We start from the raw sequence: 72,089 nt of genomic DNA on the forward strand, positions 1-72,089 counted from the left end.
ACTCGACGTGCTGGGCAGTGGTCAGTTTCCCTTTACGGTTTCATTCTTTTAACATGTTCACCAGAGTTCTCCATGCGGGACCCAACATCTAGAAGGAAGTCCCTTGTGGACGTGTTGTGAAAAATAACATAACTTAGCCTTGGGTATGGAACAAAACTGATACAACAAAAATAATAATAATTATTATTATTATTATTTATTTCTTAGCAGACGACCTTATCCAGGGTGACTTACAATCGTAAGCAAATACATTTCAAGTATCACAGTACAAGTAATAATACAATTAAGAGCAAGATAAATAATTGAGACAGTTGCCCTCATTGTATTTTGTATTGTAGTTACAGTCAGTTGTATTCTTCTGCATTGAATTTCTAATCCTGTCTGTATGTGTTTTTCTGACAGACACTCTGTACTTCTTTGGAGACAATAACTTCACTGAATGGAGGTCCCTGTTCCAAAACTACGTTCCTCCACCGTACACGCTTCCAGGAACGAGCGGGGCGTACAGCTTCGGCATTGCGGGTCAGTAAGCCTCTGACAGTCTCCACTGTGGGTGGGGATCTGTGCTCTTACATCGTTGTGTGACATCGCACTGTTTCTCTGTTCTGCAGGTCCTGGGACAGGGGTACCGTTTCACTGGCACGGCCCCGGATACTCGGAGGTTGTCTATGGGAGGAAGGTAACTACAATGTCACCCTTCACATTGAAATATCCAAGCCAGAATAGAATAGGAGTCAATAGGACAAGCTCCAGCTTCACTGAGATGGATTTACCAGTGAGCAGGAGGATGATGGGAAATGTAGTTCTGAGAGGTCCATGCAGGTACATGTGAAGCCATTTGGAGGCAAAGAAAAATTAAAACAATACACACACCTTACATAACAGTTGTAGCAACACATGGGAACATGTAACACAATACAATAAAAAGGTCCTTATTTACCCTTTAAGTGTTCTGATAAGTATGGTAACACAATACAGAACACAGAACAGTGCCAGGGTTACAACCAAGTTAAAGTACTCCACCATTATTCTGTTACAATACTGTAGGCCAGGGATTCTTAAACTTTTTGGGGGCACAATTTCAAAATCTATTGACTCTGTCTACAAACATTAAAGTGGATGTAGCTACAAAATAATATCACAAATCCTTTGTCATTTCTGTTCTCTATATATGACTCAAATGTGCAGTTTCGAAAGACACCTTTTCTAGTAAACGTTTGTTTTCATTGTAAAACACGGTTTCCTCTCATTAACCAGTAGGCTGCCATGCTTTGTAGGCAGTAACATGACCCCAAAGACATTTTTCTGAGGTGATTTGTTTTTTGTGCCCCCACTTCCCTGCAGCGCTGGTTCCTGTACCCCCCTGAGAAAGCACCTAATTTTCACCCCAACAAGACCACGCTGTCCTGGGTAGTGGACACGTACCCCAGCCTGAACCAGGGGGACCGGCCCATTGAGTGCACCATACACCCGGGGGAGGTCTGTGTGCTTGTACTTCATATTATTATCATTAGCTTGCTTTCAGGTAGGGTTTCCTTGGTCAATGGTCATTAACCAACCCACTGCTTCCCGTGTTGGAAGTGATGAGTCAGTTTTAACCACATCCCCTGCAAGAAACAGCCACACCCTGTGCAGGGATGGAAATAAGACTCCCATTGCATAGCAGTTTGATCCACTCCTGGCTTTACTATGAGTAATAAGATGAACCTGAGGTTGTTACCTATACACTGTGACTAAACAAGCTTGTAGGAAAACCTGGAATGGGAAAAACTGCTGTGCAAAAGGATTCTTATTCCCAACCCTGCTGTGTTTCTTGGTTGTAGCCAGTTTATTCTGCCTATTGCTTTACACATAATCTGAATGTATGTATGTTTAAAGACTATTAATGGTGATACTAGATTTGATACTGTTTAATAGACTTCAAATGTGGCTTCTTCAGGTGTAAGTAGAGTTTTAAAGAAACAGGTGGTGTTATTTATATTTGCATATCAGAAGAATAGTCAGACGTTTGGAACAATCATTTTAATAGTGAGTATACATTAAAGTACTCGAAAAATGGTTTTATTTTGAGCACTCAAGTACTGTAAATCCAGTAATTTATAAATTAAAGGATTTGTTGTGCCTGCTAGTGCAGTATCCAGGGGGTTCCGTTCACAGAAACAAGCACACAGTCCGGGTTACCAGCATTAGAAAAACCTAATAAACGAAAGACTGGCTGGAGGGCTGTAAAGTATAAATTATAAATATCCCACACAGGCGTTCACTTCTCATACTCTCCTACACACGCTTCCCCAAACATCGAGTGACAATTAATCATTCAATCAGTCACCAATGCCACATTCCACATTATTCTCTTTCACTTATACAATCAAACAATGAATCAACCACTCCCACATTTACTCAATCAAACAATGCCATCACCATGTGGCTGTGCAACGATCGCCATCTTAGTTTCAGGATGTCCCTTCACCAAGATGGCCGCCAGCCACCAAACTCTTACACACACACGCATGCATGTGCAGCACCTATGCTCACACTATGGATAATACTTTATTTTTTTGCTGCCACTGTGTTTGCAAGTAGTTTTAATGCTTGTGTTGTCCCCTCCATCCAGGTGCTGTACTTCCCTGATCGGTGGTGGCATGCTACTCTCAATCTGGACACTAGCGTTTTCATCTCCACGTTCCTGGGGTGATCCTGGCTGTGCTGCTCAGACATTCCCATTCCAGGATCATTGAACACATTCCTTTAACCCCCTTTATCCCAGGATTCACAGCAATTGGGATCTTTTTCCAGAGTTCTAGCTATAGAAAGGCTTAGTATGCATCCGTTTATAATATACATACATTCCTGTAAAGCAGTGGTCCTCAAAGTGGTGCCCGCGAAGCCAGGCCATTGTGCCCGTGGCAGCTGTTCTTAAATTATGGGTCATGAACACATTTCTGGCGGGTTGTAGCGTGGGAAGATAAATAAAGCTTTAAAGGCGTTTTCCAACAAAAGCGTCACAGCAGTCTGGTGACAGTGCTGCTCGCTTATGCTGTGCTTGTACGTACTCGACATTTTTTTTTTTTTCCTGAAGGGCCTCTGCGATACGATCAACCAATTGAATATCTGCAGTTTCTCTGCGGTAGCCCAATCATAAGTTAGCTGGGTGGGATAAAAACTTTGTGTTTCAGTTGCAGGTACTGACAGTAAGTTTAACCAATAGGAGAGTCAAATATCTGCCAAAAGTTTTACGCAGCTGTCCAATCATAAGCAAGCAGAGGCCGTTCACGGTATTCTGCTTGCAAATTGAAGGCGAGTGAGTAGCCAATGGGAAAGTGAAAGCTCTGACAGCTGTCCAATCATTCTTGAGCAGAGGCGGGGTGTTAATAAGCTGGGTAAGCACTGACTTTTGGCAACTATTATTGAGAAAAATAATACATTTCAGTATTTAGAATTGAATTTTCTCTCTCTATATTTTTTAATTTCACCAGACAAGGGAAGCACCGTAGTAGATTTAGTTACGAATCCACTTTCTCTGAATAATTAATTGTTCTGGAGATGCGCGATCTTTAAAACAGAGTAGTGTTGACAAATTTGCCAAATTGAAACAAAGCGAGACAGTATCCTCTTATTTTAGTTTATTCATGGTTATCTATGTAAACATGCTTTTAAAAATATTTGCATTGTATATTTTATATAAATTATTTAAAGAAAAAGCGCAGCACAGACAATTCCTGCCCGCAAACAACCAAGTAAGATCATTTTATGCCCGTGTCCAAATTACTTTGAGGACCACTGCTGTAAAAGAAATGCTTTGAGTACTTGGATTTATACTGTAAGGAATTCCTGATACAAAACTTACGTGTGTGTATGTGTGTGTGTTCTTTTAGTTTTATTTTATTTTTTTTGTTTTCTCTTAGATTGGGTGTCTGAAATGATGAAGAATTTTTAATGTATTTTTTGTACATTGTGGGAATAAAATGATTTATTATGTATAAACTATAAATTGTTATTTATTATGTATACACTATATATATTTATTATGTAGACACTGTACATTTGTGGGTCTGTCTCTCTCTTTCTCTCTATTTATCTGTCTATCTCTTTCATCACAATGCAGTTCTTTTGGTGGGTAGAATTTGCAGTGGTGGAGTTTTCTGTTCTTCATTGTGTGTAATGAGAGACTACAATGGCAGAGCCTTCCACTTTTCAAGGAAGTGAACTCTTCTCCTATTAGTTTCATACAAATTATTTTATTGCTTTTGCTTTCTGCAGAGTTTTGTTGGAGCCTTTATATAAGTGGAATCATTCTTCAATCTATCGAAATCTTATCTATCTGATCATTCTGTGAAGAAAATGCAAGACTACTTTAGGCATCGATCAGGAAAATAAACACAGAAGTGTATTCCTCTTTCAGACCACTAGAGGGGAGTAGAGCACCAGTTGAGTTTGAAAAACAACCCTGGTCCAGAGAAGTAGTACCCATTCATTCCTACCTGAATGACCTGATGTAAAACTAAAGGGTGTTTGCCTAACACAGCCACACATTAGTGTGGGCTGGATATAAAATATATTCCCTCACTATTATGAAGATATATCCAAAGGAGGTGGAATTTTAAAGTAGTTTTTCCTAGTTTGCAAAATGTTTTAGTCTGAGCTCCATTTTTATATAATATCATCTTTGGTAAAATATATCTCGTAATGCTAAACAACTTTCTGCGATTGTTTAAAGATAGGGCTCACAATGGAAATTGTGGCCCTACATAGGATTCAATGCACATGAAAAAAATAAGGATGTGGCAATAGAACCGATCTGCAAATATACCCTGTGGATGTGCCAGTGCAGGTGAAAAGACGTCTATGGTAAATATTTCATTAGAAAGGAAATTGAAAGCTACTTTCTCTTTAAGGGTTGGTTAACAAGGACCCATGTTAAGAAAATGAATTTTAAAATATAGATTTTAGCTTCAGTTAAAATCTATGGTGAACAGTTTGAAGCAGAGCGAGTGTTTCTGTGTAGGCTGGAGTGTGCAATCCCTGCAGAATAAGCTGTCTTCCTCTCAGGGCGGCGAGCTGCACGTGCCTGCGTGAGAGAGCTGGTGAAAGTGCTTCCATGCGAAGGGAGAAGAACAAGAAGAAGCTTCAGAGCCGGGGGGGGGGGGGAGACAGAAGGAGGCCCATTCTGGATTCCTTTGAGCAACTCCAAATAGATTTCCAGGCAAAACATATTTGCATATTTAATCAAGGAAAAACGAGAACAGACTACAATCTTTTAACCCTTTATATCCGTGATCCCTCCAGAGCTGCAGTGGGTGCTATAGTCAAGATGTACTGGTAGTACAGCGTACTGAAGAAGGCACTATCTGGAATGTTTTGTCTACTTTGTATAGTTTTACCTTTTGAAGTTATGGACGATTCTGTAGGTGTGTCTTCTGCATCTTTTAAAGGGATCTACTGTTATTTGAAATGGAATACTTTCAATAACATCAAATATGTTTAGTCATAATTACTGACACCAATTCAGTGTGTCTTCATTCAAAATTGGTATGACTTCCTTTGGATTAATTTAATCTTATAAATCATAGGATCCACAAATCTTTTGTACAACAGGATGTATTTTGCTACAGATATCAACAGATCAATTAAACTGCCCATTACTTGAAGACTCGATCCAGAAGTGTGCGATTGTTAGGAACCCCAAAGCAACGTTTCCATGAGCACTGTGCTGTTCCAACGATTGCCCTGCTCCCCCTCTGCAAGCAGGTTCATCCAGGTCTCCAGGTGGAGAATGATTATTAGAAAACAGATCAGAGTTTTCTTTTAACCTGATTGGTCAACACCAGGGCTTAAATCTCTGATAAAGGACCTTGAATGTTATCTTTCAAACTATGTTTGATCACTGTTATTATTATTATTTATTTCTTAGCAGACGCCCTTATCCAGGGCGACTTACAATTGTTACAAGATATCACAGTATTTTTACATACAATTACATTTTTTTTTTACATACAATTACCCATTTATACAGTTGGGTTTTTACTGGAGCAATCTAGGTAAAGTACCTTGCTCAAGGGTACAGCAGAAGTGTACCCCACCTGGGATTGAACCCACACTGCTGTTTGATCACTGTTCTAAATCAATCCAAAATATGTAAATACAGTATTCTGCTTCCTCGCTGTCCTATCTCTATTTAAACTTAGTATAGCAAATAAAATATAAATAAAAAATCGAGAATAGTGTTTGCTGTCAGCAGCAATACAGTAACCACAATACTATAGCAATTAGTCTCTGGTCTGAATGACGAGTTGAAGAAATCAAACAGCTGGATGCTGTCTGATTTCTTTCAGCAAATTTTCAACATATCACAGTAACAACACAGGCACGTCGCATCTCTTCTCTAAAGCCAGGAGGAGGCTTTGACTTTATGAACACACACTGTGAACAAGTTACTGAACAAACAGCACGATCAGGATTAACACATACTGCAGACAAGTAGATATTTTAAATTGCTAAAATGTTTTATTTATTTTGCTAATAAATGTTGGGACCTAATGGTAACCGAAATGCAGAAATTTACACAAATACTCGAACATGCACTCAAATCCAAATTTAAAAATACTACTGTACTTTTATTCTTTACATGTTTTACAAACAGTTCACAAACGAGGTTTGCTTTTCTGTAAGGTACTTGAACAGAAGAAAGCTCCATGTAAGCTGAAGCTTTTTTTATTATTTGGCAATTGGAAATACCCACGAAGCTTTACATAGAGGGCTTTACAGTCTGCTAAGGCCCTTGTTGCTTTGTCACTCGCCTTTGCCTTCAGCTCGGGACATTTAACGACACGAGGCGGGCCTTGTCAGACGATAAAGCCATCTTCTTCAGGTTCTACTGCTTACGTAAAGGACAGGTTGAATGAGCACACAAGTGCTCAAAATAGGAAAAGACGTCAAAATCATTAACTTCTTTTGAAAAAGTAACCTTGCGGAGTAATGGAGAATCAATATTTGGAATAGAGAAAGCTTAATAATGAATTATTACCACTGATACATATTTTAAAATGTCAGTTACTGATTCTTTATATTTTTGTCAAATAATTAACATGTTTGAGCTATACTATCGATGGAAACGATTACTAGACTCAAAAGAAAACATCTCAGCATGCACCTGAGCTCATGAGATCGCTAACACTGGGCACAGAACACAGCTCACGTTTCTGTCCACACAAGGCTTCGTCTGGGTGAAATGAGCTATCGCTCTAGGCAACACAATTATGTTAGTGACTAGGCAAGCTCTGATGGACAGTAGTCACCCCTTCTAACTCAAGCACTGCTTGGAGAAGTGAAATGTGAAGGCGCATGCTTAAAAAAAATGATAATGAAAAAAAATCCTTCTGTCTCTAGGCAAAAATTTATGGCATAAACTCGACAATATGCTCAGTCTTCTCTCTGGGGTGTATGAAAAATTCACCAGTGGTGCACATTAGAGTCAAAGTGAATCAAGAGACTGTGTGTGTTATGAGTGCCTCTGTCTGACTTCCACCACGCAATGCTTAAATATTACATTTAAAAACAAAATCATGGCCTTTCACATTTTTTTAACCTTCCCCATGTCAACGAGGCCTCCCTTCCTCCCCTCTCCTCTCCAGTGTTATTTATTTGCTTTTTTTTCACACCTTTTGTGTGAAGATGGCCTTTGGTTTGCCTTCTCTAGAAAACACTGTGTGAGTCTGTATGTTTTAGGTGCTGTCATTTAGAGCAGTTTGTATCCTTGGGTTAAATGTAGTAAAACTGAATGATAATAACAGTCTTCTTCTTGTGCGCAGTGATGGAACTGCCTCTGGTTCTATATATATATATATACACATTAAGCTGCTCATCTTGTTTTTTCCTAAACTCGCTACTCTCATGCTGCCCCTCTGCTTCGCATCCTTCACTAGCTCCCTATCTCTGCTTGCATTCAATTCAAAACCCTTGTTCTTGCTGACTGCACTCTTCACCACCTACCTCCAATCCCTCGTGCCTCCCTACACCCCTTCTCACCCTTTCCGCTCCTCCTCTACTGGCCGACTGGTCATGCCTTCCCTCCACTCTCCATCCTCCCGCTCCTTCTCTTCCTTAGCCCCTCAGTGGTGGAACCAGCTACCGGAGAACTTCAGGACTGCTCCGTCTCTCACTGCCTTCCCCCAGCTCCTCACCTGTTTAGACTGCACTTGTAGATCTCTTGATCTACTCCTCCTACTATGCACTGGACTTCCCTGATCTACACACCACATTACTGGATCCTCAGCTAATGCACTATCCTGCACTATTGCACTACTATTATGTCATTGTAGATATAACTTGTCCTAGCTTGTTGCATCCTATTTCATATTATATTTTAGTAGTATTATTTGCACTTACTGTAAACTACACCGTATTTAAATATGCATTTTGCATTGTAACCCTGTACTGCTAATCAGAGCTCACATTTTGCCTTCTGTGTTCCACAACACATCACAGAGAAACCCTATTCATCAACCATGCCACTTTCAATTTTTACTGTGCTGTATTCTCACATATCAGCACAGCAGACGTCACCTGCTTCAAAAAATCATACCTGAGGCACCTCTCGGAATTCCATTCAAAGCGATGACATCATAATCAGCCGCGTACCTCAGCCACTTAATAGTATTCTCTTCATCAACCTGTTCCTTCTTTTCAATGAAATTGACAATGGACTAAATAAAGGTTGGTAATGATTAGAAAACAGACATAGCTGGATTTTGTACTTGGGTATAAGCAGTATATAATACGAGGTAAACATCTGTGTGTATATCGATACGCGTAGCGCTTAAAAGGACCTTGGCTTTCCTCCTCAGTCTGTTCACTTATACTTGTGCCGATATTCCGCCACACAGTTTAGTCTTGTTGTTTTGTGTGTTCAGTCTCCATTTTTTCCTGATCCTCCTGATTTTTTTTTCCAAACAACTGTTCACCATTCAACTCCGCACTACTGGACAGACTATCATTCTCAACGTTCTCTGTTTTTTCATCAACCTTCCACCATCACCATCAGTACTGGACTCTTTTCTGGATATGAGTCGGTGAGAGCACTCCTTTTCTGTTTGTTTGGAGTTTTTTTCTCCTTTAATTTGATGCTTTGTTTCCTGTATTTTTTGGTTTTGTTCTTTTGTTACTTTGTTTGGTTTTCAATTACCCAGCACTGCTGGACTTAACTTTCATTCATCAAACATTGCCGTCAAGACTGTCTTTGTAATTGTTTTCCATCAGTGATTATTTCTTTCTTATGATTATTGGTATTACTGCTTTCAACCTTTTGTCTTTTTCTCCTTTCTTTATCTGTTTTATACTCATTTGGATTTTGTTTTTGTTTATTTCATTTGTTGACACTATTGTTCACAACAATAAAGCGGTCTGTCTGTCACTCTTGCTGACTTATTTAGTTATAGGAATAGGGCCAGTAGTAACTCCTTAGGGAGTGCAACTGCTTCTCAGTTGTGCAGACAGAGTGACTGTTACAAGCTGTCTTTGAGAATGGCTTCTATCGAACAGGCTGTCACCTCTTTCTAATGTGAAAGGGTACTTCTCAAACCGTGATTTACTCTTCAGCCCATTTTACATTATAAAAATAAAATGGAGAATAATGTGCTCAAGACTGTAACATACAAACTGGAACACAAAACAAAGACTAAAATATGTCAGGATGTTTGGGACCAATGGAAGAAGTTGTTTTTGGTTTGTGATGGACCATTTTGCTCTTATTGTTTTCATCTCTGACAATGAGAATAGTCTGAACAATGATGGACAAAAATAATGGGAATACATTTGGTAACTTCAGTTCTCCGTGTGCCCAATTGAAGCTCTTTTCTGTTTTGTGAATGAAGTGAAAGGTGAGGGACAATGGCACTGGCTATAGTCCTGCACGGAGCCGACAGGCAGGTAGACACAACGAGAGCTTCCCCTCACAGCTCTGCAAGTGAGAGAGCACCTCAGTCTTCCCTGCTATTTAGTCCTGGGCCTCTCTCAAGTACATTTCCGACAAGGATAATTGATCAAACCAATTTCACAGGAGGTGAAAGACTTGAGATTATTGAATTAGCCTGCTGCTCTGAGATTACAAAAGAAAAGCTTGAAGAAGTAACACAAATGAAATAAAGAAGAGGTGTCTGATGACGTCTCTCTGCAATGTTCCTCAGTAATAGTGCACTTTAGTTTGCTGCAGTGTGGCTTTTAGCACTGTATTCCCTCCAGTTGCCTTGAGGCTTCCCCAAGTACAAGTCCTGGCTTCGCCCCTCTGAGCCTGTAGATGGGCCAAAGCCACTGATTAATATTAGATTTTAAATGGATCAACATTATTCACTGTGGGAATGTCAGAGCTTAATAGGCCCTGGAGGCAAAGGGTACAGCAAAGGGTGCAGCATAGCTACGCGAAAGAGAGAGAGTGAAGGAAAGCGCCGCAAGCAACTTCCACAATTTCACTTGCACATGCGTGAGTGGTTTGCAGAAATCACGCAAGGTCAAGGTCTAGAAATACCAGCCAAACTCCAACCCTCTACTACATCATCCAATCAATGTGAATGACCAATAGCAGTCTTCTAACTGCCTTTAGGAGTCCTAGTCAGGGCCTGGTTAATGAAACTCAGCATTGCTAAAACAGTGATCCACATTTAGTAAGCCAATTAAAATGTACTCAAATAAAAAGCAAACGATGAACTTACTGAATGACTGTATATCCCTGGTTACATGGTTAGTGAACTAAACTGAAGGGCGTTTGGAATTGGCCCCAGCATCAGTAAAAACAAGCTGTGTAATCATTTCCAAGGTTACCAGGTGATGCTGCTTGATCACCTCATTAATGCAATGCTTTGGATAATAAAGTTCACAGTTCCTTCTATCTGTTCCTTCTAGAAGTTGTCAGTTCAGGTTGAAGGCACTGTTCACTGAACAAGTTACATTGCGTCTAATGCCAGTTTCATCTGGGGCTGTAGTATAACTCCAAGGTTGTAATTCCATGTTAGAAGTATAACTGCATGGCTGAGGGTATATTTGCAAGGTTTGGATAAGATTTCTGCTGTTGCTGTGTAATAAATGAACGGCTTTCTTTGTTTAGCTAAAACAAGCTTACAGTAATTATAACCCCATAAATGTATCAAACACATTTTAAAAACCACATTTCTTATGATTTGTTCAATACTTGTTTTGTAAGAGATGAGGATTTGGCAGTGCTGAAGATATCAACACTTAATGTTATTTGGCTGTTAAATGCTTTAACAGAGGTTATATGGAGGAGCAATGTTACATTTTCACTCTGTTATAACTCGGGGTACTGTCTTCCATTTAGGGTGGTTGGGTTACCTTGTATTTCAGCCCTAAGCCCAGTTAACAGTCTTGCAGTTGCACAAAGTCACAGGTTTCTCAAATAATCTATTTTTAAGCACATATGACCCCGCCAGGTTACAATTTGGGGGAACCACAGAACTTGTGGGATGTCTTGAGCATTATATATTTTTTTTATTCAGGGGTAGCAATATATTTAGTGAATGAGGAGTCTGATTCAGGTCAATGTTTTGGGGTTTCAGTACACTAGCACTTTTAAAATGATATGTATTTAAGGATACCATGCAGTCCTAGACAAGTAAAAAGAGCAGCAACATGCCCCATCTGCCAGCAGAGTATATCTGTGCTTGTTTGTGTGTCTGTTTGTCACTCGCTGCTGGGTACTCTAGTTTAGGCCACTCCACCCCCACCCCCTCCACCCTCTTGGCAGGGACTAGCCTAAATGATTGAAATCAATTAAAACTATCATCCGCAGTGGCTGGGGGCAGGCCTAGGGCTGCGAGAGGAGAGCTGCCACACTGCATCAGACTCTGAGCTCAGGAGGCTGGCAGAGACAGGACGGCACTGTTCCAGCCAGGGATCCAGGGAGCCAGGGAGTGCAGCGCGGAGCAGGGAGAATGATCAATACCGAAATAGGCACCCTAGCCAGCCAGGCTAATAGACGGGGAGGGGACTGCACTGCTCCAGCCAGGCTAATGCAGGGGGAGCTGTTATACTGTATTGTGCATTAGCTGTCTGTTTCATATAGCTATTTGACCAACTTATTATCTCTATCAATGTGTATGTTCTGACTATTTATTTGTTTGTCTTATCTGTTTAATAAGAACATAATATATTTAAGAATGAAAGAAGCCATTTGGCTCTTAATGCTTGTCCAGTAACTAGCAACCGATTGTCTGTTTAAGTTACTTATCTCTATCTGTCTTGGCTGTCTGTCAACTGTCCTAAATTTACACTAACAGTGGGAGTATAGCTATTCCTTACTTACTACCTTCAACATGGAATGCCTGACCAAAATGAAATGAGAACCCCAGCGCAATGCATATTTCAGACGGGATATCAGGAATTTCCAATCCAATCAGAAGTTTAAGAGACAAGCACCGTCAAAGCATAGAAATAAGCATAACAAGTATACAAAGAAATTATATAAAGATGATTCTTGAAATGTTTGATAAGAGTTATACTGACTGTCTTCAGTGTTTTCTGGAGAAGACAAGTGAAAAGACCTCCTCAGCGCAGGCATTGCTGTTCCCTTAAACTCGCATGCGTTTCACTCAATTTGCTGCAAGATTTCTTCCCAATGAGACCCCACATAACCAGAAAGAGGCCTTGAGAAGCAGTAGAATGACACAGAATCGCTCGTCAAAGTCATTAAAAAAGTTCTGAATAAAATCTATTGAGCAGCCCTTACTGTATAAATGTTTTGTTTAGCTGTGCGAATGAATGTAGTAACTGTATGTATGAACCACCTCATAATAATAAACCTTGATCTGGGTTAGTGTATTGAAGCATGAACCTCCTCTGTCACTGGTCCCTGCCTCCCCCCACACCACTTCACACCATTATTACAGATGATTGTCTGGCAAAGCCCCCCTTCCCCTTGGGATGGGCCGCTCTGAGCTATCACAAGCATTCAGGGAGAGCAGTGTCGACATCTATCTTTACTGGGCTTCGTTATTACTGTTGCCTTCTATGTCTACCTTTATACAACTTAATTTGTACTGGAATCACTGGTAATGACTGTTGAAGGTACCAGCTGAAATGTTTGTCTACTAGATTGATGTAATCAACCTATACCTCAACATATAGCTGGATTTTATTGGAAAATTTGACAGTACTGGGGAATCAGCCACCTATTTGTGGACTAATCCCAGGATGCTCAGAGATAGGCGGTGGATGAAATCCAGGATTATTCCCTGCAGGATCCTCTAAGGGTTACATTAGATGAAGGGTTCCCAAACTTTCCAGGCTCAAGGCTCCCCTTGACATTCGGCACACTGACTAAGGCCCCCCACCCGACATTCAGATTGTGATCCCTTTAGTGAGAGAGGTTGTTCGCCTGTACCAGCAGAAGTACCACTGCTTTCATTATATTCACCGTTATTTCTCGGACGCTTGAGAAACCGCTGCATAATTACTGTACTCAGTTGCACACTGTCTGACGGTAGTGTAAATGCAACTTAAACCTGCCTATAAAGGGAGCGCTATGGTTTATTTTATTAACATGAAGGGAAGAAAATATATCAAGAACTTCTACAAAAAAACATGCATTTATTGATTGATTTATTTTTTATAAAAAAACATGATGTTATCATTATAATGCGCATTAATACAGTTGCCTATTGTGTTCTCCTTACACCCCCCCTTTTGTTGTATAATAGCATATACTGCTAGCGCAGGCACAAGCTGACATCTGTGTTACATTTGAAATAATCCTAAACACCTAACAGCAGCATTTGTGTAAATTAATTGATCTCCTGGTCTGGGGAACATTGACCATGGGTCCAAGGCCCCCAGTTTGGGAACCCCTGCATTAGAATCTCTGCATAGTGTAATCCATTTTATAGATTTTGATATTTTGATATTTTTATTCTAACTTGACTGTTGTACACAAACACAAGCTTGAAGACTGGTATTAAAGGAAGTCTATGTCCCTGACTTTGAGGATCACACACTCCCAAGCTTTACATATTCAAACCCTTGGGTTGGCTATAGCATCACAGTGCCAAGATATTTCTAAAACCTCAAAAACACACAAGTGCCTCAATTCACAGCATGTCCAGTTCTGCTAAACGCTTGCTTCTCCCCCCGGTAGAATAAACCCAACCATGCATGGATAAAATTGTCTCAGGGTAACTGGTCCTTAGAAAGTCCTGCAGCTGAGCTTCCTCTACTGGTTTGTCTGGTGGGGGGGAGGGGGGGGCTGTCTGTCTGGGCTCAGTTTCTCTGAAAGGCCCCTGTGCTCCGGCCAGGCTGGTCTCAGCTGAACTTCTGTCTAATGAGCCTTGTTAATGAGCTCAGTCCAGAAACATAAATCCCAGCCATCTTCCCTCCTGTCCTGCAGCACCACCAGCTTGTGAAACCTTGCTGTCACCCTTGCTTAGGGTCCACATTAGCACCGGTACTCTCCCTTACATCCTGACTCGCTAATTTGACAGGGCTGTTTTGTCAGTGCAACAAATTCCTGACATGCCAGTAGTAGGACACTAATAGGCGAGGGAGACCACCAGTAAAACACCAGCTCTGTAGAACCCTGCCGTGCCAATTTTAATCACAATACTCCCTGAGCATGCTGGGGAAGAGGAGTGGTGTTAACCCTGTCAGTGCCAACATGGTCTGCACAGGGGCAAGGAATGCGGGGCTTGAATTATCCATGGCATAGTGTGACACCGATGGACAGGTGCACGGACAGATGTACGGACTGACAGACAGACACAATCAGCCTGTAAAGGTCCCCGGTTTCTGAATGAGGACCCTAATGAAAATAGAGACAATGCTTTGAAATGCTAACCCTGCTTAAACCAAGGCCAGTCTGAAGGTATCCCAGCAGGTTAAGATTGCAGCAGCAATACAGCTTCACTAAATAACTTTTTTTTTCATTCATGAAAATTGTGTCACCTTATAGAAGACTTTAATTTCTTCCTCTAAGGGTTCATCAAAATGTATGTACTGTGCTCCCTCCCTCCATTTGAGCTTTACAGTAAACCTGTTTTCAGAAGTGGAACTCTACTAACTTCAAATCACAAGCCTCAATCTCTCCCCTTCTCTCCTAGCCCTTACTTTTAACTCTCAGGAGACAGGCAGCCAGCACGCGCCAGCTCTTGAACTTGAGCAGTATAAATTATTAACATTTACTAATAACCACTAAATACCCTTTTTGTCCTGTCCATTACCGACCTGTCACATCCATTTGGCGAAAGTGAGTCACAGTTTTCATCTGAATGACAGAAGTTAAACTGTGTTGCTGCGGATTCAGGGGTCACCTCGGCACTTTCCAAGGCACTCCCGGGGGCAGAGCCTAGCACGCTCCCCCCGATAAGGAGCCGAGGAGCGGGACAGGCCCGGAGCTCGCCTGACTGAGCGCCTACCGGACTTTCTCGGATCTCGACAGCCAAGCTTGTCATTGCCTCGAGCAGCGAGGAGCTGTCGCCTCTCATTAGCGTCCGCGGGAGCTTGATGCCTGAACCTTGATTAGAGCCTCGCAGCACCCGGAGCCGCTTTTAAAGATCAGTGATTTGGTCAATTGGCCTGGCAGAACAAATTGGACGGCGGGTCATTGATGAGTCAATGGCACATCTTGCAAACAACCTGCCTTGGGAGTGCCGAGCGGTTAAACATTTAAAATAAAAGATAAAAAAGATAAAAAAATTTGAGACAGAAGAAGAGATACAAATAGAAGTCTCGGAGGTGTACAGTAAGTATCGTTCTTTTTCTCTCCTCGTTTGTTCCAACATTTCAAGTAAAGTGATATGTAAAGTGAAAGTTCATATATAAAGTGTAAAATGAAAAATAAGCAAACCTTTTAACTCTTTTTATATATTCTAAACTTTGACATATTTTATGCATAGCAGAGTGATGGAATAGATACACTTTATAAATACAGTACTTTAATTGCAGTTCAATTAATATTTTTGTTTCATATATTCATAAGTACTGTATTTGTTTAGCTTACTAAGTCTTCAGTGTCATACAGTTATTTAACAGCATGAGGGCAGCAATGTGGAGTAGTGGTTAGTGCTCTGGACTCTTGACCGGAGGGTCATGGGTTCAATCCCTGGTGGGGGACACTGCTGCTGTACCCTTCAGCAAGGTACTTTACCTAGATTGCTCCAGTAAAAACCCAACTGTATAAATGGGTAATTGTATGTAAAAAAATAATGTAATTGTATGTAAAAATACTGTGATACCTTGTAACAATTGTAAGTCGCCCTGGATAAGGGTGTCTGCTAAAAAATTAATAATAATAACATGAAAAACAAAATATACAAGTGGTCACATGTACAGTGGTCACATGTTCTATTACCCAATAAAGAAAAACGGCAAGATACAATATTGAACATATTGTAGCGTTCTGCAGAGGGAAGAAGGGAGACAACACGCTGGAATCAGTTCCAAATCTTATTTGGGGACACTAATCTCTAGCACCCACTCAGAGACCACTGCTTTGACTGCTTCACTGCTTTCTGGAACACAACCAAATCAGAACGCCCTTTTATAACATAGCTCTGCCCCTTTATGCTAATTGGGTGCCGGAGCTTTAAACACACAGCGGGAACTACAGAACGGAAAGGGAACACAATACAGCGGGAATTACAGTACGCAAACAAAGTAGGAACACAGTACAAAACATAAATGCACAGATGCACAGACTCCAGGATGCAATAGGATCAGATAGGGATATTCTCATTAAGTTGGATAAATAAGTTTCTGTTAGAACATACTGAAATAATAAAAAATACTTTGATAAAGACTTTTTGGTCAAACCTTGTCTGCTAGAACAGTAGTTCTCAAATTTAAATTTAAAGGAATTTAAAAATGTTGATAAAATCTCCATTTTCCCTATTTTCTAGGCTAAATAGATTCCCTCAACATATTGTCATACCCCATACCAAGAGCCCTGGGATTAGTTGTTCTAAAAGCCACAATGTCCTTCTTGTGATCTAGACACCAAAACTAACATGTAACCGGGGATTGACATTGGACACAACTGTCCTAGCGCATTGAAACGTACAACAGCAGTGTGTCATTCCAAATGCCAAAAAGCCAAGGGCAACAATATCTGCTCTTGGTCACTTCTTTGCCCCAAAGAGGAACTCTTACAAATATAACCCCAATAACTACTGACCATCTGCTTTACTGTGACCTTGATCTAACCCTTTTAACTCTGCAGGAAACACATGGGCTGCTTGACTTTCATCTGAATGCTGTAGCAGGGGTTTTCAAACCCTGGTCATCAGGTACAACAGTCTAGGTTTTTGTTTCAGCCAGGAGCTAAATATTGTGTTCCATTGCACGTAGATCAATTGAATCCCAAACTGTATTACCAGAACAATGGAAGCACATTCGTGCTTGGCCTTGATTCTCTTTCCCTAGACTTGTCTGTCCTCATCATTGCTGAGATGTTAGCTGAGGTACAGCGGTGGGGATAGTGGAGGGAACAGAATTAGCAGCATGGTGATGGGAGGGTGGAGGTCTCATGAAAAAGGAAAAGGTAAGTAAAGGTGAATATGGTACAGAATTGATAAAGTGGGGCAAACGAAACCTTTCTTAATCAATTATCACATATGCATTTATCAGCAATAACTGATGCATCAACAACATTTTATTTTTCAAAACCAAGAACAAACAAGGATTTTTATCAGAAGATCCAATAACTAAAAACACTGCTGTACATAGTAGTTAAACAGCAAGGCACAACTTACATTCAAATGTAACACTTTTGATTAAAAAAATAAGTACAATCTGAAGTTGAGTTCAAATATGCATGCTTCCTCACCTTATGTCCCTTTAAGACAATAATAATAATAATAATAATAATAATAATAATAATAATAATAATAATAATAATAATAATAAATCAACTGTTTTTTTACAGAAGTCATTTTGATCTGCAATATGCTTGTTAATTAACGTTACTGTTAACATTTTATGCCAAAAGCATTTACCATCTACATGAAATCCAATACATTGCCAAACATTGTTTTTCTGTCCTCCCTTTCCTTTACCCTCAAAATTACCAATCTTCATGTCAAATTCTTCCATTTTTTTAAAATACATTTTTAGCTTTCATTTTAAATTATGAAAATGAAAAAAAAAAAATTTGAACTGATTTGTCCAACGCAAATCCTGAGGCCGAAAATGTGTATCCTAGCAACACGATGACATTGGCTACCTGCCGTACCAACGCTAATATAGGTGCATAACTACAGTATCCATGTTTAAATGCAAACTGGCAATGTGAGACTTCAAACCAGGCTCTAATCTGATGCATTGATTCATTCACCAGTATGTAATCGAAGCGTGGGGAATTGAAGGAGGGATGATCATTAAATCGATGCATCGATTCATTTCTGCATCTCTACATTTATATAATACTGTATATGTTGGGGCAGAACTCAAGGGATTTAGTAGTTAAGTGAAGGTGGGTGTCAGGATGTGAGTGGTCCAGGAATGATGGCAAGTCTAAACAGAGGGTCTATTTACAACACTGTTTATCCCTGTGAAGGTGTACCACCAACCTTATAGCGCCCTTCCAGGTCGGGAGGTAGACTGGCAGCGTGCAGTTATTCTCTCCCGTTTAGAGTGGGGATTTTCTCTTTCTTTGGGTATTGCACTTGAAGACAAGGATTGAAAACTACTGTAGTGACTCTAAACATGAATGCACAAACCCCTACAAAAACTGAGCTCTCCGTAGAAGTTTCATGAAAAAGTAAACCCCATATTCTACACCTACACCTCTCCGGGAAGATAATAAAAGGTAGAAAAATGTATTTTTGAAATCTTGGTTTGTACAAAATAAATACATGTTTGTAGTTCCCTCTCTATGAGCATGGCTATGTTAGTAGCGATCTTCAGTCTCAGTGGATGTGTCACTGTGTCTGAATACTGACTAATTTGATATGACAAGTCAAGTTCCTCTCGATCTGAGAAGCCACAACTGTTACATTTACATCGCCCCCCCCTCCCACCCCCCAAATAAACCTTTTTTTAAATGTTCTCCTTGTTCCTTAATAACTAGTCTAAACAATCCATTATCAGCTATCCAGCACTGTCATTACCTAACACCTCGATTACTAGTCTAAAACACTCCAGTCTCACTCTCCAGCACAATGCCCTGCACCTTAATAATGAACACTAGCCTAAATACTATTCTCAGCTCTCCAGCACTGTCATTGTCCAGCACTCCACTCTCACCTCTCCAGAACTTGCATCCTGCACAGTGTGAGCCCTTTCTGAGCTGAGGAGTTGTTGTGTGGAGTGCAGGCTGGTTCTCCGACTAGTTCAGGAACAGAGGAGGTAAGCAGCGAAGCAGGAAGAATGAAGGGAGACAGGCAGAGCCCGTCCGCCCCCCAGGCCTTGAAAATACAAGTTCATGTTTCAGCTCACCGTATGTTCCATCCTTCGCAGCTAAACAAGTTGAAAAACCACAGCGTCTAGCAGGGCTGAGCTGCTTGCTTGCTCTGTTTATCTCGCATTTAATCCTTTCTGAGCCACCAGCTAGGGGTGGCAGCCTGTTCCTGCAGGGGCTGTCTGCCTGTCTTCCTAAAAAAGGTATTGCAGTAGTTCAGGACAAACTCCCACGACACAGAATTTGTAATGAACATATTTCTATAAGATTTACATAAGATTGTGGAGTATAGTACACCCCTCGGGAAGCAAGCAAAGTGTTTTCATAGCCGAAAGGTTCTCTAAGACAGAGCTGACCACTAGACACAATATGCAATAATTGTTTGTTTCACTAATTAATATCTGAGCACAATCAGTCACGTACCTTTCCCAGGATCCAGACTTAAACTGCCACAGGTGCGTGCCATTGTGGCTGTTAGTTGAAATTTATTTCTGCTGTGTTCAGTATTGTGTAGGTGGGGAAAATAAAAACATTTGATTCTTACCTGTTCTGGACCCTCCTCTCTCATTGTCCAGAACCTATAAAGGGGGGAGAGAGACACATTAGTTATTTATTAAATATTACTTGCCATCGTCACAAGTCCCCACGTTACAATCTTGCCTTGAACGCATTTTACATTTCCTCCTCAAAAACACACCATGGAAAACCCTTGATCTAAACAGCAGCATATATGATTTCTATTGTAGTTAGTGATATTAAAGGAGTTCTGCTTTTAAAATCAATTTGCATTCATTTCAGAATTAACATTATTACTTTTTAGCGTTCATTTTAGATATCAAATATTTCCAATACAATGCTATAGACAAACTGCTGCATCCTGGTTTTCCTTAGGTAGCACGGTCTGATTTTAGACCTGGGAGTGGGTTTGAACAGCAACACTGGGTGATTAGGTAACAGGGAGCAGCACAGCAGCTTTTCATATAAACACCCTGAATCCAGAATAAACAGGCAGCTCTTTAAGTTCTCTGTCTGTTCTTGCTGGTGTTGGACTTGGTCTTGGTGGCTGGCTGTCCCTCCAGGTCACTGATCGGCAGGCCAGGTAATGGGATCCTTCAAGAAGCTGCTTGATGAGATTCTGAGATCAGTAAGCTTCTAATAAGCAAGATGGGCTGAATGGCCTCTTCTCGTTTGTAACCTTTCTTATGTTAAGTCAAAAGTGTAATAAGTTTTAAGTCTTGACACAGCAATATAAACGTCACAAACGCCAGCAACAGATTTTGCCAGCAGGACTGAATGGTGGGCAGGGGTGTGCAGGTCAGACTTGAGCTTATTTCTCTCTCAGAGCTTGTGCCAGCATGCCAGCCCTGGCGTGACTATGCCATTGTCCCTCTCCATTTAAGATGACTGCTAAAAATAAAGAAATTAAATAAAATGTCTCTATGCATGCAGAACAGCTGCCACTCAGTTACAGTTTTTTTTCAATTGACAAAACAATTTGAAAGATTGTAAAAGTTCAAAACTCGACACAAAAACCCAAACTATTCACTCCCGCAGCAAAAGCCTGTAACAAGTTTTGGGGTCAGATTTGATAAGTACGTCTTGCAAAAGCATATACTACACCAAATAATTAGACATTTTGAGTTTACTCATCCAAGCAAAATAACATCAATTAGTCTTTGTCCAATATTGTTACCTAACACTAAATAAAAGTAAAAAAACTCAGAATACATAAATCTTTATCAAATTACAAATGGCTAAAGGGCTCTAAATTATAGTGAACAAAAGAATATAAATAAATTCTAGTAAATATACAAAATAAGGTCTAATTCAATACTATACAAATGCATAGATCAGTCATCCCTGAGCATCAAGCCTCTCTTGTGCTTGTGGCCACAGATTTTCATCGAGGCTGTGTGGTCCAGTGGTTAAAGGGCTTGTAACCAGAAGGTCCTCGGTTCTCTGTAAGTCGCCTTGGATAAAGGTGTCTACCTAATAAACAAATGAAAATCGACATTGTATCTCAAGTCTTAATTTGCAGCATGGAAAAAACCTTGAATGACGTATCCATCCCTGGCATTGGTCTGCTGTAATGTTGTCACAAGCTTCATCCATTGCCTTTAGGAGGGTGGCTTGTTCATATGGGTGGTGATCATACACCTTCCACCTCCAGGCCGAAAAAAAGTCCCCAATAGGGTTAAGGAATGGGGAATAGGGTGGCAGGAACATCATTATGAATTGTGGATGTGCTGCAAACCACTCTCACACTACCACTGCATGATGGAAATGTACATTGTCCCACACCACGACAAATGTGATTACTGCGTTTGGTTGCACGAGGCAATTGTGCAGCACATCCCGGAAATTCAGCAGATGTACTGAATTGTATGCCCCTAGTAATGGGCTTCGTGCCACAACACCATTCTCGGAAATGGCGGCACACAGAGATATTCCCACCACGCTGCCCTGGCATCGACTGTGGCATGCTGGCTGATGAGGTTCCGACCATAGCATTAACGTTTGGCCAGTTTGAAGCCAGCTTCATCTACAAAATGTTGGTCGACACTGGCATCAAACTCCATCCTCCTCTGTGAAAAAAAAAGATCTTCAGTTGTGATTACACTTTCACAATTCACAGAACTATGGTCACCACCCTCCTACTGTACTGTAGAATGCGGCTCACATACCTACAATAGTATAATGCAGCTTACTGTTCATACCATTACTGTAGTGCTTCTAAAATAACTTCAAAATCCGTCCGATTGTAACGGTGCTTATCGAATCAATCTCTTGAAACATGTTGTTGTCAGCAACAATGTTCCTCTGGATTTCCCAGAGGTGAATGTCATTCTTGGCTTGGACCATTTCTATTATGGCCATGTCCTGCTCAACAGGGAGGATACAGCAACGCCCTCCACTGCCTTCTTTCCTTTCAATTCTGAAAACAGCGTACAGTAATGCATATGTAAAAGATTTCACAGCAACACTACTTTAAACATACTCTTTCAGCAGTTACTGTAATACTGCATGTATGTGCATGCAGTGTAATCCAGTACTGTGTACACTTGACTAACCGGTATTCAGTACGCAATGTTCGGATTATTGAGGCTACAGTTGACCTCTTCAGATTGTGTTGGACGACCAGTCCAGCTGCTCTCAATGACAAGCCTCTGTTCACTACATGGTCTAACTACATGGTTGCTCTGATTTCATTGGCGACAACGGCACGTCTTGGTTGTTGACCTTGATGTCTTCTGCAGCCTGCTCCATGTTGTCACAAACTGCTACTGTTTCCTCACAGCCTTTTATGTAGTGATGTAGTAATTATCAATTAAGTTTCTCTGCATTCACATGGACAAGGCCATTTGCAATAATGAGCACTAATTGTTAGTAAATGAAAATATAATTATTTTGCAAGAATAGATATTAGCATTTGAAATATGTCTTGAGAGGTAATAGCACTTAAAGAATTGAGTGGGTGACTAAGAATTTAGCATTTTGAATGTAAACATGTGAAAATGTGTTTCAAGTTTAAAGTTTTGGAACTCAGTTCTGTTTTTTTGGGTTAGAGTTTTGATAATCTTTTTGAATAAAGTGTTTTAGCAATCATACAAAACTGTAATATTGAGGATTTGGCCTTTTGAAAACAAACAGTTCATTTGCTTTTGAGATTTATTTTTGGAACCCTTCCATAACTCATCCATCATTCTTGGCATAATTCTGTTTGTACATCAACCAGAAGATGAAATATCTTCATCTCCCGGGGTCTCCTTCAGGCCAGCACCCTTCTTTTAAATTCCTTTTCTTGCCTTTCCTGATGTGAGCAGAGTCTGACCTATTTCATGACTCTGTTATTTGCATTTTTAGCAACAACAAACAAGATACAAATAAAAAGTCTGTCTGGAGTGATGTCTATCTAGTAAGAGATCTGTCGAGGTGAGAGAGGTACACTTTGTGTGTCCCTCCCAGACCAGGAGTTAGAAAGGTACATCAGTATAATTCTGCCCTTGTCGAAACTTCTCTTTTGTAAAACAACACATGTAATAGGGGTCTTTCACAGTTGTGTGAGGCAGGTCTTGTACATCATATATAACACAAAAAATCCATAGGCAAATCAACAGAAAATCATGCCAGGAATGCAAGCAGTTATTTTAATGGTTTCACAGCCATGTGTAGATGTGCTTGGAGAATAATGGGTGCAGTTTTCAATCACGTTGTCTCTAAATCCAAAGAGGAAAATTCCAGAAACCTCTGAGCTTTCCATAGCATCTATACGTCAGGTCACTATCAGATTGCTAAATTGTTATTCAGTGCCCCAGCAGGACAATTCAAATAATATTCCAATGGATGCATTTATAATTGACAACCTGCTGTTTTCATCGGTAGTAGATGATGGACCAAAAACATGCCTAAATGTTAGGTGTCCTTTTAAGAGGGTTCCCAAGGGTTCATGGTTATTGGGTCTGCTGTGAAAATCACCTCTGCCTTACTGGCAGCAGTATTCTCCATAACCACAATAGCAGCAACATTCTCAAACCCTCTTCATAGCTTCAGTTCAAGACACTTGATGTTTTTTTTTTTTTCTACAGATAGAAAAACAGGCCCTGGGGTCAAATTATTAAGAGAAACCTCTTGGTTATTTTACGCTGAAGATAAAACAACCTTATTTCCTTAGAAATTATTTGAATTGAGAAAAGCCAGATAGAGAAGAAAAGCATGGAAGATAATTTGAAAGACTAATAATAGAAAAAGAAAGAAAACGAAGTTATTGTTTTCTTTAACTTAAATCTCTCCAAGATAACAGGACCCTTATTTACATTTCAAACAGCGGGGGCGGGTCAAGAATTCATCCTAGAAGAGAATAGCCTCAAGCGAGAAGTCTTGAGCTGTGTTTCTCCTGCCATGAACCCAATTCTGACCATCTTTCTTGAAGCGCAAGCTGTTTCAATGATTGCCCTCCTCTCCCTCTGCAAGCAGGTTCGTTCAGGTCTCAGTGTGGTTAATAAAGCATTCTCAGGGCAGGTTGAGGCTCAAAACAGGAAAAGATGTCATAGGTGCCATGAGTCAAAATCCTAAATCTCTTTTGAAAAGCTGAGATATAAAAATTTTACTTTGTGAACAAATATGAAGTTAACTACTGACCGTTCAGCATCTTTTTTATTTTTTTATTTTTTATATATACATAAATTTAGTAGTTGCCAATTGATTTTTTTTTTTTTTACCCTGTTTTTCTCCCAATTTGAAATAGCCAATTATTTTAGGCTCAGCTCACCGCTACCCCCCCTGCGCTGACTCGGGAGCGGCGAAGACGAACACATGCTGTCCTCCGAAGGACGTGCCTTCAGCCGACCGCTTCTTTTCACTCTGCAGGCCCACCTCAGAGCTACAGCGTCGGAGGACAACGCAGCTTACAGGCAAGCCCGCAGACGCCCGACCAGACTACAGGGGTCGCTGGTGCGCGGTGAGCCGAGCACACCCTGGCCGACCTAAGCCCTCCCCACCCGGGCGAAGCTCAGCCAATTGTGCACAGTCCCTTGGGAACTCTCGTCCACGGACTGTCGTCCATGGACTCGAACCGGCGACCTCCAGGCTATAGGGCGCATCTTGCGCTCCACGCCACCGTGCAGCTTTCAATTCTTCAAGTTTAGTAAGTTACAAGTTTGAGCATCACTGCCAGTGGAAACGATTACTCGTCTCAAGAATGTATCTAAGCATGCACCTAAAAACGGTAACATTGGGCAGTGTAAACTGAGCTTAAGGGCCCAGGTTTAGATAACTGGTGCCTGGTGTGGAGGACTGACAACATTGGAGATGTGCAGGTATAGGACAAGTATCAAGCACATTGGAGCAAATGCTTAGTCTACCTGACAATTGATAAAATAATAATTTACTGTACAGGTAGATACATGCAGCAGGTTGGACTTCTCTTTCTAAGAGAAAAGGCTGCAGGGAGATTTCAAACATTGCTTTTAACGAAGGCCAAGTAAAGGAAAGCCATTAATAATGTATCTTCCCTGAGAGCTATATGAGTTTAGTTAATGTGCCTGGGAGCGGTGTCAGTGAGAGATTGCCTTCTCTATTACCCCAGGCTCAGAGACAAGGGGCTCCTGAACAGTGCAAAAGAAGTGTTTACCTGATCCAGCCAGCCTGCACAGCCTACCCTCCTCGCTCTCCAGAATCTCAAAGGTGCTCTCATGCCCCGAGGTATTGTTAAGAGTGTCACTCTACATGTTGGAAGTGAACCTCAAACAGGCCAAGTTACGCATGACAAATTAAGAGACATAGTCAGAAATTACAGCAATGGTAGGGATTGGATTTGTTTTCTGATACAAATTCTTTGAATATTGTTATGATTTTTTTTTCTGGGATTTTTTTTGGTGAAAAAACCTCCACAGGTACGACCACTGTATCTTTAAATATATATCATACAGTACTGTAATGTACTAAAAAATACCAGAGAGCTGGTTAGCTAGTCCCTCAGCTCAGCTGGGCCACACTGTCTCATCCATGCACTCTAACCACTAAGCCACACTGCCCCTCTCCCAGCCCCTCAGCTCTAACCACTAGACCACATTGCCTCCCTTCCAGTCCCTCAGCTCTAACCACTAGACCACACTGCCTCCCTTCCAGTCTCTCAGCTCTAACCACTAGACTACATTGCCTCACTTCCAGTCTCTCAGCTCTAACCACTAGACCACACTGCCTCCCTTCCAGTCTCTCAGCTCTAACCACTAGACCACACTGCCTCCCTTCCAGTCTCTCAGCTCTAATCACTAGACCACATTGCCTCCCTTCCAGTCCCTCAGCTCTAACCACTAGACCACACTGCCTCCCTTCCAGTCTCTCAGCTCTAACCACTAGACCACATTGCCTCCCTTCCAGTCTCTCAGCTCTAACCACTAGACCACACTGCCTCCCTTCCAGTCTATCAGCTCTAACCACTAGACCACATTGCCTCCCTTCCAGTCTCTCAGCTCTAACCACTAGACCACACTGCCTCCCTTCCAGTCTCTCAGCTCTAACCACTAGACCACACTGCCTCCCTTCCAGTCTCTCAGCTCTATCGACTAGACCACACTGCCTCCCTTCCAGTCTCTCAGCTCTAATCACTAGACCACACTGCCTGCCTCCTGGTTCCTCAGCCCTATTTGCTGTGGCTCCTCACTCCTCATGGTTCTCAGTTCTTTCTCGTCAGTCTGCTCCGTGCTGGTGTATTGGAAGTGAAAGCACAGCTGTTCTCCTCGAGGTGCAGTGGGAGAAGCCGGTAGCCCCTTTCTCTCTCTCACTAAAAATCGAGTGTTCCTGTCACAGGCACCAGCTGCGCTTCTGCGAGATACTACCCACTCTTTGTTTTTATTTCTTGCTCTGTGTTTTTATGGATCCACAAAATATGTTAGATACAGGACCATTTTCCTGCTTGGCAACACAAACCCCACTGGTGCCCAGTATGTTCACTCCTGTACACTGTGCCTTTAATGTAATGAAAACTGTAATGAAAACCCTTCACACAAATACTAAAACATGTAATATATTGCATTGAGTGAACCATGCAGATTGTTTAGAATTTTGCACTTTGTGTTAACCAGAGAAGTCTGTTCGTAATTTTGCAAATGAGGAGTCAGTTTTGGTACTTGTGTTAATTGTTTTGAGAATTGTGCTAACAGTTTCAGGAATTTTGCTTTAGCAATTGAGAAAAAACTGTAAGATATGGTATGGGCAAAAAATAACGTTTGTCCGAGAGACACGGAGAGCAGCTTCAATGAAGATGAAGCTTGTTTTAGGAATACACAATGAAACCTTGTGGACCATCGATCGAATTGTCAAGAAGCATGACCCCCGAATAAAACAAATCTACAGAGTCCGTGTTGAGAGGAATAGTGAAAGGGTGAAGGAATCCCATTACCATCACTTCAAGTAAGTTCAAATAGATGGTAAGGAGACTGTATAGAAATAAATATATACTATATGGTACTGCATAGAAATATAATGGATCAGCTTTTCAAATTGATATTGTTCTGCAGTCCACTCAACCCTTTTCATGCTTATTGTAAAGCGTGCAAGGACATTCATTGGTCAATCTACAAGCCAATTACCGGTAAGTTCCCATCAACCTATGAGGTATATAAACCATCACATCTCGTATGCATAAATGTCTGTGTTAGATGCTGTCATTGGATACCCTGGGAGCAGCGGTCCAGAACATCAAATGAATGTTACAGTAGCACCCTATCTTACTTAGTATATAGGTGCATCATATAATCAATGCACCTACATATACTAACGTGAGGTGGTTCAGAGACGGCATAAAATATCACGGCCCTGTGACGGTATAGGCAATTTACACAGACCAAAATGCTGCATCAGTGCCGGCTCTGAGGCATCATAACTCGTCTGTTTGAAAGGGGTATTAGATGGATAACGTGTTTACTTACGCTTTGCTAAAGGCAGCAGGAAGAGCTTCTAGCTGCTTTTTCTTTTATTGCTGTCAATACCAGGAACAATTATAATTAGACAATTCATTTCAGGTCTTTTTCATCTCCCTTCTCTCCCCCCCTTTTAATTTCAATCTACTTACTAGCGCGATCCATTTTCTCTAAATTTCAGGTAATCGTTCTCTGCTCCACCCTTAAAGCATTTACTGCATCCGTGATTATGTGCCACTATTTTTTTTCTTCTTGTCTTCGTTAGTTAAACTTCCAGACAACTTGCCAAATAGAACAGATTTGTGTTGGCCAACCATTTCTATGATTGTATCAATTTCTTTTTTGAAAAAAAGTTCTCCTTTGCACCCCTGCCGTTGGGTAATTAACTAATCAGTCACTAGGCTTTAAAGTGGATTGCCGATTTACTGATTTTTTTTTTTTTCAGCACCGATCGCAAGCGACGGCACTTGCATCCTCGCAATCTCATCGCAGCCACATCGCAAACGGGCCCCTGAATGTTTTTGAGACACTGTACAGAAATCAATATGCTCACAGAAATATAAACATTTCCACCTACAGAAATTCATTCTAGATGGCAAGATGATTGAGGCCTTTTCTTTTAGCAGAATCACTGACATCTGATTTTTTTGAAGTTGATTCATTTATATAACGTGAGTGCTCCAAGTATTTAATTTGAAATTATAATGTCAGTTATACACAATAAACAGCGTCGTTTCATGTCACACAGCCAATTCTTCAAGAACAATTCAAGCAGTACATTTTGCCCCGGGACATTCATATCTCATTTCACTGCTGTATACTAGAGTAAAAATACTAGTGTCAAAATTTACTTAAAATCCTGCCTGAAAATATGGTATGAAGTTTGTTCCAACATCTACCGTATTTATAAAATCTCGGCTTCATTTATCCTCTCGCCCCTCCAGTACCTGTCTGTTTTCGTCTCCCTCTCGGCACTACCCTCTCCCGTAGCCATTCCTACTTCCTTTCCTCTACTCATTCCTAACATGACTCTCCCTCCACCCCTGTTCTATTAGGTGACTTCAACATCCACTTCTCCAACCCTAACCATTCTGCTGCATTTCTTCCCCTTCACTCCTTCACCCCATCTTAAAAAAACAAAACCCTCCCTTGATCTCATCTTCCCTCCAGAACTAATGTTTTGTTTCCCTTCTCCCGTTCCTCTCTAAAACCCTAGAGCGAGTGGTACATCACCAGCTCTCTGCTTTCCTGTCAACATATTCTCTGCTCGACCCCTTCTAATCTGGTTTTCGCCTTGTACACTCCACTGAAACTGCTCTTCTCTCCATCACTAACTCTCTAGTCTCTGCCTGTGCTGCTTCCCTCTCCTCTGTCCTAATACTCCTCGACCTCTCTGCTGCCTTTGACACAGTTGACCACTCTATTCTCCTGCCTCCCTTGCTGACCTGGGACCCCTCCTGTTTTCTCTCTACACCCACTCCCGGAGTCCCCTCATATCATCCCATGGCTTCTCAAATTTTCTGATGATGCCCAGATCTTCCTCTCCTTTCTGCCTTCTGACTCCGATAGTTCCTCCTGTATCTCTACCGGCCTCTTGGCCATCTCCTCCTGGATGCACTTTCATCATCTCAACCTCTCCTTCCCCCCCCCCTCTTTCTATCTCTATTCCTCTTGAATCCACAACCCTCTATCCCTCCTTATCCACCAAGAACCTCTCTCACCCTCGACCCCTCCCTCTCCTACTCTCAGCACATCTCTACTCTGGCACACTCCTGTCACTTCTTCCTCAGCAACCAACCAGAATTCACCCCTTCCTCCCACGCTGCACCACTGCTCCGCTCCGAAATGTTTGTTCAGGACAGTCTCCAGCCATTGTGAAGAGACTGGTGTGGTTTAAATGAAAGTGTGTGGGTGTGTGAACTGTTTTGTGTTGCAATGTTTTGTGACTGGTAAGCAGTTTGGTAGTTTAAGGATGGAGCAAAGTTTAGTTAGTACTCCATGTGTGAGTTAGGTTTTTGTTTTGACTTATCTTTTTTTATTTCTGTAAATAATTGCACAAGTGGTTTAAAAACTGCAATTCTTGTGTCTGGGTCTGTATGAAAGGGGCTCTGAACATTTAAAATAATTAAGGTTTTCACATTATACATCAATCTAATTTAGGGTTCGTGTCCAGTCCTTGCCTTTCCATTCAATTCAATGTGGGCTGACATGCCAAGTTGTTGCTCAGATATGGCTGGCTGTAGGTATAGAATTGTATTCTGATTGGTTGTTTCTGATTGTATGAACATAGTTGGAAATCATAATGCAGCGTTCAGGTAGAGGTTAGTTTATTATAGCTGCACTAATTCCCATTATTCTGCTTGAGTAATAGAAATAGCTAACTAGCTATTTTTTATATTGCAAAACATCTTTCTGATTTAGGAACTTTTATCCGATTTGATCTCTTATGTTTCCTTTCTTTAATAGAAAAGTTAGCTTCTCTCTCAAATAAGATTAAACATGGATTATTTTTAAAAGCTGCCATTCGTTTAACATCTCTCTCCCTCTCTGTTTCCCTGCCTGTCTCATTTCCCCTGATTTATCAAGCATCCTTCTGCCCACTCTCCCTGCTGTCATATTTAGTACAGATGGTTAGGCCCCGTGGAACAGCCTGTCACTCCCAATTTGCACCCTACTGCCTGACAGCCAGCCTGATCCCTTCTGAAAGGCCGTCTCCATACCACATGGTCCCTGACATTTCCTGAAAAGCCCTACAGACACCTTGCAGTGGACCAGAGGAAAGAAATCAAGAACCTGGAGTCGACCCAGAGCAGGCTGGAGGCTTGGAGAGAAGCAGAGAGCTGGAGAGAGAGGGAGAGGGATGGGGAGCTGTCGTGCAGGACATGCATCACTCAGCGCCTCAGAACTTGATCTCACAACTCTGCTAGCAACATATCCACTTCCTCTGGACTGCTGCGCTAATCACATCCCTGGGAAACTGTCTAGTGCACAGACCAGCACAGATCTCGTCCAGGTGTAGTGAAGATGACGACAGACAGCAGTAACAGACACACATTATGCAGACAGTCCTGTAGATTTACTATTCTATTCTAAATAGTCATAGATTATCTCTAGCATAGAAGGTATGAGGGCTAAACTGATAAAGGCACTAGCCGAAATGTTTGCTTTACTTTTTTAGTTTTACATTCAAATTGTTTTGCAACTATGGAGGAAACATATTGAGATGTAATTCAAACTGGATTTCAATCCTAACGCCTTGGTGTAAGTGGCTCATTTGTTTTGCTAAGACTGCTATGATCCACTTTTGAGTTTCTTTCGATTTGCTGGCCATACCCTGCTGTGCCCTAGAGCAGTGGTTTTCAGCATGTGGTACGGGACAGGCTTGCAATTTGTATGCTCCAGAAGTTGTGTTAATGACAATGTGGTTCCTCACGACGACACACAACTATAGTGTATCAATATGTTTGTACCACTGAACCACCGACAAAGAAAAGGACTTGGAGCAAGTTTGAGAAATTACGACAAGAGATATTTATGAACTTTGAAGTTACTGATGGGGAACCAAAGCAGTAGCTCTGTGTTTTTTAGTGAAGTCTTATCAAATAATTAATTTTTGTTCATGACCCAAATGGAGGCACTTCTGTTAAGAGAATTTAATTTGATTAAAGCATTTGACAAATGCTTCAGAAGTAAAGACACATGGCAAAAATATTTCTGCTACCAATATTAATGGTGGTTTATGACAAGGTGTTGTATTGCTTCCGTTCAAGGTACCAACCTCCATGACCGATGCTGCAGAAGAGCAAAAAGACAGCCAAGGGATGGACGGCCAGCTCCCTGTACACACCCGAGACGCGAGGTCCTACAAGTTAAGTACAAGTGGCCGAGTCAGAAGACCAAACCAGAGTAGTGAGGGCTGAGATCGTGGCGTGCATGGTGAATGCTGTTTGTTTTTCCATGCAGGATCCTGCGTCGTGGTGCTGGAGAGGGGGCAACCGAGCCGGAAGGGAGCTGAATACAAGCCTTAAACCGGGACAAACCAACGGATTAGGAGGTTCTTGGATCGGTCACATTCAACTTTACCTTTTCTTGTTGGCGTTTTGACGAGAGGAACACCTGGCTCCAATTGAGTTAATGAGGCCCTGCATAAAAGGGTTGGAAACCCTGCAGTCAGGGCTGTGTGCCAGGCTGTGAAGCTACATGTGCTGGGGAGACCTCTGTGAGTCCAAAAGAAAGGTACTGTGTGTTCCTGAGTTAGTGTACTGGGTGTGCACTTGTTTGGTTGCTGGTAAATGGCAGAGCTGTCCTGCATGCTAGTTAGCGCTCTGTTCATGGGTTGGTCTTTTGTTTGTTTTTTGTTTATTGTAAATAAACATGTGCAATGCACTAAAATCCAGTTTCTGTGTCTGGGTCAGTATTTTTAAAGGGTGCAACAAGCCCGAGTTGAGGGCTTTGCCACACATATACAGTATATATATAGCGAGACAGAATACATTTCTTTAGCCAAAGGCTATCTGTTCCCTCATCATTCAAATCATTCAAACAACCATGATCACACATTTAAAAAATTCAATACTATCAATTAATTAACAGCTACATCAATAACATCATAATAAAACGAGGCATGTTACACTGTGGATTAAGTGCTGTGTGGTTAACTGATCAAGCATGTGTTATTGCTTTGACAAATGAGAGACTGGAATAAAACAGACGCCTAATTGCTGAGCATAGCCATGAATTTTTCAGAGCTTGAGGTCAGGGTAAACAGTTATTTATCCTACATGTGGGTGTAAATATCTTCAGCAAACTGAGGGGAAGACAATGAAAAACTAATTTGATTAAAGAATCAAATTAAGTTAATTTAACGTAGTATTTATTACTGATAGATTTGTTTAGGGTGTTGCAGGTGATTTTCTTTTTAGCATTTTACAGTACTGGTGAATCAACCTGGATCAAGTCAACCACCTGTCTGTGGTTATCCCAGGATTAGACCTAAAACGAAATGGTTGGTGGATTCCAGGTGAATGCTCTAACAAATCCAGGTGTGGCTTTTCTCAGCGGGTTATAGGTTGATCAAGTCAACCCCCTTTGTGCCAAATATGTCATGAATTTGATGCAGCTTCATTTGAACTCAACCCTGCTTGAACTTTCAGCTGAAATAAATTGTCACCATTGTTCCTAAATCTAGTGCCTAAGCCAGTCGGTCCACATCTATAATTCAGGACTGTGAGACAGTTTTCTGTGTCGCTGGAAGTCTTCTTTCGAACCACACGTCGCTCTGATTATTCCGTGGTTTTATTGCTAAGTGTGAGTTATGCACAGCATGGTTTCTGAAAAGCATGAGGGGTTATGTGGTGCACACTGCAGGCTATAACTCTGCTCTCATGCTTTTCATTTCAAATCGGCTTTGGTATAATGAGTTGGTGTTCTCAACTCAGTGGACATTAAGTGTCGAAGTTAATACTGTGCAAAATGATGTCTCGTACAAAAAAAAAAAAAAAAAAAAAAACACCACACAATTTGGCACAAGAGGCAGAATGTTCTTGTGAGAGGCCCAGGACTGAATGGTAGACAGGGGGTGTTCAGGTCATTTTGAGGGTCTCTCTCTCTCTCTCTCTCTCTCTCTCTCTCTCTCTCTCTCTCTCTCTCTCTCTCTCTCTCTCTCTCTCTCTCTCTCTCTCTCTCTCTGCGCCTCAATAACCTCCTTGAAAAAAATCTGCTAGACTAGATTACTGGTGCCTGGTGTTATTTAGGATGAGTGAGGAAAAGATAAGTGACGGGTTTGTCCTATGAATGGATTTGCGACACTTGTGTAGGAGTCTCTCCAAATTAAACATGCTGTCAGAAATGATCTGAAAGTAGCATTTATTAAAGGGGATACAAAAGGGGATACAGTATTATCCCAGGGACATGGATATAGTGGAGGTGGTCATCCTGCAAATCGTTTTAAGTTTTTCCATGTAACTGGAAACCGCTTCTGCAATTGTGATGAAAAGTGGTATTAACATTATTTAGCACAAGTTATTGGGAGTGTCAGACTGAACAGACTCTCAGTTATTCATCATGCATTTTAATATACAGACATTTTAATATACTTAACCATGATACTAACACCTCGTTTGCTTACCTAATGACATATACATCTTTAATACCAGGGTCATCAACTTGTCATACAGATATCTCTGATTAACTGATTTCACAGCAGTGTGGTGTATGCTACTGACATACTTGTTCTGTTCTAATACTGATGTATTTTTCCTATAGATGTTTTGTTGGAGTCTTGTTGGCTAACCTTGTGTTATGATTTCATCTCCCACCTGCTTCTGTACTGTACCAGCTGAAAGGTCACAATGCACGTGACTTCTCTGGAATCCGAAATCATACACGTGGCGAGTCAGCCTCTAAAGCTCTGTCTTGGCGATCCAATGTTGCCACACTCAAATGCAGGCTGAGATGTCGTCTTCTTGTGCACCGTGCTCAGCCTCTTAAAACAAGTTTCAGATTTTGACCCTCACGACCATGTGTGCATAACAACCTGCCTTGAGAATGCCTCACAAACTATTCCAAACCATTCCAACCCATTCCAGCCCGTTTTCCACCCTGAGACCTGAACGAACCTGCAATCACTGGAACAACATGCCTATAGAGTGGTGTTCAGAACAAGGCTTGAGGCAGTGCAAACGCAGATCAAACCATGTTCAATAGAGGCAGTAACTTAGTTTCACTTGACATAATCCTGACCCCATGCACCCTTGCCATTGAGTCCCTGCTGGGCGCAGACTGCCAGCTGTGCAGAATTGTGCCAAATTGTTTGGTGGTGGTGGTTTAGTGTTAATTTTAAATGCTTTAACCCAACACACCCACACAGCAGTGTACTTGTGTCAGATTAGCCTGTCCAAGCATGAACAGATCTTGATGCAATTAACAACAGCGGAATTGAGACCTGCTGGTTTTGAAAGATGACACGATTCAAAACTGAACCCGTGTCAGCTGCAATCGCAGCCGTTGCATTGAGCACTGACGTGATGGGAAAGGAGGGAAGAGAGTCTCCTGTCCTGTACTGACAGGGGCTGGGGAGTACGCCTGGGCAGAGATCAGTGCAGTACAACACAACTCACAGGACAGGGTGGTGGTACAGCATCGCCAGGACACACTTGTACTATAGGCACATTGAGGAGACAGGAAGACCGCTAAGTAAGTTCTGACAATTGCTACATGAGTACAGTACAGAGAGGAAGCAAGTGCAGCAGGACAGGGGAGATGCTTTTAACCCTACTGTAATATTTAGTATTCGGTGAAGTTCATTTTAGCATGGCCGGGGATGGGTGCATTTTAGTTCAAGGATGGTGATACCTATTTAGTTAGACCACAGACCAATTCAATGCAATTCAAATATGTATTATTTAAGCAAGATGAGAACGTCATCTCATTTTCAAGGAATGCTGAAAAAAGGCAGACAGGAAGTAGGTGGATGAAGACAACTATATTTGTAGGTCATATTTACTTTATCTAAAAAATGCAGTTATGCTACACATGAATTGCAGATGGATGGATTGAGGTATATGATGGGAACACATATTTGCTGTAAGAAGTCCTATCTTTTCCTGCACTCTTATAATGCATCTGATATAGAGCTACCCTCTCACTGAAAGTTTTCCATTTCATTTCCCAGCATCCTATCTCACTGAGCAACCACTGCAAGACTATTCCAGTGCAGAGATGAAGTCTGGCGCGTGCACTGTTCACAGTAGCTGGGTGGTTAGACCACATGTGACACTTCCATATAGGGAATAGGGAGCGAGGAATACTGGTAATGCCTCTGGGCATGGCTTCCAGACAATATATACCTCGCACCAAACCGTGCAGACTCTCACTCACGCTGTGAGCAAGCATTATAAACACACGGGCACCGCGGCGGAGGCGGCAGGTAAGCGCACTTTACAGGTACTGCCTTATCTCATTATTTATTGCACTGCACGTGCAGTTAATAAGTATTTTATTGGGAGCATGTTTGCTGTTGTTGTTGTTGTTGTTATTATTATTATTATTATTATTAGTAGTAGTAGCAGTAGTAGTAGTAGTAGTGGTAGTCGTAATAGTATTAAATATGTGTTATCTATGCTTTTGTTAACTGTCTTGTTTTTTAGATAACTTTTTATTTATTATTTTCATTGTATTTTAAATCCGTTTTCATGTAGAAAGTCACGTTTATTTAGTGTCAAGTGGACAGTTATGTTTTTTTTTGTTCTTTTTCTGACCAAATATGGTTATTTTTCATGTAACTAAGTCTACACTGCAACATAGCTCATAATTTCGACTGTTCAATGTTGTTGAACACAGCATGAAATACATAGGCCCTAGATAGATCAGTAAATAATTAAAAGAACCGAAAGATTGAGTTTTGTTGTGTAAGCAGAGAGCAATGTGTTTTTTATATTCCACCTTTACAGCAACCTTTATTGTTACAGCTTGTATTACTGTATTGTTATTACTTTCAGGCACCTTGTTTCGTAGCCTACATTGTGCATTAAAAGCGTTGCTAAACTGATTTTATTCTGACTGAACAAACCGTTATATAAACCACTAGCTGAAGTACCCGGCGTTGCCTGGGGAAATTCAATATTTCAATGTATCATGCCTGACAAACTGGGGAACGGTAGCCTTATGGTTTCCTATGTTACCGATCTTGGGTGTCGCACAATGCGTTCTGACCCCTTTCCCTTATTTTTTTGGTTTTGTGGGTTTCTTTAATTTGAGATACACGGCTACTGTAGTGATCCAGCAATGGGGTTACTAAATAAAGTACCAAACTTTTGGCTCCAAACATAGCCCTCGACCGTCCCCTGGAGGAAAGAGGAGGCTGAGCAAAGTTTGGTTGCACTGGTAGACAGACAGACTTTCTTCTTTATATATTAAGATTTGTAATGTTAATTATTTGAATGCATTTAATACGCAGTTTCATACTTTTAAAACATTTATTTCTTTTGTTCATTTGTGCACAAATAAAAAACACCCATTCATCTTAGAAAAATAAAAACATAATAATTGCCTGGTTTTTCAACATAAGGCTAAAAGTTTTTTTCGCCTTCATAGAAAAAAGCGTTGATAAATCCTTATTCCTTCATATTTATATTTACCATTTAGCCTACTTTACCAATCAGCAAATATCTGTGTTCTAAGCTTCATGCTTATATCCACTTGACCATACGTTTACCGATACAGTGATTTTCCAGTACATGGTTACGTTTTGTTTTTATCATACTGCCGTGAACTGGTTTAAGTGGTGACTATTTAATTAATTAATTTAATCAATTAATAATAATAATAATAATAATAATAATAATAATAATAATAATAATAATAATAATAATAATTAGGTATGTTTTTTATGTTAATCACAAACATATGAAGGAAATGTATCAGTCGAAATATAGCAACATATTTCTCGTTTTCGCTAATGGCACCAGCTGTTAAACTAATGGCAAAGTGCTGTGAAACTAAGAATAATGAATCTGGGAGTCGGTAAGTAATGCACTCAGGACAAAAATAGTTGAATTTTAATACCGTATATGTTTACCATTGGAATTGTTAGCCTAAGGGTTTATTTTTGCCAATAGTGTTGCCAATAAAACAAATAATTTTGCTCATGAAAGAAAACAGAAGATTACTATATTTAGCATTGTAAATTATTTCATGCATGTCTTTGTGAATGCGAATTGTAGCATATTTGCTTATAGATTATGCATGGGAGCATTAACGCTGCCCTTCAATAATATTGGCATAGTTAGTATAAGGACTCAGGATGTATGTGAAAAGCTGCTTGTCTCATTACAAGTCCATTGTAAATTTGTGGTCCATACTGTAAGCACATTCTTTTCTACGAGTGTGTCTGTATACCAGTGATACCCATATTTATAATTTTAACTTTCTGATGTTACATCGGGTTTATTATCATATGGAGTCGGAGATTGCCATTTATTTAAAAAAAAGCATAGGGTTAATAACTCTAACTACTGCAAACTCATTAATGAATTGCTGTAGACTCTAAACCCGAACCTGTTCAGAATAGTGTTTGGAATACTGACCCAACCTGTTTCATCCTCAGATTGCCTTGCCTAGTCTTTGTTTATGTTTTTGCTACATTTCATCACAAATCAGCTGTAGCAATTTGTATAAAAAAAATACAGGGGCAGCTGTAATGTTTTCCATGCTTATCACAGAGAGATGACGAAGATGTTACATGCATTTCATTATGGTTTGGATGGCAGGGTATGTTCAGGTTTGGATTTGGGAAAGGCTGCTGTTGCATGTGCTTGCACAGTCATTTGGATTTGCTTTAACATATTATTTTAATATTCATTTTAATAAATGTGGGGCCAATCGTAAGGTTCTGGCACCACCAATAGCATGTTTATACAATACATCCATGTAGATCATAAATATAGGTCACGTCATGATTTCAAATTCACTTACTACTGGTGATTTTCAGAATGCTCTTTTCCTCTGTTTGGTTTTCTTGTTTGAATTGTTGATAATTTTTTTTCCAGCATCAGCCCTCCCGTATAGTTGATTAGCTTTCAGGGATGGATGAAGTATAGGCAAATGTCTGCCATTATTATTCTGCAAAAACATACGTTCCAGAACATAAAATACATTTTTACAGATGTGCCGTATGTGGGCTTTGCTGGTTTTCTATAAGAACTAAGGAACCAGTTAAGTCAAGGATTTTTTTATTTGAGATTACTTTATTTGTCAGTGAAGATAGGAAATAAATTATTTTTGTGCTTTTTTTTGTAGCATTGTACTTTATCAGCTGAAGAGTGTTTTGTGGTGTGGTATGGGGGATATTGCTTCCAGCATCTGCAATGAGGTGTCATGGAGGTTATGGAAGATTGCATTCATAAACTGAAGTAAAATGACCTTTTATTGGTTTAGGAATGCTAATTTTTCTTTGGTTTTGTAAGATTTTAAATGAAAGATTTCGGTTACTGATTATAGCTGGCATACAATCCATGCTACTGATTTAAATTTCAACGTTACATTTTCAACATGGCATTATAAAGAATGTTTTTAGTATTTAACAGTTTTTAAAGATGTAGTGCTTTTGAAGTTTTTAAAGTTGCAATGCAAAAACTATTTTAATGCAAACCGTGTCTTTGAAGAATCAGAAACCTGTTTGCTGTTAAGTTAGAGAGATAATAAAATGATGACCCCCCAAGGTGCAAAATAATTGATTTGCCTAACTGTCTGCATCTGCTCCAGTGCTGAATCGCTCTCTTCCAGCAGGGGGCACTGTGTGCTTTCCATTAATGCGCTTTACCATCAAAGACACTGATGACACTGCATTTCAAAAGCTGCTCAGGGATTTTCTTCATGAGTAATGGCAATTTTTAGTAAATGTACTAATTATTTTCAACTGCAAAAATAGAAATTGATGAAGTGTCCTTGAGTGGTTCCCCAGGTACAGGCATGACTGGGTGTGTGCAGGGTGACTCACTCGAGTGGTACCCCAGGTAAAGGCCTGGCTGAGTGGGTGTGTGCAGGGTCACTTCCTGGCTGCGTGAAGTTGACGGTCTTCACTGGGTATTCCATAAGGAGCGTTGCATTGGTTTTAAGATTAAGGACAATGGACAGGGACTGTGCTACTGTGGACCCTACTGGCCAGGGAAGCAGACACCTGCAGGACTGTCCTCCAGCAGCCAGTAACACACTGACATCTCCATTCTACTTTCCTGAGCTGTTGTGGGGAGTTGCTGTGGTGAGGGAACACAATTGGACAATAAAATAGTTTATTTAATATGTATAAATTGGATTTCATTATTTATATTCTCCAATATTTGTCAAATGTTTTTAAAGAAATAAAGTTAGGTACCTCAATTTAGCTGAATTATATAGACATGGTACCTTCTCTGTATTTGTGCTAAGTGCAAATCAATCAGAAAGAACAGTATGTGGTTAAAATACCCACACCAGAATATACGTCAGAGCCTTGTTAACACTAAGCTCCCTATTCTGTGCACATGTATCAGTTTAGCAAGCATTGCTATAGGATAAATTGCCTATGTTTGTTATAAAATACTTCAATAACAAAGCAATGTTATGAACATATTTTGTTATAACTGGGGCGCTACTCCAATGACCTTTGTGTTTTCAGAGTCGTTAGCCTATTAATTGAGGTTATTGATATTTCACCAGGGCAGATTAGTGCTGTCTACATACTCCAGTAAAAGCTTAAAACGAGACTGGAGGGCTTGAAAACAACATGGAGGAGGGGGGAAGGGGGGCAGTGAAAATCTTCTGTAAAAAATGATTCCTATTGATCTCAGCTGCTCAGCTGCATTTAGGGGCTGATTGGCACCTTGTATATATATGCAAGTGTATAATTTGTATATAAATATATATACAGCACTCTCTTATAGAATACTGGTCTTTTTTTTATAGAATACTGTTCTTTTTTTATAGAATACTGATCCTTTTTTATAGAATACTGGTCTTTTTTTTATAGAATACTGGTCTTTTTTTTATAGAATACTGGTCTTTTTTTATTTGTGTAACGCTATGTCTGGGTTTTTGTTTTGTTTACCTTTTTAATTTTTGTTTTTTTGTTTTTTTTTGGTGGCCAAATTTGACAAGCGGTTCTTCAACACAAACTAAAACCTTTTTCTAAACAACTTTAACAAAGCTGCATGGTATTTGGCCAAATTGGAACACTGACAGAAACATTTAAATATGCCCTTCCATATTTGCATATTAATTAGGTCATTTGAATTTTGGAGAATTTCACACTCTAAAGAAAACTACATGTAAACCCAAAATGCCCAAAAGGTACGACCAAAATAGTGTGACAAAAAGGTGAGACTTCTTTTTATTTTTGCGTGTAAACAAAGCGATTGTTGCAGCCCTTTCTTGTATTTGAATACAGCTGGTTATTTCCACTTTGTGGATGCGAGTATGGGTGAGCATTTGAGCTACTTGTCTAGTTATCTCCGCTGGTAGAACATGGGACTTCTTCTCCCAGGATTGTGGGTTCAAGCCAACGTTGGTTTCATGACTTATTTCTTCCTCTTCAAAGAATCAGTTAAATTACCGTATGGTGAGACTGTGCTATACCTTTATATGCATTTCCTCTTAGATGTCTGGGTTACAGTTGAAAGTGGGCCTGCGATTAACATTAGTTTCAATATGTGTAGCTGGTGTGGTGGGCTACACAACCAGCACTGTATGTCATTCACATTGGAGGACTGTGTTCAAATCCAGCTCATTTCTGTGTATTTAAACTCCCATTTTGGGAGTATTTGTTTCTTCTTTTCAAATAATGTGTTCATGCCTGCTGCACAACTTGCAGTATAAAATAATAATGGTAAATTCAATTATGTCATTGTCTACAGTAATAGTAAAAATATATTTTGTAATAAAATTGGACAGATTGATCCACTATTTGTTACATTTGGAAGTTATGTTTGTTAGACAGATCTGAAAAATTACTATGAACTAAAGAGGACAGAGAGAAGTTGGGAGTCTGATTTTGTAAAAAGTTAAAACATGCCCCCAAAAAGTCTGGTACTCTATGAGATGCCCCCCTCTCCCTGTCTCTGACCCAGATCCTACAGCCCCTACACTAACGATGCCCCCTGGGCACTCTGCCAGTCTTTCATTACCGGCTGCCATCCTCCCCACCCTGTCCTCTCCCAGCCAGAGGTCTGACTCTGGGGAGTCCCTACTCACACTATCCCCACCACGCTGCAGCCCAACAGGGCAAAATCCCCAGCACAGGTGCAAGCTCCCAGAGGCCTGCCTGCTCCCAGCACAGCTCGCTCCCTGCTAGCGCCTGGTACAGCACTGGAAATAATGAGTTCTGGCAGGTACAGTGAGATCAGAGCAGCCTGGCCACCCTGCAGATAGGTTAATGGCAACTCTGCCCAGCCACACGCAAAGACTAGACCACAGTGCTCTACTGTATGTTAATCACTGGCTTCTTCCTTTTCTTTTTGTGTTCCTGTAAACTTCCAGGCCAGCAGTTTCAAAGGCAGTTCTTTACATTATATCTAAAACACATTCACCTAACATGAAGCTTGAACCAGCAGCCGTGCTAATGTGAGTCCCCAGCTGTACCAGCTGAGATAACTCAGACAGCACTATCAACCTCATCAATACTGTCATTCATTATTTGTCAATATCTAGGTTCTGATTGTAGATGTGTCATGTATGGCATTAGTTATGTGAGAAGTAGAATATCCATATGAGGCAAACCTGGTTTTCCCTTTTGAGTGAATCTTGACTGACAATTTTTTTCTTCTTTCCTTGACAGCATCTCTGGATTTCACCACATTAACAGCAGAAAAAAAACGAATTCCCTAATGAGAATTAACCTATTCCATTATCCTACATAACCCACCTTATCTACCATGAATGATACTACCTGTATAGAACACTAGACTGAAACAGTGACTTCCAGAGCCTGTCAGACTTGTCATCTCAGGAGGGCGTTCCCTCTTCTGTTAGTCTGGATTCCAGCACATGGAAACCCTTGACTGCATCCTGTTTTAGTGCTGAACATTACAGTTTGTCTCGCACAGTTTACACTCACAGCCATGCCGAAAGAAGATCTCAGCTGCAAGATCAGCTCGGTTTACAAGCATAAGGAGCGCAAGCCCAAGAAGCCCCATTACATCCCTCGGCCATGGGGCAAGCCATACAACTACAAGTGTTTCCAGTGCCCCTTCACCTGCATGGAGAAATCCCACCTCTACAACCACATGAAGTACAGTCTGTGCAAGAATTCACTCTCCCTGCTCATCGAGTCTGACTGGCCCTACAAGAAGGGTAACATCCTGCACCCTGACCAACTCCGCCCACTCCCTCCTGGGACCTGCCTGAGGGGGAGAGATGAGGCAGAGCCTGCCCATGGCAATGATGCACCAACCAGGGAAGTCCTGCAGGACGACCACCTCATGGGAGAGAGGGAGGAGCCTGATGAGGGGGGAAGGCATAAAGAAGAGGAGGCTCCACCTTCCAAAGTGGACCAGAAGAAGCCTCACAGTAACAGCAGCAGCAACAACAAAAGGGGCAAGCAAGCAGAGGCAGATTTTGTGATCACGGATGTCTTCTCCTTGGAGGATCAGCTCCTCAATGCCAGGGAAGTGGAGGCCAAACTGAAGCACTACAAGCTCTCCAAGAACAGTCTAAGTGGCCCCAGCCTACTCTCAGAGCAGTGGCATCTTCTGGCCACCGGCCACCGGAAGAGCAACACTGAGGGTTCACTACCATGTCCTGAAGGGGGATCCATACCTTCCTACCCTCCGCCCCCAGCCTTCACAGACTGCCAGGACCTTTCCGGACTTAATCTGTCAGTCCTGGGGGTCAGCTACCCTCTGAGCCCAGGCTTGTTCTCCTACATGAACCCTGCAGTAGCCGGTGCTCATGCCCAACTTGCCCAGCTGCCCTTCTTGGCATCGGCTGCCCAGCTAATGCAAACTCCCTCTGCCGCCCTCCAGCAAGTAGATCGGGCCATCCTGCCACCCCGCTTCTACTACCCTCTTCTCTGTGAACACGCTTTTGGTTCTGCTCAGGACGCTGGAAAGGGGGCTAAACTGGGTCAATTCTCCCCAGTCAGTATGGAACCCAACCACCCCCCTAGCTTCCCACCCAAAATCAGCCTCTGGAAAGTCCCAGCTCTGTGTCCCACCACTGCCACTGCCACTGGCTCCCCTCCCCCAGCAGTGTGGTCTGCCCACCATCAGGCTGCGTTTGCCTCAGAGGCTGGCTACAGAACAGTAGAGGAGAAGCTCCAAGCACCCATCAAGGAGGGCAAAACGGGAGGGTGGAGCCACAAGGCTGCAGTGGAAGTGACTTCACTGAGAGAGAAAGGGAGCAAGCGCACAAGTGAGCCCCTGGAGAGTGAGGAAGCCCCCCCAGAGAAGAAGCCTCACTTGGGGTGCCCGCTGGACCTCCTGAAGAACCTCCGGAGCAACCCAAAATTTTCCACTGCTGCAGACCAACTCTTCCACAGCAGGTGAGTACCTCAGCATCCTCATAGAACCTGAAGCTGCTGCCACTGGGCTAGGTTGCACGACAGGATGTTGGGTTTGAATCTGGGTTCTTTGGCCACAAGAGTTTTGTGGTCTCAATTATTTTTTTATTTAGCAGACGCCTTTATCCAAGGTGACTTACAGAGACTAGGGTTTGTGAACTATGCATCAGAAGCAGAGTCACTTATAACAACATCTCACCCAAAAGATGGAGCATAAGGTGGTTAAGTGACTTGCTCAGGATCACACAAAGAGTCAGTGAGTGAGCCGGGATTTGAATCGGGGACCTCCTGGTTAGAAACCCATTTCTTTAACCACTGGACCACACAGCCTTCTAAATGTGGGCAACAGTCACCCATAAAACAAAACAAGCACATCAGACACTAATCTGCCAAGATAGGCACAAAAACATATACCTAACAAACAAGTGAGAGGTATTTGCACTGATGGCTTCAATTACCTGTTTCTGTTAAAGAGAGCAGAAGTGTGTTGTTTCAGGTCAAGGATAATGAGCTTGGGGTACACTTATAGGGGAGGGGAATCTATATTAGCCTGTTTCTTAGGGGTAGAGTCAATCACTAGATACAGCGTAACATGCTATTTTCGTAACTTACAGAAATAGGGGGTCCCTCCTGAACGTACCACTGCATTAAAAAAAGAACTAGAACCCTGTTCTAAAACTCTTTGAAAAAGGAAATAAAGCAGGTGCTGTATTTTTTAATCCCCACTTATGTGAATAGTTTAGTGCAATTTTATAATGTCTCTATTTCTTATTTGGCAGTTTTCGAACAGCTCTCCACAAGTCCATGCCTCCAGAAGAGTGGTACTCGGACCTTAGAAAGTACCATTCTGAGAGCCAGGAGAAAGCAGCTCTCCCTCCCAGACCTCTGTCCCCCTTGAAGCCTGGCAAGGCACTGGAGAATGGAGCAGGTAGGCAGGATGAACTGGACGAGTCAGTGGTCCTACTGGGGGACCTCTCAAAAGCACTGCAGGAGTACCAGGAGGCAGAGAGGAAGATTGCTAATCTGGTACAAGATAATGTCCTGGGACAATGCTACCTGAGAGAGCATCTCTGCAAGATCCGCAGTGAGTTGTCACACATCCACCAGGCACTTGAGAAGACAACCAGGCAGCCAGAAGGACCCCTGGATCTCTCTGTCAAGAAGACTGTGGAACCAGCAGGGGCCGACAAAGATCAAGGGTCTCAGGGCAAAGGATGTCTTCCAGAGGAGGAAGAAGAAGAAGAGAAAGCAGTAGAGAGTGAGTCAGAGGGGCTACTGCAGGAGTCTCGGAGTCAGTCTCTTGAACTGCTGATCAAAATGAGCCGTGCCTCTGAGCTGAGCCTGGGAGCTGTGGTGAAGACAGAGGTGGTCTTGCCCAGCGAGCTACGCCCACCCCCTGCCGAGGCACTGTGGCCCAGCCGAACTACGAAATGCGAGGCGGACTCCAGCGTGCTGCTGTGTCCTGATGGTCACTCCACCTCCCTGGTCTTGACAGAGTTCACCCCCTGCTCCAAGAGCATGAAGCGACCCTCTTCCAGAGATCTTTCAGGGGACACTCTTTGCCCTCACAGCCCCCTTAGCGCTGACCCCTAGGAGCTCCCTGACCAGCTGACACTGGCGCTATCGCTTGTGACATTCCAGAGGAGAGCACCAGACAACTGGCCTGTCTCCAATGTAATTTACTGCCAATGAAACAACACTGGAAACTAGCCATTTCCTATAATCAACCTCTGGCTCATACAGTATAGGACTTATCATAGCAGTGCCAGGAGAAGCAGAGCTGGACAAGTCTGCTGAGACTTTGAGATTGTATATTGAGAGAAACCATAGCAGTTAAATCATTTCTGTGAACTGACAGAATAGTAGCCAGTGGCAGGGCGATGGGCCCTGCGGATTTAAAATGTTTGTTTGTTTATTTTAGAACAGGGTACCCCCCTCCCTCCCCTGTGTACTGAGTATTTAACTAGCTGACAGTCAGGCATCCTTATTAAACCCTTGCAAAATGTGACAGAGGGATGATAGCTGGTTAATCCCTCGGTCACAGATATAAAAGACCTGCAGTGCAGCTGATCACTCACGCATCCTCACGAGGTATTTAAAAACAAAACAAAACAATAACAAATAATGAAGGACACTTTCGTCCTATATAAAAATACAGAAATAATAACACAAATAAAAACTATACACAGGGGCCGGGGGTACCCCGTTCTAAAATAAACAAACAAACATTTTAAATCAACAGGCCATGTAGCCATAAAGCTTCTCATGGTCCCCAAACAGCTCTCAGAGGTCATGCTGATAGACATACAATATCCAGGCTATCCCTAAACATGATATGCCAGGAGGCTTGTGCATCAAGGAGGTCCATGTTATCCCTATGCTCAAAGGCACAGACTTTACAGGGGTTCTGGTAGTTTAAGCACATGCAGGATGTCTAACTAAGGAGGTATGAAAGCCATATAGGAGCCACGTTGACAAAGATGGAAACCCATTGCTTGAACCATAAATGACTCCTGCCCAGTATTTTAGTGTTCCAATATTTTAGAACTGGGTTTCTATGTCCAGACCAGAATGATTGAACATTATTGGTGTGCCGAGCTAGGAATTCCAGAGATCCTGAATCTTGATTAAGGGCATTGAGAGCCTTTCATCACAAGAGCGGACATTTACAAGGGCACTCTCACTGAGCTGAATCCGTATGTGCAACTGCTGTATGGTCATATGTTTTATATTATTTAATATTTCATTAATTATTTAATTTAATTATTTCACACTTCAGCTTTAAGATACTTGACCCCATTGTGTATCGGTTCAAGAGTAATAAGAGGAAAGAAACAGCATCCCTGTGAGAATGTTTAGAGATTCATAGACAGCACAGGAGAAGGATGCCCTCTGTGTCTGTCTGTCTGTTTGTCCCCCAGACAGAAAAGGGTTTAGTGCCTGTGAGGGGTGAGGGGTTGATAGCACTGGTGTTTTCATTCTCATTCCAGGAGAGTTGTATAAACGGCTATGTACATTTTTATTTTCCTAGCAGTGCAGACCCTGTATTTCCTATTTGAACAGAACTGTTTATGCCAATTGGTTTCATTTATCTTCCAGCAGATTAAATAAATACATCTATAAAAATGGTGGGGTTTTTTTTTGGTACATCTTATTGAAGAATTGAATAATATTTTTAGATTAAGATTTACTTTTCTTACAGTAAAAACGTTTTGTCAGGTCTCACGGGCGATGTTTGAACAATAGAACTGAAAGATCGCAGTTATAATGTTTATTTACAGTAAATGCCAACAATAATAGATGCAGACATTAGTACCAAAGTTTACACTCATTTATTCCATCAACCTGTTTATGGAAATTACAGTAGCACTGATAGAGGGAATAGCTAAAACACGTATCTACTTGACTTTGTTTTTTCATTTGAGATCAGTTATAAAAGAGGTCAGGCAGACTAAGCATGATTCACAAGTACAGGGAGCTGTTGTAGCATACAAACACACTTTTATTATGACAAACAAAAACAGGAACAACCTCAAGCAGACTGGAAAGCAGATTAATATGTATTAATCCCCTGATCAATTTAACCCCCCACTTTTTACACACAGACGTGGCCAGCATTCACAATTACAGATTCCTCTCTGTATGTAATGCGCTGGACAGCCCTCACAGGGAACACTTTCACTCATTTTACAGTTTACATTGATTTATTCATTGATTGATTTATTCATTCATTTATTGATTTATTTATTGATTTTTAGAATTTAGTACGAAACATTAATTACCAAATGGTTTGTAACTGATTAAAAATCATTAATATTTAGTCAAAGTTGTTTGAATTATAATTCCTCTTTATATCCCCAGTCTGTGCGTAAAATAACTGCACATTCTACAGCTTTGGTAATTTTTCAGAACCGTTAAGCTATGTTTTTGTTAAATTAAAACTTCTTAAGTACAAAAAAAAAATGTTAACATTATACTATTAAATTGCAAAGAAATAATAATAATAATAATAATAATAATGTAATTTATATAATGTATTTTAATGTAGTTTAATACATATTTATACAGCACATGACCATGCACTGGTATAGAGTAGCAGCTTCTCACAGAAAAGGCACTTTCAGCTCAGCTCAGCTCTTTTGACTGAAACTGTACCTGGAAAACAAAAATATTTTTTTATAAGGATATTTATAGTTTACAGAATAATAAAGCGTGTGTGATACCTTGAAAGTGTTTGCTGTCTTTAAAAAAGCTACAAACTCTAAAGAGTATATGAACATGTATGAATGAGAGGAGGCCATTCGGCCCATCTATGCTCGTCTGGTTCCTAGTAGCTGATTGATCTCAGAACTTTGTCAAGTCAGGTCTTAAAGGATCCAAGTGATTCTGCCTCAACAACATGACTAGGTAGCCCATTCCATACCCTCACCACTGTCTGTGTAAATAAGTGTCTCCTTCCCTCTGTCCTTCGTTGGACTCTCTCCAGGGCCACAATGTCCCTTTTGTGCTGTGGTGACCAGTTCCAAGTATGGATTAGAAGACATAATAAACAAATAACCTTGCACTGTATATTGACATACTTACGGTATCACTGTATCACCAAGTCGTTGAATTAAGTGTTTCTCTCAAGGGGGGAATTCCCTTTATTGTGCCTATTTGTAGCTTTGAGGGTGCAAATTGACTTTGTGTCTGCCCCAGTGCATTGGGCTGCTCCTGGGTTGAGAAGGGAATGGACAGTGATAGCTATTCTGTCTCATCATGATTTTGAATGGACAGTGTGTTAGCTATTCCGTCTCATCATGATTTTGAATGGACAGTGGGATAGCTATTCCGTCTCATCATGATATTGAATGGACAGTGGGATAGCTATTCCGTCTCATCATGATATTGAATGGACAGTGATAGCTATTCCGTCTCATCATGATTTTGAATGGACAGTGGGATAGCTATTCTGTCTCATCATGATATCTGAATGGACAGTGTGATAGCTATTCCACCTCAGCCCTCATGATATTTGAATGGACAGTGTGATAGACCTCATGATATTTACCCCCCTGCAGTGACCAGTCTCCCAGCACTAAGCCTGTGATTCTCCCTCAGTGCCAAACTATTTCTCTCTGTTTTTGTTTCCTGCTGAGCACATTAAGACCCCAAATCTCTAGTAACACAGCCCAGTGAATAAATAATGTGGGTCAGCTGAGTGGGCACTAGATTTACCATGCAACACTTGAGCAAACAGAACCACTTAGAAATGACATTGATTCCATTGGCTGATTCGGTACGATCTTCATTGGGTGTCTGTTATTATTAGAGATGTCATTTCGCTTCATAGGTTTCTCGCCCATGCTGTACGGGATGACATGTCTACAACCAACATACTCATTTATGACTATTGCTGTCACATTAAAAGAAGATAAACTTGCCCCGTTATAGAACACCTGACCCATCATTAACATATTCACTGAACCGATTCAGATGATGTCCCAAACAGACAATTGAGCTCTGAGTTAAGACCCACTGAAACCAGGTTTATTTAGTGGTGCAATCAGGAACTTTAACAATTGAACGCACTATAAAAACTAACACCTGTGTGTGTTTGGACTGACACAGAAAGAGGAAATCAAAGAAAGAAAAGTAAAAGAAAAGAATGGCTGGGATGAGTGAGGGAGATTTTTCTCTGGCGTACTCCGTCGCTAAATTCTTGTAGTTCACATCCCAAGACATAACCGGTAAACGATACAAATTTGCAGATGACATAAAACTGGGAGGGGTAGCCAGCTCCCAATCAGCAACTTTCATAATACAAATATATTTAGACAAGATTCAAGCTCGAGCTGACACATGGCAGATGAAATTTAATGTGAATAAATGCAAAGTCTTGCACATTATTTTTCACAGAGAACAGAACCATGGGCCACGGGTAGAATCTGAAGCGGGCATATTCAGAACGAGGGGGGAAGGAGTATTTTCACGGAAAGGGTGGTGAACCATTGGAACAGGCTGCCGGACAGAGTTGTTGAAGCAGAGACTAACAGATCCTTCAAGAATAGACTGGATGCTGTCATGAACAACACTGTATAACCCTCTCTGTGACCATAATAAGACCTTTAGCTACCCGCCTGGAGGAAGGGGAGGCTTCATTTCCCCTACTAACCTGGTTAGGAGGTTTGGTTTTCCTCTCCTGAGTGCTTACGCACCACGCTTGCATCAAAGTGAGAGGGCACTGGTGGACTGAATGATCTTTTCTACTAAAATTTCTTATGTAATAATATTTTGCACTAAAACACTGCTCACAGAGCACAATAAAATTTTAAACAAAAATAGATCTCGAACACAGAACATCAAACAAATGCCGTGCTGGTCTGCCAGCGCGATTAGCGCTTGCTTGCTTGCTTGCTCACTTGCTCGCTCACACACACCACCAACACAGAAAAACACAAGCTTATATATACGTGCACATTACATTAATTACAACCCCCTTAAAAAATAATTCAATAAAAGGCTCCAGCCACATTCTACACAGGTTTTAGTTTGCATGGCCGACAGTCAATAATCACAGACTGGCGATAATGCATTCGCATAAGCTGTATGGCAGAGACAAACAATACAAACCAACCATTCATTTTCTTAAATAAACACAAAAAACATTTAAATCATACAATAATAACAACCACCCGTTCCCAAACAATACATTTTATTTTATACAGTAATACAATACATTTGAAATCCTAACAATTTAAACAAACAACACATTTCTTTACATGCAGGGCGACAGCTAAGGGAAATGATGGCTATATCTTTAAAAACTACCAAGCAAAAAAAAAAAAAAAAAAAAACCATTTGAAAAGAGAAAAGCAAACATACGCTGGAGGCTCAAACCCGTCGTTAGGCGCTGCACTCTCCTTACCTGTAAGCGTTTAATAGACACAGTAATGTGCACAACTTTATAAAGCCTCTCAAGCCGATGAAGCCTGGTCAGGACTCGTTATCAGAGCCAGCGAGCGGGCTGTCTAATCCTTAGTGGCACGGCGTTTAACCACGGAGGAATCGGGCGGACACGGGGCTAACTCAGTAAAGGTGAACTTTGTCCCAGAGCTAAATCTCTGTGTTTGGTTTACCTGTGCCTCGACAGAGCACCTCGGCAAAGGTCAGCGCCCCGAGTGGATGCTCGCAGCGATCGGTCTGGAGAGGTTGTCAGACCGCGGACTCTCAGCTCGTTACAATCCCGCAGGAGGTTCCAGCTCGGTCCACACGGCCCCAGCTAGAGAGCTCTAAACAAACCACAGCATGAAAGGTCAAACGCCAATCCCTGGAGCCGACAACAGAGAACAACGTATGAAAACATGTTCTTATTTGATTTGTATTATTTCAAACAGAATATTATAGTACAGTACAGTAACGACAGCTGAATGGCACATATCACAGACATGTTGATTTCAGTTTCTTTTTTGTGGCACATATTACGTCGCATACATTGTAGTATTTTTATTTGAATAACTTAATCAGTCTGTTTAACAAACCTCAAATTGCTTTTATTATTTTTGTAGCCGCCATAGACAGGCTCTCACAACATCCGAACACTTGAACCTCGTAAGTCCCAAAAGTAATTTCGAATAGTGTCCACTATGTGACATATTTGCACGAGTAACATACTGTTACCAATGCGTAGAATGCATGTTAATACAAAACACCCCCTTAAACTGTCAACCCCTTAACTGTCAACCCCTTAACTATCAAACCCATAGCTAACTGTTTTTTTTCTAGACTTTGTTATTTATTTATTTTAATTTTCAATGTCAATTGCCAATTATAATTACGCAAGGCAGAGGTGGACGGACTGCAACAAATCCAGAGGGTAAAATCCTCTACAGACTGATGGATGCGTCGAACGAATGTGTGGCAGAGATCTCAAATTCTGAAAAGTGCGATGCGTGAGATTATCTGAATACTAAATAAGTGACGTCACATCTGATATAAACTCTCCACGCCCGAGTAATTTAATATAAACATACAAAACAATGACCGCTAGCAAACTACAGCCTATCGATTGTCAGTAACTTACACAATAAATAAAATACATACATACACACACATACAATACACACATATTGTACACAGAGTGGCCTGGATCTGTACATGATGGTAGGGTATTTAAAAACAGCCCACTCTGGAATCACCTTGAGGGATTAAATACATCAGACTACCACCTGCCTGGAGACTCTGCATATCCTCTAGACACTTTTCTTCTGTCACCAAACAGAGACAACAGCCATTTGAGAGTCCCCACTGCACACAGCCTTGTTCTGCTGACAGCTTGTCTTTCCTGGTAACATACGACCGTAGGTCTTCATCTGACACGTCTGGGCCATCAGTTCAATGTGTAGTCCCACACTTTGGACAACCATGGATCTTTCCTTGTGGCTTCTGCAATGTGCTTGGCACCTACTGACAACATTTCCACATCTGAGAAAGAGAACAGCTCACCTTCTTCAGCTGTTTGCAGCATCCCGCCACCGCAACCTGGAAAGAGCGTCCGCATTTGCATGGTCAGCAGACTTACGGTATTCAATGTTATACCTGTAAGCCAGCAAAATCAGAGCCCAGCGCTGCATCCTCTGTGCAGCCAATGTGGGAATTGATGATTTTTGTCCCCAAATTGTCAGGAGCAGCTTGTGATCTGTGATCAACGTAAACTTCCATCCGTGGAGGTATTTATGGAACTTTCTTCCTCCATAAATGAGAGCTAGAGCCTCCTTCGCCACCTGTGCGTACTTCTTCTCTGCATCAGTTAGCGTGCGTGAGGAAAAGGCAATATAATGTGCAATATAACAGCTCCCACCCCATACAGTGACGCATCACAAGTTAGTCTCTAATAACCAGTAATCTAGGAAACACACAACATGGTCTAAGCTCTCTAAAATCTGATCCATGACAGACTGAAAAATGTAAGGAGCACTGGAAAAACACCATAAGAGAGGCAATGGTATCTGTATAATCCACGATGTGTATTTATCGTTAAATACTTTTCTGAATCCGAGTCTAGATGCAGCTGCAGTTGCTGGTAAGCATGTGAGAGGTCCAATTTGCTAAATAAGGTACCTCCAGCAAACGTGGCAAATAAATCCTCTGTGTTTGGCAATGGATAAGTCTCTTCTTCCACACTCTGGTTGACGGTGACTTGATAATCACCACAGATGGATTTATCCAATTTTGGAACCACAAGGGTGCAAACTAGTCGCTTCTATTTACCTTGGAAATGATGCCACTGCTTTCCAGTGTAGTCAGTTCCTTCTCTACAGCCTCCCTCATAGGGTACTGGTCGGGCTTTTTGAAAAATGGGCTTAGATCTTGAATCTTGGCATTGAATTCCTTAATGGTGCTGGGCCCCTCTTGAAATAGATAATGATGATTTCTTATTGGGTCTGGACTACTCACATGACCCATCCACACTCATCATCATACACAGGAGAGAAGGTTTGTGTTGTGTGGGAAGTTTAACTGCAGAAACTGGTCGCAAACATGTCTTCTCAGCACACTTTTACCCAATTAGCAATTAAATCAGCAAATCAGAAAAGGCATGTGGGCAATACTAGACTTAACAGGTATCGACAACATGCATTTTACGGTTTTAAAATATTGCAAAATAATGTTTTATGATGGCAAGCCTCTTCATTTTACCGCAAAAGTTAAACATATTTTGTTGATTAAAAAAAAACATCATGGTTTGAATAGATGCATATAATCACGGATTTAAGTTAAACCCAAATCAGTTGTTGCAGCTCATTGTAAATCGAATCCATCAATAAAATGAATCAACAATGTGCCTGTGGCAGGATGGCTGCAGTGGTGACGTCACACCCGGAAGAAGACGCAAACACACAGCAGCTGCGGGTTAAACCCGAGACCTGAAAGTGCTCGGTTTCTTTATTAAATAATAATTCAAAATAAAAGAGTTGAACAAAACACACAAAACAAACGGACACAAGGGCCAAACAAAACAGTAAACAAACACAAAAGGGACGAAACGGACAAACAAGTACCGTGCTGAACGAATAGCAATTGTTATGTTTAGCTTCTGTCTCCTCTCTATCTCCCCGTACCTCCTCTCTGTACACCCAACCCCGACTGAGTGACAATGTGCGTCTTTTATGCAGTTGTACCGAGACTCGATTGCTAATCAATCATTCAGTTAGAATCTCGGTACAACTGCACATGGATTAATTACGTGTCCTTCCCCGTGCTCACATAGTATTACATTTTAATCAGCACGTGAAGTGATGTGCAACCCTCATGGCTAAGTACAAATAGACATTTTATCACTCGTGCTACGCAGACCCATTTATATCCTGTGTACCAATGACTATACACCAACATTTAACACACTACATGCAACATATAAACAAACAATACGCACAAGGCGGGGTCACACTGCCACAGTGCCCAGTTTTCTTTCTAACTATCGAGTGTAGCTGAATTCACAAGCTCTTGTTTCGATAATATGTCAAACGTTTGGGCCAATAACTGTTTTTACCCTACAAATCCGGACATAATTGATGGGATTCACCAGACATCTGCTAAACAATATCCTTCCAAAGGTATAATTAATATGGTGTCACAGTTATTAGTCTCAACTTACACCCATTGGATGAGTTCATTGCTGCTTCTAATGAGATGCAATGAGTCTGTTTGTTGAGGTGAGACTAATAATTACATTAGGGAACCTGTGGAATTTAGTGAAGAAACATTTGCTGAGTTTCAAGCCAATGTAAAAACCCTAATCATGAATCTGTAAAAATGTTAAGGAATGTTAATTTTTTTTTTTTTTTTTAAAAGTACTGTTTAATAATCTGCTTTACTCAAAACAAAATAAAAAAGGAAAACACTGTGTGAATATCTGTATCGGTTTGTGTGACAGCAGGTACAGACCTATAGTCATAACTGTGTAACTGTAGACTCTGACAGCACAGCGGTTTGAAAGTATTTAGTGCACTAATCGCTGTACATCCACGTGACAAAATAATCGTCTTCCCTGCAATAAAATATTTCCTCTCTTCTGAGGCCTCTTGGCTGTCCCTCAAAGATTCCCTGGTTTTATATCTGATGTTTTTTTGCAGTGACAATAATATCAATAATACAAAACTGGAAAACAGAAAACAATGAATTCATGCACGTGTGTTACTAACCCTGATTCTTCCTCACTTGGGTATTCTCCTTGTGGTCATGCAGACAGCGTGGGAGAGGGCATATTGTTTGATATTAAACGCTCTGTAGCACAGTTTGCTCAGTGATTGTTGACAGCAGCCCAGCCCAGCTACTGTTTGTTACACGTCTCTAAAGCAACCACAGGTTGCAGGACAAACATAAAGACACTGTAACCTGACCACTGGTCTCAAGGGCAAGCAAACATCCACCTGGATACGCCAGAACTCTCAGCACTGCAGAGCGAAGCTGCTAGGTGAGTAAGCTTGCTGTGTGTTGCAGCCTATGGGCTGTATGCTTGTTTTATATGTGGTAGAACTTCCTGTTGGTCTATCCAGCTCTTCAAATAGAAAAGTAAACTACATGACAGTCAAATAGACAGATGATTTTGGCTTGTGTACATTTTTACTGTAGGTTGTCATCCCTGACCCAGAGAATTTGATACTTATGAAGCGCTTTGAGACAGCCTTGGTTGTGAAAAACATTAAATAAATGTTATTGTTCTTTAAAAGATGATGCTAGCTGTGTTTATTTTTAATTAATGAATTACTGCAATAATTATAAATAGACATGTATCTAGTGCGACTAGTTAGTATGCCCTTAGAGATAAATAAAGAACAGAATAAATACTTTTTAAAATATATTGTTTATAAGTATCACCATAGTCCTTGTCATTGAGTGGTAGAAGTTATGAATCAGCTTTACTGTATACAGTACGGCTCAAAAGAAAATGTCAGATTCCGTCGCTAAAAGGTATTACTTGTAATTGTCTTTCAATACAATTGAATCACTAGCAAACAGGTGTGATTCATCGATCGTAGATCGTAGATCGGATAATTCATTGGTCAATAGAAAATGTCAAGATTAAAACAAATAGTTTTGAATAAACATAAAGTGAGGTCTTGAATGGGATTTAATTGGTTGTCACTGCATACAAACATGTACTCTGATTGGATATATCTGTTTGTTGTTTTCTGTTTTCCTGCATCACAGATAATGGGAGAAAGAAAAGTTAGAAAAACAACACAAGTTACTTTCTGGTTGAATTCCAGGCCTGTGGATCTGCTTCCCTCTAATGCTTTATTTCACAATACTTCTAATCTATCATTTGTTTTCCTCTATGGTAATGGAACTGTGAAATAAGAAAGGTTGTAAACAGTACTTTTTAAAGGGTGTTGCCTCCTCTTGCAGGTACGAAGTCCCTCCTTTGCCCCTCTATCACCATGGACTACTCCCTGAAAGTGACCCGACACAAGGAGAGCGTGCTGAGGGCCCTGCGGAGCATGCAGTCCAAATCCGAGAGCACCCTACAGCGTGCTGCCCCCCTGCTCAGCTTCCAGAGCGGCATGGGCATGGTGACCAGGGAAGACGTGCAAAAACTGTGCCAGACCAACGCCCGTCTGTGCCAGGATCTGGATGACCTGACGAACCGGCTAAAAATGCAGCAGAACCAGTTAGTGGGCAGGCTGGCCGAGGGAGTCCGGGCACCCAGAGGGGTACACGTCTCATCAGACAGCACCATCTACCTGACCAGTGGAGATCTAGCCCAGGTCAGCGTCCTCAACAGCTCGGGGCACTTCCTTCAGTCCCTGGAATGCCAGAGCGAAAGCCAGCTCTTTCTGCCCGAAGACGTCACCTTAACCCGGGCGGGGATGGTGGCTGTGACCGATCTGGCAGCTGGGGACGTGAAAGTCTTCAACACGCACTCGAAGTTCGGTAAGGGGGAATGGATCAGCCTAGGAGAGTTCACTTCTCCCCGAGGCGTGGCGGTGGACTGTCTAGGCAGGCTTCTGGTGGCTGATTACGAGCCAGGAAAGATGCACATCTTTGGGTTAGATCCTTCTTTCAAGCTCCTGAGTGCCCACTGTGTGTCAGGACTCCCCGGCCCTCGTTACGTCTGTCCAGGGCCAGATGGAGGGCTGGTGGTCAGCGAGGAGTGTGGCGATGTTAAGCTGTATGGCCCCGGTAGCAAGCTGGTTCTTTCCTTCAGTGAGAAATACAACCACTGCTTTGGGAACCCGGCTGGCGTGTGCTTCGACACCGAGGGAAATGTTTTTGTGGCGGACGAGCAGGATCGTTGTATCTTTCTCTTCCCCCCCAGCGGCCCCCCACTTCCTGTGGTCACCCAGGGTCTGAAGAAGCCCGCTGGCCTGGCCTGCTGCAGCCGCGGACAGCTTTTCGTCGCCGACACTGCGGACGATTGCGTTAAGGTGTTCCGCTATCGAGGGAAGCCACGCCACGGGAAAGGGCTTGCCTCCCTCAACTCCAACCAGTAACTAGTTTCCTTTGTGTATTGAAGACAGGAAGTAACTATCTGGTGCATTACCTTTGGTCTGGTGTAAATGCTGTGGATGTGCAGCACTGGCACAAATGATATTACTGGTTAAATGCAGTTCTTGACCAGCAGGTGGCAGCAGAATATACGCTATCATTGTCATTCAAAGCTACCAACCAAGCAATGCCATAAATAGACATAGAGCTGTAGTTTCAATAATAATGAAAATGATTTCTATATATCTCTTTAATTTCATTATCCTTAATCTTTACAATATATTTTAAACATAATTAAGCAGTATATGGGATATATAGGGCATGGAACTCCAGATTGGAGAAATATATACTTACACACACATACATATACACATTCCATATAAAATAAATATCTTTAGGATATGATCAGAATTATTATATATTCTGTACAATTAAAATATGTTTAAATGCACAGTAGCATGCACATTTTATTTGAACACCTAGAGATTTGTCATTTATATCATTTATATACCCGCCTGCATGAGAATTTCAATTTTTAGTCAGTAATCAGAAACAGGCACTCGTGTGAAAATGTTAGATCACTTTGTGCTTTAATTACGCATCTTAAACAACTTCTAAAAAGTCTCATGCATTTCACCATTTGGGCTTTGTGTTCCTTTTCTCTTACTATTTTAAATGTATTTCTTGCGTGGCCTATTAAAGTCATCAATTAAATTATACAATCACTACTTTCCCTATTTTTGATATATTTTATATCAGGTGTCGGGACTCTAAACTGGCAACAAAAAGGGCAAGGCCAAAGTGGCCTTCAGTTCAATACATTTGTAGAGGGCACCAAGGGCATTAAGGTGTAGGGTGCTGTGTAATTTTGCTTAGGATTCATATATAAAGCTAATTACTGGCCACAGAAAGAAACAGCACAGTTTAACTTAATAATAGCAATGTATTTATTCAGAGAAATGCTGTTTTTTTTATTGTTGACCAGCAGCCTACAGATGTGGCCAAAACTTTTGCATCACCAAGAATTTTAGTATTGAGAAAATTTAAACTCATTGTGCTTCAGTATTTCATGTTAGGTTTCAAAATGTCACATTTTTATGAACCACAATGAGTTCATTCTATAGGGTGATGCAAAACATTTGACCACAGCTGTAGATTGGAGCCCGTGAAGACACAGCTCCCTGGGCTGAAGCTAGGCATTGGCCTGTTTTTGTATATATTCTACTCAGTTCAACATAAACTAAACTCAGAAATCTCAAGAAATGCCGAGGTGCTGTGTTGCATTTATTCAGGGTGCGAGCTGTCAAAGTACCGGGGGGGGGGGGGGGGGGGGGGTGATAAAATAAACAAACAACAAACCTCGTGGCAAGCCTTGATACATCTGAAGTGCTCAATTTAAACAGTTAAGAGAATCACTAAGTTAATTATTATTTTTATGGATACACTATAAAAAAAAGGCAATAACAAAAACATAACCTCCTTGACAACTACACAGACTGTAACAACAATAAATGAAACAGAATACATCAAACCTATTGTAACAGCTTAATCTGCAGGAGTTCATTATTGTTAATCTTGGCCTTTTTCCCACTCTGCTCAGCGGGTGACTTGGTGGGTAACTTTAAAATGAACTGAAAATACTAAAACTTATCTTTATCATAAAATGGACAAATAATAATAATAAACACTGTAATACAATGTAGAATTATTATTTCCTACCGTTTTGGTCGTTTAAGGACATTTAAATAAGGGGATAACAGCAAACATATTCAAGTTAGTTTTGCAGATTAGCAAGGCTTTCTACTTTTTTTTCTGGACTCTCTTCTGAGATGGCATTATTTGCACAGTAGAAATCCATGAGCTTGAAAGGGTTGTGTTCGCTGTCTGTTGTTTTAACCACAAAATCATGTTTGGACCCTGAAAGGGCACTGCAGCCTTAATGTCCATGAATAGACTGCTGTGCAAAAGTCTACTCTGATGCATTATCCATCAAATCAACAGAACAAAGGTCACTCTTGAAATCAGGACTTAAAGGATGTGTTGCAGTAAGAATACCTCTGTTGAGAAAGGGGAACAAGACTAAAAGATTAAAATATGCACAAGAACATAGATATTGGACTATGGAACAATGATCAAAGGTACTTTGGACTGTTGGTGGATGGACAACAGCACCTGTGCCTTCTGCCAGTTTTGTTGTCAATTCAACACTTGTCTTCTTTCTATTTCTTAAGGATATTATCTTCAAGTATTGCTCATCCTTGTTAGACAGCTTTTTTTGGGGTCTTCCAGTCCTGGGTTTGTCAATTACAGATGATGTTTCTCTGTACTTGTTGATTATGCTTCGGATACCACACCTTGAAAATCGAGTGATGCAAGCTATTTCACTCAATGTTTTTCCTTCTTTATGCAAGTCAAGGTTGTTATAATAGTAGAAAACACTAGTGGAGGCTTTGAGTAAATTGCTAGAGTAGAAAAATGCAACATGTCTAAGACTTTTGCACAGCAGTGTACAGTTTGAGGGGTTTGCTAGGGTTTCCAGATTTCCAGAGTAAAAAACAGGGTTGTTTTTTTTTTCTCTTCAATTCACTGACGTCGCTAAAATAACAGTATGAAACATTTATAATTAAAATATTAAACATCGGGTGTGTTTATTGCAGATCATAACAACTCGTTTTTTTCTATTGTCATCTAATCAAAACATTAAAATGTAAAACAAAATAACAGGATTAGAAAAAAATTGTCCGCTGTTACTATTTAAAAACATGTGATATACACAGAATTATTAAAAACAGAATGTATAAGATTGTTTATTTTATTTTGAATGGCGCCAACACAACCTAATAAACTACTTTGCTGTTAACTTGCTAAGTACACTGATACTATTTTGTACTAAATTTATTATTTTTTAAATGGCAATTATTAAAATTAAAATCAGAAGATAAAGAAAGAAATAAAAGTGCTGTTGTTCCTTCTTTTAAATGCAGATTTAAAAAGAAATCTTTGTTTCCTCCGACCAAACACAATTTAACGTGAGACCAGTCCTGACATTCACCACTGAATGTTTTTTTTAATGCTTCTAATCCTGAAGGTCATGTGGTTCTGCGTTCCTTTTCCTCTGCGCAGATACATTTGCAACACATGCATCCTTTATGTTTGTTAATTATTTTCATACATAATAAAGGGAGGGTAGAATGTTTCTTCCCTTTCCTTCAAAAAGTGTTTTCACTGGCAACGATGGCCAATTACCAACAAAGCAAATGTTTTCACTCTCAGATACTCTCAACAGGGATTCAAATGGAGCGAATGCAACATAAAGCACATTGTAAATGAATTAAAGTAGGACTATTTGTTGATTCAACGCTCATTTTACAATACATTTAGAATATTTATTTACAGCATGTTAAAGTTAAGATTTCTGATTTTATGTTTGATCTTTAAAAAGCTAGACCAGTGTCTCATACTTATTAGTTATTTTGTGTTCAAGTTCATAGTTTTGCTTTTGTTACACAGAGCAAGTTACAGTTGCACAGCTCCAAAAAAAAAAAAAAAGGAAAACTGAACATTGCAGGTTAAATCCTTTCTGGTTATAGAATTGAGCTTAGGACCCTAAACCTAAAAATGTGTTATACAGTTTTTAAATATTTCTGTTAATGAATATATATATATATATATATATATATATATATATATATATATATATATATATACATATATATATATATATATATATATATATATATATATATATATATATATATATATATATATATAGACGTGCTCAAATTTGTTGGTACCCTTACAGCTCATTGAAATAATGCTTCATTCCTCCTGAAAAGTGATGAAATTAAAAGCTATTTTATCATGAATACTTGCATGCCTTTGGTATGTCATAGAATAAAGCAAAGAAGCTGTGAAAAGAGATGAATTATTGCTTATTCTACAAAGATATTCTAAAATGGCCTGGACACATTTGTTGGTATCCCTTAGAAAAGATAATAAATAATTGCATTATAGTGATATTTCAAACTAATTAGTTTCTTTAATTAGTATCACACATGTCTCCAATCTTGTAATCAGTCATTCAGCCTCTTTAAATGGAGAAAAGTAGTCACTGTGCTGTTTGGTATCATTGTATGCACCATACTGAACATGGACCAGAGAAAGCAAAGGAGAGAGTTGTCTGAGGAGATCAGAAAGAAAATAATAGACAAGCATGGTAAAGGTAAAGGCTACAAGACCATCTCCAAGCAGCTTGATGTTCCTGTGACAACAGTTGCAAATATTATTAAGAAGTTTAAGGTCCATGGAACTGTAACCAACCTCCCTGGGCGCGGCCGCAAGAGGAACATCGACCCCAGATTGAACAGAAGGATAGTGTGAATGGTAGAAAAAGAACCAAGGATAACTGCCAAAGAGATACAAGCTGAACTCCAAGGTGAAGGTATGTCAGTTTCTGATCGCATCATCCGTCGCTTTTTGAGCGAAAGTGGGCTCCATGGAAGAAGACCCAGGAGGACTCCACTTTTGAAAGAAAAACATAAAAAAGCCAGACTGGAATTTGCTAAAATGCATATTGACAAGCCACAATCCTTCTGGGAGAATGTCCTTTGGACAGATGAGTCAAAACTGGAGCTTTTTGGCAAGTTACACCAGCTCTATGTTCACAGACGAAAAACTGAAGCTTTCAAAGAAAAGAACACCATACCTACAGTGAAACATGGAGGAGGCTCGGTTATGTTTTGGGGCTGCTTTGCTGCGCCTGGCACAGGGTGCCTTGAATCTGTGCAGGGCACAATGAAATCTCAAGACTATCAAGGCATTCTGGAGCGAAATGTACTGCCCAGTGTCAGAAAGCTCTGTCTCAGTCGCAGGTCATGGGTCCTCCAACAGGATAATGACCCAAAACACACAGCTAAAAGCACCCAAGAATGGATAAGAACAAAACATGGGACTATTCTGAAGTGGCCTTCTATGAGTCCTGATCTGAATCCTATCGAACATCTATGGAAAGAGCTGAAACTTGCAGTCTGGAGAAGGCACCCATCAAACCTGAGACAGCTGGAGCAGTTTGCTCAGGAAGAGTGGGCCATACTACCTGTTAACAGGTGCAGAAGTCTCACTGAGAGCTACAGAAAACGTTTGATTGCAGTGATTGCCTCTAAAGGTTGTGCAACAAAATATTAGGTTAGCGGTCCCATCATTTTTGTCCATGCCATTTTCATTTGTTTTATTATTTACAATATTATGTTGAATAAAAAATCAAAAGCAAAGTCTGATTTCTATTAAATATGGAATAAACAATGGTGGATGCCAATTACTTTTGTCAGTTTCAAGTTATTTCAGAGAAAATTGTGCATTCTTCGTTTTTTGTGGAGGGCTACCAACAAATTTGAGTACGTCTGTATGTGTGTATATATATATATATATATATATATATGCATACATATTCACAGTTGTTCTGGCATGTATATGTATTCATATATACAGTATGTCATAAATCAGATAATTATAAAGTTTTACAATTAACTAAGTCACCTTTTTATTTAAATACGTGATTATTTATCTATGTCCATTAGAATCTTAGGTAAAATCTTTTTTAGTTTCTGCAAAGCCATGTAATACATTTTATTTATCAGGTAAATAATGACATTTACGAAAAAGCTATCAAAATGGGCAACATCCCCAGTCTTTCTGCATTTATTCAAGGGTTCTGATAGAAATGGGTTGAATTGTCGTCTGTTAAGTGCTAACTGGAAAAATGGGACAGCCGGATATCTCAGAAATACGGTACAAAGGCATTTCAGAGACTTCTATCACATACCTGCCCGAGTGTGGGAACTCCAGGGAGACAGTATGGGAATGTTAAGTCATGTCCCAGTTTCAGGATTAAACCACTGCAGCGTTTCCATAGTGATGTGTGTCCTGCCTGCAGCTCGGAGCCTGAAACAGTTGTAGCAACATGTGGGGACGTGTAAGGCTATATTTTTGGTATGTAATGTATATACTGATATATGTAATATTTTATACTAGGTTTTACTTCATGATGTTTAGTAGAATGCATATTTTCATATGTTAAGAACATTGGTATATAATGGAATAAGCCACATTCTCCAAGTTCTTAAACATGCTGATTATTTGGTAGAACTGGTACAGTACTGGAAAAGTGCAGTTTGAAAAAGCAGGTATTGGAATAGAGTGACTCGCTTTAACAGCTCTTTCAGAAAATAAGAAAGTTTGGCAGATGGAGGATAATATAGCCAGTAACTCAGTAATCATATTTTAGCATAAACCTGAACATCACTGTGGGACTGTGCAACTTCAAAGGATTACTTTTTTTTATGAGGGTAAAAAAAATCTTACATCAGTGTTAGACAGCACTGTGAGATTATATACATCCCTGAACAAACATGAAGGTATTAGCGTATTAGACTTTCTCAACAGCGACCAACCGAGTCTGAGGGCCAGCTGTGTTTGCTGAAGTTCTCTCCGTGTCGCCAAGCCCCTCCTCCTTTCACCTGTTGCCATGGCACCAGGTCACAGCTGTACCACAGGGCTGTGATTGCACACTGTCTCCTAGCTTCAGGTCACTGTGGCGGCACAGGAAGTGAAGCCCATGCTTTTCGTTGTGCTGTTGAATACATCGCCATTTCCAGATTGCTTGTAGTCAAAATGATGGTGTCACCAGCCTTGAAGCAGAATGACTGGTGTGGGATATTCACTGCCCCTCTTATCCCACGCAGACCCCTCACTAAGTATCTTGGTATCCCTGAATAGATGCTTGTCTCCTTTTTAAATATATGCAAATTATTTTAAATAAAAACCCTCCCCACAGCTGTAGTGGTACCCCAAATATACTGTAATATAATGACTATGTGGGACAATTATTCCCTAAATGTACCCCACAACATCGGCTGGTTTCATAAACCGTGGTAAGCGCTAATCTTGGACTTGAATTGTGTACCAGTCTTGGCAGACACCATTGCAGAAACATGTTTTGGGGTCAAATAAAAAACAGTCACCCCAATTGTGTTCTGAGTGGGACCTCAAATCACTTTACATTCCTAAAAATGGAAAAATATTTTTGCATATATTTGAAGAGGAGATCGTTCTCTATTCATGGAACCTAGCTATTTAGTTAGTAAGGGGTCTGAGTGCGATAAAAGGGGCAGTCATTCTGCATCAAGGCTGGTGACTCAAGCATTTTGACTGCCAGTGCATATACAGTCTTTTGTCTAACTGACTTCATGTAGCATATCTCTATGACAGGCATCTGAACTGAAGAGCAGCTCCTGAACTCAGATAAAAGCACCTTAACACAATAGAGATCACAGAGTATTTGAGTCATTGCAATCAGAATCACTCACAATGATTACAAACATCAAGGGTACAGCAAAGAAAAATGTATATTTTAATTCTGAATTGTTAATATTTGTATAGTTTTTCTAAGTGTCTGTCGATTTTTGTGTTTCAATTATTTAAAACAACCTTGAAATGATTTTTAAGAATGTGAAGCAGAGTCGAACTCCAGAGGTGAAAGGTGGCCTTCCCATCCACACCCCCCTCTCCGCGAACCCCACTCTGTAATGGCTTCAGCAGAGAAGTCGCCAGTGGATGTGAAGAGAAGACACATCCTTTTGTTTGAAGAGAGGAAATAACAGTGGAATGAGCCAAGCCCCTGTTCAGCTGCAGTGTGGCCCACTCAACTCCTCACCTCAGCCAACTGATTGCAGCTTCCTGTCAGGAGCTGTTTGGGTGGGACACAGGGATCCGCCCGCATCTACAGTCCCTGGAGAAACATATATCACTCCCATCGCACTGCCAGCAGGTTCCTCTTTGATGTATAATCTCAGCCCTGCTATCACAATTACTAATCGCAACCAAGGATTATTATTCATAATACAGTACGATATAATGATATAAAATAGGGTTTTCATTTGGTGTTGGAAATAATACTAGCACTGGTTTGTTTTGGGGCTGGTGGTAGTTGTGCTGGTTTTAAAGGGTCATCTGGTTGAGGAGTTGAAGGCTGAAGTAAAAATGTAATGTCCCGTTGTAAACTACTGAAGTCACTGACTGCTGATGTTGTTGTTTTTAAATATCAATTTGGCAAATAGTAAGACCATGGCTCCATGCAGTCCGAATGGCATGGTCTGAAAATGGAACTGCCCATCTGGTGTAGCGAAAGCAGTTTTCTTGCGCAAGCTGAGAGTTACCACAATGTGACCCCACAGCCTTGATACAGAGTCTTAACACAGATATCAGTCACACAGTTTGATACATTGGGCATGATTTTCAAAAGGTCGTAAATGATAACGCCAGTGTTAATCAACAAATAAGTATGTAGCATTGATTTGGGCATTTTCAAGCAGTCTATTAAATAATCGTCCCAATGTGATTTCGGAAATGATGTTGCTTTACGAAATAATGTTACTATCTTAACGAGCAGGGCTTCTTGCGACTATTTATTTTGTTTGCGTGTGAATACGTGTTAATTGTCATCATCTATCAGGAGTTAATTTGCTCTTGGAAAAACAGAGTTTTAATTAGAAAGAGTATATAGCTCACCTTGAAACACACATTTAACAGACTTCGTCTCTGACGCCGACGATACAGAGAGAGTGTACAGGACCAGGGTTAATTTCTTACAAAAACGGTAATCAGTCAAGTAACAGTATATCCAAACATTTTAATAAATCAATTATATAGCAAGATTCATCAATTTGATTAATAACTCGATTTAGTTAATATTGAAACATATTAATATCTTCAAATTAGTCACAAAACCTATTAATCGTAGGCATCAATTGGATTTTTAAATTAATGTTACCAACTGCAAAAGTTAGTATGAAAACGTTTATAATAATAATAATAATAATAATAATAATAATAATAATAATAATAAAAACATATGTGCATGTCAAAACCTAGCCCGCGTTACAAATGCATTTGTTACAACTCATAAGCGAAAAACATAATTCTATGAACACACTTAACACATTAATATCCCAAAAGCATGTTAATTTAAGACTATCGCAGAAAACTTGTTTGAGTCTGTGTATTATAATTGTGTAAAAGAATAAAGACTGTACACTACATACAATAAGCTACGCAAGTAAATACTTTTCGCCGTATTTCAGTTCTCTATAGCACTACACAATTACTAAGTACTGATCAGAAAATATTTCAGTTTGTTTAATTAAAGAACTCTGCAATGAATTTTGTCCGTCCTTCCCTTTATTAATAAATCACCTTAACATATAAAAAAGAAACCAAAACAAAATGTATTTATTGCCATTGTTATTTAATATAGACTATTAATCAATCTATCTATCTATCTATCTATCTATCTATCTATCTATCTATCTATCTATCTATCTATCTATCTATCTATCTATCTATCTGGTTTCGTTTATATTTTAAGGTGAATTATTTAACAGTAACTAAAACCCAGGAAATGTTTAAACAGGAAGTTTCACATACGAACTGCTTGTTGAATCTACGCCAGTGAGAGGCATGCCTAAAATAACAGTCACAAATAATGATGATACATCAAGGGTAAGCGCGAAACTTCGATATTATAATGAGATACGTACATTTGCATACGAAAGTAGTTTGAAACGAACAGTCCTAACTAAACTACCACAGCTGGGAAGAAACTAAGTTACGGGAGTGAAAATGACTTTAATACATCACGGGTGGGTCTACGAAGTCACAAAACCTATGAAAAGTCAAGATACGAAAGAAAAATCAATGATACATAGAGCCCATACTCTGTGCCACCTATTGGTTTCACTCATAGGGCACAAATATTGAAAATTACATTCTGATGAGGCGATATCTCAGGGCCCCAGCCCTAATTAGTAAGTTCCCTCCATTTCTGTTGCCTAGCGCAAAGGCTGAGTGGATTGAATTCATAAAGCAATGTCTTGTGTTATCCTCCATCACCCCCCTGCCTGCCTTCCCCTCAGGTTTCACAGCCATCCAGAGCCTTTGTTTATCCCCCGCAGTCAGCACTGCCCTGACGGATTGCAGCCTGGCAGGTCAGGGGTTAACACCTCAGCGACACAGACAGCACTAGCTGGTGACAGCTCTGTTGGATGGGGCGGTCGGACCCCAGCCTAGGGGAGGAGTGGGGGTTAGAACCAGGGATCTAGGACATGCTGGTTAAGTCATTCCCGGTAAACTGGGAGACCTGTGGCCCGCAACAATGGAGGCTGTTCTTGTGTATGTGTGATGTCAGTTTTATCTTTACTCCAGGCCAGACACAAGGGGTCTGACTAGACAGGACAGAAATCAAGCTAAACAATAGATATCAAACCAGGATTCATCAGTCTGCTCTGTTGAAGGAATGCTGCTCAATGGAGTTTACTGATGCTGCTGATGTGACATTAATATCGAGCTAGGACGTATGAGGGAATCTCAGCACACTAGGAGTGTTGATACAACGTAAACACAGACGACTGCAGTCCAACACTTCTGTTATATAATGCTTTACTGTTAATACACAATATCCAGCATATTTGTTTTTAATTCGTGAACAAGTCCATGTGATTTTAATTGAAAAGAGGGAAAAGGTTGATGAAGAGAGTACAGTTGAGTGGCTGTGATAGGTGGCTGGATGTGATGTCAATAGAACCTGGTTTCATCTATAATATCACCTCAGAATCCATCAATCAGTGCTATACATGAAAGTTGATGGCTATTCGTCCACATCACAAAGCCAGGACTCAATGGCAGGTCAGACTCTGTGGTCAGCTGTGGGAGAAGCTCTCATGGGGTCTGCTGGCACTTGCTGTCGTCAGTGCTCAATGTATCTTAATTTTTATTATTACTTAATTTGCCAACATGTAAAAAACAATGGGGGACATGTATCAAGCATTTGCGACGGCATTAAGGCCATAGCGCAGAGTATTCGCCAGCCTTACAATTGCCCCGTATGTATCATGACACTTCTGGCAAGTTACTGCCGTGTTAGCACCGCCAAAATGCGCTGCGCCATGCAATGCGCTCCGCCGCTCATTAGCCATGCATTTTAAGGCTTGTCAAGCCTTAATTATATGCATGGACAAATTGTAGGTGGGGCTCATTTGTAAATTGTTGTGATATTAAAATGAGATTTATGAAGCTGCAGAACAGCTGCACCAGCCCTAAAAGGGTCCACAAATAAGTCTTATTTGGGAGCAAAGAAAAAGTCAGAAAGCAGCTGATAGGAAAGAGCATTATGGCAGCAGTCATAGCGTATTTCTTATGATGGAGGATGCAGGCTCCTAACCTTCCTGAACAACCCAGGAACAGAGGGAGAGTATTTAGGGTCCCCATTACCATTTTTGATCTCCCTGAGAATGAAATTATAGCTCGATACCGGCTATTTCATTATACACAAGTGTTGTATTCATTGTATAATAAACCTGGTTCATTAAGTTATCCTTTTCATTATGTATAGCGGACATTTTGAAAAGAGTTTTGAAACAGACTTTCAAGTTTTAAGTGTAAAAAGTTGTCAGGATGTTAACAATGAAAAAATTACAGGTATGATATTTAAACAGTTGTAGCAGCATGTGGGGACTAGTGGTGTAGCCAGGATTTTATATCGGATTGGGGTGGATGGAGATTTTTGCAGTTGAGTAATAATTTATAAAAATATTTCTGTAAGTTAAAATTAACTACACTCCATTGCAATGAACTCGTATTAAGAACCGTGACATTTCACATCACAATCACAATTACAACCACTACTGCAGTTATCAAACATACAAATTCATAGGATGAGTCATACAGCTTGGATGAAGGGGGCGTCACATTGGCTCTGACGCTCCCGGGGTGGGGGATGGGAAACCGGCAGGGACTCTTTCTCCTCATCACACAACAGTGAACCCTACTGGCCAGACACAGAGCGGATTAAAAGCAGGACTGATCTCAGTTCACCAGGATCGGTAGCTCGCCCACCTCTGCTCTGGATTGCTCGGCATAAAAGCGATTCTGGCTTTAGGCTTGCGAGATCGGAGGACGCTCACACACCCTTAGAACATCTGTGCTGTGTGGGGACTCTCTGTGGTGATGAGAAAAAACATAATTGGACATTCCAAATTTGGGGGAAAATAAACAAAAATAATAACTGGTCACGCTAAATTAAAAAAAACAACAACAACAAAAAAACATACAAATTAAAAACAGAAAGAATAACCTACCTTGGCTGATGTTTAGATCCACAAGTCCATCCTCCGGTTTTTCATTGCAAACTTGTTGAGTGGTCTCAGTTTTACAACAGCTGTTTAAAGCATGATTCGCAGGGGACTAAAAACCAAGTGTCCTCAGAGCAGGTCAAAAGCAAAGGACATCTAGTAACCTCCCAGACGTGGATTAGTTTTCATCAACGGAAGTTGGTAAATTCAAAATGAAATGCAATGTTGCACCCGTCGTGCTAGTATTATCATTTCTATATTAATCTTCGACATATCAAGTTTGAACAGGGCGTGCACATGCGTTCTCCAAACAAAGGAGTCAAAGGCTGAATCTGGTGTAAAAATGACAGGATTCTGCCCAATCACAACTAGATATGTGTTTGACTGATTTTTTTTAATTATTTTTTTTATAAAGTGTTCAGAGCTTACATTGCAGGGGACGGGGGTTTACAGTATCGCAGGTGGCTGACATAATTTAAAATGATATCATTTACAACTTGAATTAAGAACCCATCAATGAACGGAGTGTACATACAATCAGTATGATAATGGCAAACTTTACATCACCTAAACAATCTTACACATGTGTTTTATTTTGTGGGTTGTACAATGACTGTCGCGGGTCTGCAGATTTTAGGGTTAGGGTCACTGGGGTGGTCTGAATTGAGGGAAAGGGTTCTCTGTCATTGGGATGATGGGGGCACATTGAGACATGTATTATTAAATGTTTTATGGCACTGTTTTTCATTTATTGAACATGTACTTGTCAGTCACACTGTTTTTATTTACTTTTTTATTATTTCCATCTGCCACTTGGAGCAGTTGGAAATCACTCATTCATACCAGTTGATTTGAATTAGTCCTCAGCCCCAGTCCCAGGTTAGCAGAACACGATCTCTCCAACTCACACTGATAGTGGGAGTTTCCCAATAAGCATCCAGCTCAGGCTGTGAATATATTAAACTGTCAGCTAAACATGTGAGGTTGGTACATTTATTTGCAAGCCTACAAAAACAGTGATGCAGCCAGGTGATCCTTGGCAGATTGGATTGTAAACCAGATAGAATCGTCTTGGATTCTATCAAACAGATTTGTTTTGCATCTAATGGTAAGACGTTGCGATGGACAGACACTGATCACACTTCATGGTGAACACAATAACTCCCTTGAATTTTCACCACAGTTTTGTGGTACGTGTGTATGGATGTGTATAATGGACACAAATGTCTCTAGAATGATTGCAGAGGAAATTGATATTTGCCTATCAGTTTAGGGTGGATCACCCCCCCACCCCTCCCCAACCCCACCCCCACCCCCCCACCCCTAAGTGAACCTTAATGCTCTGTACCCCTGCATGTGAGTTTTGGGAGGGGGGTTCTCTAGTTCCCTGGTCTGCTCAGCACACAAAGCCTGCTGGAGTCCAGAGGACAGAGGACTGCATTGGCATGTGTCCATTGTCCTGGGTCTTTATTGTCTGTGGAGAAAGTGTGTGTATGTGTATGAGAGAGGGGGAGGTGGGGAGGGTACTAATTTATCCAGCTAAGCTTGACCCCTGCCGAAAACAAAACCCTGTGTACATTACCACAGCCAGCCCCCGCCCCCTGAGACCTAACCAACCAATGAGAGGACCCAGAAGTTGTCAGTGGTTCTAAGAAGTTGGTGGGGGGTGTTGCACTCAGTGTGCTGATTGGACGTGTATTGAGGGGATAATGTGCTTGCACAGATGGGGCCTGTTCACTTTCACAAGCAGCCCCACCTACCCACTAAGACCACAGCAGCTGCTCTAGCACCTGGGTCTTCATGATCGCTCTTTGGATCCCTGAAGGACTTCTGTTGTTTGGAATACTGACGCGTGTTGCTAGCCGGTTAATGAGCTGTGCATAGCAGAGCACACTGATGACATCACATTCCTAGGAACTCCTATTAGCACATTGTCCAGTGGTGGCCAATACATGGATCTCCATCCAAGGATGGATTGCAATAGATTTTGGGGGGAAATCTCAACATACAATTTTTCATGCATCCAGCCCTGACTATTTTCAACCCAGCAGTTCAGTCCATACAGCAGGTTGCCTACTGTAAATGAGACCCTCATATTGTTGAATTAAATCCCAGTTTCTCAAAAACAGTTATGAAAAAGGCATAGAAGTTTCTTGATTTTCTTTATAGGACACTGTGGCAGGGTGCCCCGCCCCTGTGTGTATTTTGTGTTTTATGTTGTCTGTTATATGTATTATTCTAGTGGTGCACAGTGTGGGTTATGTAGCACAGGTGATGTTAAAATGTAGGATTTGTATTTAAGCAAAGGGATTGCACAGTCACTCCACGTGCAGATTAAAGTGGGTATTAGTATGGAAGCACGGGGAGCACAATTAGTTCACATGCAGATGTACCGAGATTCCAATTGAATGATTGATTAGCAATCGAGTCTCGGTACAACTGCATAAAAGAGGCAGTGTTTCACTCACTCAGGGTTGGGTGTTGGGTGAGTGGAGAACGGGAGAGAAAGTAGGGAGTAAACTTTAAAACTTAATATTTACAATTGCTATACGTCCTGGTTTTGATAGCGTATTTTATTTAGTCTTTCGCCGGTGTTT

The 72,089-nt window shown here is 40.8% G+C and overlaps 3 protein-coding genes across 6 annotated transcripts in view; all 3 read left to right on the plus strand.

Moving 5' to 3' along the window:
* Positions 1 to 3,984, plus strand: part of jmjd8 (jumonji domain containing 8) — a 7,358-nt gene extending 3,374 nt beyond the window's left edge. Inside the window, exons 5-9 of the mRNA XM_034030610.3 lie at positions 1 to 20; positions 403 to 522; positions 612 to 679; positions 1,345 to 1,479; positions 2,615 to 3,984. The exon at positions 1 to 20 is cut by the window's left edge and continues 49 nt beyond it. Coding sequence (XP_033886501.1) covers positions 1 to 20; positions 403 to 522; positions 612 to 679; positions 1,345 to 1,479; positions 2,615 to 2,695 — 424 coding nt within the window. The 3' untranslated portion in view covers positions 2,696 to 3,984. The remainder of the gene's footprint in view (positions 21 to 402; positions 523 to 611; positions 680 to 1,344; positions 1,480 to 2,614) is intronic.
* Positions 3,985 to 28,412: 24,428 nt separating this feature from the next.
* Positions 28,413 to 47,496, plus strand: LOC117418348 (proline-rich protein 35-like). 4 transcript variants are annotated; one of them, XM_059035640.1, is made up of 4 exons: positions 28,413 to 28,481; positions 30,397 to 32,046; positions 42,119 to 43,822; positions 44,620 to 47,496. In XM_059035640.1, the coding sequence occupies exons 3-4, from the start codon at positions 42,402 to 42,404 to the stop codon at positions 45,431 to 45,433; spliced, it is 2,235 nt and encodes a 744-aa protein (XP_058891623.1). In that variant the 5' UTR covers positions 28,413 to 28,481; positions 30,397 to 32,046; positions 42,119 to 42,401; the 3' UTR covers positions 45,434 to 47,496. The 4 variants fall into 4 exon arrangements, with proteins under 4 accessions (XP_058891623.1, XP_058891621.1, XP_058891624.1 ...); XM_059035638.1 differs by lacking the exon at positions 28,413 to 28,481 and adding an exon at positions 29,689 to 29,759; XM_059035641.1 differs by lacking the exons at positions 28,413 to 28,481; positions 30,397 to 32,046 and adding an exon at positions 35,534 to 35,754.
* Positions 47,497 to 55,127: 7,631 nt separating this feature from the next.
* On the plus strand, positions 55,128 to 58,610 carry LOC131740198 (E3 ubiquitin-protein ligase TRIM32-like). The gene is made up of 2 exons (XM_059035642.1): positions 55,128 to 55,295; positions 56,231 to 58,610. The coding sequence occupies exon 2, from the start codon at positions 56,263 to 56,265 to the stop codon at positions 57,313 to 57,315; it is 1,053 nt and encodes a 350-aa protein (XP_058891625.1). The 5' UTR covers positions 55,128 to 55,295; positions 56,231 to 56,262; the 3' UTR covers positions 57,316 to 58,610.
* The last annotated feature ends 13,479 nt before the right edge of the window (positions 58,611 to 72,089 follow it).

The sequence above is a fragment of the Acipenser ruthenus genome, chromosome 13, assembly GCF_902713425.1.
Source record: "Acipenser ruthenus chromosome 13, fAciRut3.2 maternal haplotype, whole genome shotgun sequence".
Lineage (NCBI taxonomy): Eukaryota > Metazoa > Chordata > Actinopteri > Acipenseriformes > Acipenseridae > Acipenser > Acipenser ruthenus.

What these genes read in the sequence shown, in the direction of transcription:
- LOC117418348 (XM_059035640.1), top strand. Translation starts at nt 42,402, where the DNA reads ATGCCGAAAGAAGATCTCAGCTGCAAGATCAGCTCGGTTTACAAGCAT. An exon ending in GACCAACTCTTCCACAGCAG is followed by an intron (nt 43,823 to 44,619) that starts GTGAGTACCTCA and finishes CTTATTTGGCAG; the next exon opens with TTTTCGAACAGCTCTCCACA.
- LOC131740198 (XM_059035642.1), top strand. Translation starts at nt 56,263, where the DNA reads ATGGACTACTCCCTGAAAGTGACCCGACACAAGGAGAGCGTGCTGAGG.